This window comes from Rutidosis leptorrhynchoides, chromosome 4 (genome assembly GCF_046630445.1).
Source record: "Rutidosis leptorrhynchoides isolate AG116_Rl617_1_P2 chromosome 4, CSIRO_AGI_Rlap_v1, whole genome shotgun sequence".
Classification (NCBI taxonomy): Eukaryota; Viridiplantae; Streptophyta; class Magnoliopsida; order Asterales; family Asteraceae; genus Rutidosis; species Rutidosis leptorrhynchoides.
The window spans coordinates 11,453,586-11,525,674 of record NC_092336.1 but is presented as its reverse complement, the minus strand read 5'-3'; the positions used below and the strand labels follow the sequence as shown (position 1 = coordinate 11,525,674).

The window sequence follows — 72,089 nt, the reverse complement described above, 5'->3', positions numbered from 1 at the left end:
TATCATAATATCATGATAATATAATAATTTAACATCTCATTTGTTATAATAAATAATGGGTTAACAACATTCAACAAGATCGTTAACCTAAAGGTTTCAAAACAACATTTACATGTAACGATGACTTAACGACTCAGTTAAAATGTATATACATGTAGTGTTTTAATATGTATTCATACACTTTTGAAAGACTTCAAGACACTTATCAAAATACTTCTACTTAACAAAAATGCTTACAATTACATCCTCGTTCAGTTTCATCAACAATTCTACTCGTATGCACCCGTATTCGTACTCGTACAATACACAGCTTTTAGATGTATGTACTATTGGTATATACACTCCAATGATCAGCTCTTAGCAGCCCATGTGAGTCACCTAACACATGTGAGAACCATCATTTGGCAACTAGCATGAAATATCTCATAAAATTACAAAAATATGAGTAATCATTCATGACTTATTTACATGAAAACAAAATTACATATCCTTTATATCTAATCCATACACCAACGACCAAAAACACCTACAAACACTTTCATTCTTCAATTTTCTTCATCTAATTGATCTCTCTCAAGTTCTATCTTCAAGTTCTAAGTGTTCTTCATAAATTCCAAAAGTTCTAGTTTCATAAAATCAAGAATACTTCCAAGATTGCAAGTTTACTTCCAAGTTTTCTAAATCCATTCCAAGTAATCATCCAAGATCAAGAAACCTTTGTTACTTACAGTAGGTTATATTTCTAATACAAGGTAATAATCATATTCAAACTTTAATTCAATTTCTATAACTATAACAATCTTATTTTGAGTGGAAATCTTACTTGAAATTGTTTTCGTGTCATGATTCTGCTTCAAGAACTTTCAAGCCATCCAAGGATCCTTTGAAGCTAGATCTATTTTTCTAATTTTCAGTAGGTTTATCCAAGGAACTTGAGGTAGTAATGATGTTCATAACATCATTCGATTCATACATATAAAGCTATCTTATTCGAAGGTTTAAACTTGTAATCACTAGAACATAGTTTAGTTAATTCTAAACTTGTTCGCAAATAAAAGTTAACCCTTCTAACTTGACTTTTAAAATCAACTAAACACATGTTCTATATCTATATGATATGCTAACTTAATGATTTAAAACCTGGAAACACGAAAAACACCGTAAAACCGGATTTACGCCGTCGTAGTAACACCGCGGGCTGTTTTGGGTTAGTTAATTAAAAACTATGTTAAACTTTGATTTAAAAGTTGTTATTCTGGGAAAATGATTTTTATTATGAACATGAAACTATATCCAAAAATTATGGTTAAACTCAAAGTGGAAGTATGTTTTCTAAAATGGTCATCTAGACGTCGTTCTTTCGACTGAAATGACTACCTTTACAAAAACGACTTTTAACTTATTTTTCCGACTATAAACCTATACTGTTTCTGTTTAGATTCATAAAATAGAGTTCAATATAAAACCATAGCAATTTTATTCACTCAAAACGGATTTAAAATGAAGAAGTTATGGGTAAAACAAGATTGGATAATTTTTCTCATTTTAGCTACGTGAAAATTGGTAACAAATCTATTCCAACCATAACTTAATCAACTTGTATTGTATATTATGTAATCTTGAGATACCATAGACACGTATACAATGTTTTAACCTATCATGTCGACACATCTATATATATTTCGGAACAACCATAGACACTCTATATGTGAATGTTGGAGTTAGCTATACAGGGTTGAGGTTGATTCCAAAATATATATAGTTTGAGTTGTGATCAATACTGAGATACGTATACACTGGGTCGTGGATTGATTCAAGATAATATTTATCGATTTATTTCTGTACATCTAACTGTGGACAACTAGTTGTAGGTTACTAACGAGGACAGCTGACTTAATAAACTTAAAACATCAAAATATATTAAAAGTGTTGTAAATATATTTTGAACATACTTTGATATATATGTATATATTGTTATAGGTTCGTGAATCAACTAGTGGCCAAGTCTTACTTCCCGACGAAGTAAAAATCTGTGAAAGTGAGTTATAGTCCCACTTTTAAAATCTAATATTTTTGGAATGAGAATACATGCAGGTTTTATAAATAATTTACAAAATAGACACAAGTACATGAAACTACATTCTATGGTTGAATTATCGAAATCGAATATGCCCCTTTTTATTAAGTCTGGTAATCTAAGAATTAGGGAACAGACACCCTAATTGACGCGAATCCTAAAGATAGATCTATTAGGCCTAACAAACCCCATCCAAAGTACCGGATATTTTAGTACTTCAAAATTTATATCATATCCGAAGGGTGTCCCGGAATGATGGGGATATTCTTATATATGCATCTTGTTAATGTCGGTTACCAGGTGTTCACCATATGAATGATTTTTATCTCTATGTATGGGATGTGTATTGAAATATGAAATCTTGTGGTCTATTGTTACGATTTGATATATATAGGTTAAACCTATAACTCACCAACATTTTTGTTGACGTTTAAAGCATGTTTATTCTCAGGTGAATACTAAGAGCTTCCACTGTTGCATACTAAAATAAGGACAAGATTTGGAGTCCATGTTTGTATGATATTGTGTAAAAACTGCATTCAAGAAACTGATTTCGATGTAACATATTTGTATTGTAAACCATTATGTAATGGTCGTGTGTAAACAGGATATTTTAGATTATCATTATTTGATAATCTACGTAAAGCTTTTTAAACCTTTATTTATGAAATAAAGGTTATGGTTGTTTTAAAAATGAATGCAGTCTTTGAAAAATGTCTCATATAGAGGTCAAAACCTCGCAACGAAATCAATTAATATGGAACGTTTTTAATCAATAAGAACGGGACATTTCAGTTGGTATCCGAGCGTTGGTCTTAGAGAACCAGAAAATTTGCATTAGTGTGTCTTATCGAGTTTGTTAGGATGCATTAGTGAGTCTGGACTTCGACCATGTTTTCTTTAAAAATGATTGCTTAACATTTTTGTTGGAAACTATATATTATTAACATGTATATATTATGTGATATATTAATCTCTTAACATGTTTGATATTGTGTGATAGATGTCTACCTCTAGCACAAATCCCATTGACTCACCTAATAATAATGAAGAGTCGAATATATATTGGACTGATTCACAAGTTCCTGAAGAAGAACCGGAAGAAGAATCAGAACCGGAAGAAGAATCAGAACCTGAAGAGGGGGAACCGGAGGAGGAAATAGAACCGGTGGGGGAAATAATAAAACGGTTAAGTAAAAGAAAATCCTTAACCAACCGACCAAGGTTAATTATGGTCAATGGTGTTTCTGCCAAGGAAGCAAAATATTGGGAGGATTACCAATTCTCCGATGAATCGGATTCCGACGAGAATTCCGATGATGTTATAGAAATTACCCCAACTGAATTTAAAAAGGCAAAAGAAAATAATAAGGGAAAGGGCATAAAAATAGAGAAATCTAATTCCAACCCCGATGAACTTTATATGTATCGTCAACCCCCGAAGCCCTTAAGTTGTAACAATGACCCGGGAACCTCTAAACCACCAGGTTTTTCTAAACCAATGTGGAAAACGACAGCTCATATTAGGGGAACATCATATATCCCTAGAAACTTGGCAAAACGAACCAAAACCAAAGAAGAAGAAACGAGCGAGTCGGAATAAGATAGTTGTATTCGTGTGGTGTAATATATGTAATATAGTGTGCTTATGCTTTATGATATATGTAAAAATTGCTTGTATTAATAAGTATTTTTTTTTATGAATCTAACTCTTGTCTATTTTACAATATAAAAATACAAAATAGATAGACAACCCAATATTTTAAGAGACCTACCCGGAGACATGATTGATGAAATCTTGTCTAGAGTCGGTCAGAATTCTTCGGCACAACTATTTACGGCGAAATCAGTTTGTAAGACATTCGAAGAATGTTCCAAGAATGTCTTGGTTTATAAGAGACTTTCGTTTGAAAGATGGGAGATATCACATTGGGAAACCCATAAGTTACGATGTGTTTACTTTGACGCATATATTGCGGGGAACCCAAATGCTATTTTACGCAACGGGTTAAGAAATTATTTTGACTCAATGTATCCGAATATAGGACTTCATGATTTAGAAAAAGCGGCTAACATGCAACATAAAGAAGCATGCTATTCTTACGGGTTAGTAATGTTCGCTTCTCACCAAAGTGAGAAAAAGAACATCGGGATACAACTATTAAACAAAACGTTCCCACAAGTGACGGAGTCGGTAATTGGGGTAAGAAATGAGGTTTTTAGGTTATTACGAGACTGTTGGTCATTACGTAACCCTCATCCCTTTGACAACGTTACAACACGCTGTCTTATCAACGGCCATAACGGTTATGTTCCACAAGACCAAGGATGGGAAGTAGTCCTAGTAAAACCAGAATGCATGACTTGTTTCTAGACGTATGAATTAAGTGTCTTTATTGCCTTTGCTGAACGACTTGTGTACTAGCTAGAATTATCTTCACAACTATCTTGTATCAAAGTTATTGTGTGCTATATTTCATGCTTTATGTAAAATAAGCGGTATTGTAAGTTTGTAAAATATTGTATAAAAGTTTGAACGCGAAATATTATTATAATCAGTTTTTCATATAGAATTGTAGTAATTGAATTGTATATTAGCTACTAAGTATGAACTTAACGGGTAGGTACTACCCGAATTTAAACTTATAAAATGCTAATATGAAGAAAAAGCTTTTATAAATGAGTTCATATTATGCTACGAAATACTATTAACTACTCTTAACATTCTGTATGATTAACTTGTTCCATTTGACTATTTTGAAGGAAATGGCACCGACTACTCGACACACCGTGAATATGAATGAAGAGGAATTCCGTACTTTTCTAGCTTCAAACATAGCCGCAATGCAGGCTGCGCTACATACCAACAATAACCTTGGATCTAGCAGTACAGGAAATCGTGTAGGATGCACCTACAAAGAATTCACTGCCTGCAAACCTTTAGAATTTGATGGAACTGAAGGACCGATCGGATTGAAACGGTGGACCGAGAAGGTCGAATCGGTGTTTGCCATAAGTAAGTGTACTGAAGAGGACAAAGTGAAGTACGCTATGCATACCTTCACAGGTTCTGCGTTAACATGGTGGAATACCTATCTAGAGCAAGTGGGACAAGATGATGCGTACGCACTACCGTGGTCAGCATTCAAGCACTTGATGAACGAGAAGTACCGTCCCAGAACCGAGGTCAATAAGCTCAAGACAGAACTTAGAGGGTTACGAACCCAAGGATTTGATATTACCATGTACGAAAGACGATTCACAGAATTGTGCCTATTGTGTCCGGGAGCGTTCGAAGATGAGGAAGAGAAGATCGACGCATTTGTGAAAGGATTACCGGAAAGAATCCAAGAAGATATAAGTTCACATGAGCCCGCCTCCATACAACAGGCATGTAGAATGGCTCACAAACTAGTGAACCAGATTGAGGAAAGAATTAAAGAACAGACGGCTGAAGAGGCCAATGTGAAGCAAGTCAAAAGAAAGTGGGAGGAAAACGGTGATAAGAATCACCAATACAACAAAAACAGCAATTACAATAATAATCGCAATAATTATCCCAACAATCGCAACATCAATCGCAACTACAACAAACGGCCCAACAACAACAACAACAACAACAACAACAATCAGAAGCAGCTATGCCAAAGGTGTGAAAAGTATCACTCGGGGTTCTGCACCAAATTTTGCAACAAGTGTAAAAGAAATGGTCATAGCGCGGCGAAGTGTGAGGTCTACGGACCAGGGGTTAACAGAACGAAAGGAACAAATGGTGTCGGAACGAGTAATGGCGGAGCAAGTAGTGTCGGAGCAAGTTATGCCAATGTAGTTTGTTATAAATGTGGAAAACCGGGACACATTATTAGAAATTGCCCGAACCAGGAGAACACGAATGGACAAGGTCGCGGAAGAGTTTTCAATATTAATGCGGCAGAGGCACAGGAAGACCCGGAGCTTGTTACGGGTACGTTTCTTATTGACAATAAATCTGCTTACATTTTATTTGATTCGGGTGCGGATAGAAGCTATATGAGTAGAGATTTTTGTGCTAAATTAAGTTGTCCATTGATGCCATTGGATAGTAAATTTTACTCGAATTAGCAAATGGTAAATTAATTTCAGCAGATAATATATGTCGGAATCGAGAAATTAAACTGGTTAGCGAAACATTTAAGATTGATTTGATACCAGTAGAGTTAGGGAGTTTTGATGTAATAGTTGGCATGGACAGGCTGAAGAAGGTGAAAGCAGAGATCGTATGTTATAAAAATGCAATTCGCATTGTACGAGAAGAAGGAGAACCCTTAATGGTGTACGGAGAAAAGGGCAACATGAAGCTACATCTTATTAGTAATTTGAAGGCACAAAAACTAATAAGAAAAGGTTGCTATGCTGTTCTAGCACACGTCGAGAAAGTACAAACTGAAGAAAAGAGCATCAATGATGTTCCCATCGCAAAAGAATTTCCCGATGTATTTCTGAAAGAATTACCGGGATTACCCCCACATCGATCCGTTGAATTTCAAATAGATCTTGTACCAGGAGCTGCACCAATAGCTCGTGCTCCTTACAGACTCGCACCCAGCGAGATGAAAGAACTGCAAAGCCAATTACAAGAACTTTTATAGCGTGGTTTCATTCGATCAAGCACATCACCGTGGGGAGCTCCTGTTTTATTTGTCAAGAAGAAAGATGGTACATTTAGGTTGTGTATCGACTACCGAGAGTTGAACAAACTTACCATCAAGAACTGCTACCCACTACCGAGAATCGATGACTTATTTGATCAACTACAAGGCTCGTCTGTTTATTCAAAGATTGTGTAACGACCCGCACTTTTTCGATCGTTCTATACTTATAAGATTAATATTTACATAAATTAAACCTTACCAACATGATAAGCAATCCAAATTGTCGAGACTTATGTTTTTCGAAAAGAGTTTTACACAACGTTTGACCGTCTAGTTTGACCGATGATATCACGAACTATACAATATATGATAATTATACGTTTGTGTATATATATGTATATATACATATTTAACATGACCTAAGAATGTTTTAATATCTCATTTTGTATTAATAACAATAAGTTATAAGTATATTTTGAAACTACTAACTTAAGTTTTCAAAACGATAACCATACGTAACGTTATTTGACTTAAATACTTATGACCTATAATGTTTATACATATATCGTATAAGTAATGTATTTAATCACTTTTAAAGACTTAAATACATAAAACAATATAAGTATATTTACAAAAGATAGCTATATTTGAATCCTCGTTCCGTTTTCTCAAAGATTTCTATACGTATACCTAGGGTATATGTACCCGTATCATACGCAGCTTCTAGATGTATTTACTATTGGTATATACCAATAAAAATCTGCTCCTTAGCAGCCTTAAATGATTAAGAAACATGTGGAACCAACCATTTGTCAAGTAGCATGAATTATTTAGCAAGAAAACAAAGTTAGGTATCTTTTTTTTCCTTTATAACCTAAAAACTTTTTTATGCATGCACACCATTTCTTCACCCCATTTTCTCATACTTACACTTCCATTTCTCTCTCAAAATACTCTTAACTTCATACTTGATCATCTCCAAGCATTTTCCCCATCATTTAGCTTCAAAAACAACACTTAAACCTCATAAGAAAACCTTACAAAAACACTTCAAGAAATCCTTCCAAGAACACCAACTTACTTCCAATCTTTCATCCACTTCCATCACCCTTTTGGTTCTAGGTTCTTACTCCTCTTTTACAGCAACCTTGTCCAAGGAACTTGAGGTAGAATCTATGTTCATAACCTTATTCGATTCATATATATATAGCTATCTTATTTTGTGGTATAAAAGTTTAACAACAAAAACATAGTTTGAAAGTTTTCAAACTTGTTTGCAAACTAAATAGATCCTTCTAACTTAACTTTTAAAATACTTCAAGACCTGTAATATATCTTAAATATATGCTAATTTAACAAGGTATAACTTGGTTTTTCAAAGAACACCTTAAAAACTGAATTTACGACATCGGAGTGCAACCGGGGGCTGTTTTGGGTTGGATAATTAAAAACCATCTTAAACTTTGAATTGGAGGTTTATTTTCTGGAAAAATGATTTTTACTATAAATATGATAACACATAAAAATTTCATGATTTAACTCAAAGTATAAGTATTTTTAGAAAAATAATCATTTAAGGTTGTTTACATGATGGAAAATGATTAACTTCATAAGTTTCACTAAAGTTTGACCTATGACCTGTGATTTCGAATACAAACTAAGGTATTTACAGTTCATAGTCTTAAAGAGGGACTCGATCCAAGGAAGTGGCAAGTTGAATCAACGAAAACGGAGTTGTAACGAAGAAACTATGACCAAAACGAGATCGGATATCTAAGACTAGTTTAGCTACGAAAATAATTGGAGAAAATTAAATAAATCACAACTTTTTAAAATAACATGATATTTTATATATACGTACTCATAATTTAATTTTATATGGTTCAGGATCACCCGTAAACAATACGAGAAGATTAATCATAAGATCCCATGATTGTACGCAACATGTCATTTGACAACACCGGTACTTTATGTACGCAACACGTCATTTGACAACACCGGTACCATGGGTCAAGATTAATCTCGACCAATACATATACGATGGGGTTTTATTTATTTCGTTGGGGGTTTTATTTATTTCATTGCGGGTATATTAAACATCTAAAAATGAACCATTAAAATTGAATTACTAACAACGAACTGCTAACTACGGGTTGTACTCGGGCTGTTACAAGATGGTATCAGAGCTGGGGCCCGCATCGATGTGCACTGCGGGGACGCAGTGTCCTGAGTGGGGCAGAGTGTGAGAACTCATCCCACATCGGTGAGGGAGGAGAACGAAACACCCCTTATAAAGGGTGTGGATACCTCCTCTAGTGGACGCGTTTTGAGGGTGAGTCCCGAGAAACAAAACCGTGAGCCACCGTGCGTCGGGGCAAAGCGGACAATATCCACTACGGGTTGTACTCGGGCTGTTACAAGATGGTATCAGAGCGGTGGTCTTAGCGAACTAGGTTTGCATTAGTGTGTCTAACTGATAAGTCGTTAGGATACATTAGTAAGTCTGGACTTTGACCGGGTCTGATTTAAAAACCATTGCTTATCATTGTTGGTTAAAATTTATATGTAAATATTATGTAGTACTAATGGGTTAGTTGTTGTGTGATAGATGTCGGGCTCAAAACTTGTCATCACGTTCAGCGACTCCGAACCAGAATCTTCAGATGGTGTTCCAGTCATTAACCTATCCGATGACGAAAATAATATCTTTGGGGAAGACTCACAAATTCCGGATGAACCGACTATAGAGAACCCGGAAAGTGAACCCGAGGAGGAAAGTGAACCCGAGGAGGAAAGTGAACCCGAGGAGGAAAGTGAACCCGAGGAAGAAATACAGGAAATTACAAAAGACGAGTTCGAACTAGGAAAGAAACGAAAGGCTAATGAATTAGAAAATTCAAATCCCGAGTTTAGTAAGGATGATGTGGCACCAACTCCACTAGACACTACCACCCCTATTCCCGCTATTCCTATTCGTTCTATCCCGGCATCCAGTTCTTCAGTCCCACAGCCAAAATATAGGCAGACAGCCAGGATAAGTGTTAAGCGATTCTTTGAACCTAAACGTCCTAGAAAATAGACCAAACGATGCGCTGCCGTATTAAACCATGGGATCATATAATGTTTTGTATAATATTATTAGTGTGGTTTGCTTAATGTTCGATGTAAGATAAGCATATGTAAAATAGTGAAGTGTGAAATGCAATAATTTTCCATGGTTAAGTATTATTTAGATGGTAGTAATTGATTCTGTACTAAGCTATTAAGTATGGACATTAACGGGTAGGTACTACCCTAGATATAATTATAAAACGCTAATAAGAAGAAAAGGCTTTTATAATAATACCTGGTTCTTATTATTAATAAGCTATAATGTACTGTAAATATACACTACATCTATAATATTCCATGTGAATAATTATTTTCTTTTCATTCTTATAGAAGAATATGGCGCGATTGAACCGAATGACGGAACAAGAAATCCAGGAACTCATCAATCAGCGAGTGAACGACAGAATGTTATGGGTCGAGGCTGCAAGAGGTGCTGCAGTTAACTCAAATCCTCGTGTGGGGTGCACTTACAAAACTTTTCAAGCTTGCAAGCCCTCATCATTCAGTGGAACAGAAGGACCGATCGGTTTAACCCGGTGGATAGAAAAGATGGAGACTGTGTTTAAAATAAGTGGTTGTGTTGAAAAGGACATGACCAAGTATGCATCGTGCACTTTACAAGATAGTGCACTCACGTGGTGGAAAAATTATGTGAAGGCTGTAGGAGGAGATGTAGCTTATGATACTCCATGAGAAGAATTCAAAACAATGTTAATCAACGAATATTGTCCAAGGAACGAGGTTAGGAAGTTGGAAGATGAATTACGAAGTCTGAAGGTTATTGGTACTGAAATCACCAACTACAATCAGCGATTCATGGAATTAGTTTTGCTATGTCCTGAATTGGTTCCAACCGAAGAACGGAAAATTGAAATGTACAAAGATGGGTTGCCCAAAAAGGTCAAGGCAAATGTTACAGCATCGAAACCTAAGACAATTCATGAAGCTATAACCATGGCAAACGAGCTAATGGATCAGGTCATCATGGATAAGAAAGTATCCAATACTGATGTGAAGGTATCAGGTAACAAAAGAAAGTGGAATGGAAATTATGATCGAGGTAACCAACAACAATCTTTTAAGAAACAAGAAAACACGCAAGGTGCGGGTAGTGGTTTAAGCTTTGGTTATAAAGGACAAAATCCTTTATGCAACCGATGCCACAAACATCACTCTGGTTACTGTAATGTGGTATGCAACAAATGTAATCGAAAGGGTCATCTTGCTAAAGATTGTAGGGCTCTCGTTACAAATGGTACCAAGACTCCTGCCACCAATGCAAATAGAACTGCTTTGGCTACCATTACTTGTTTTGGGTGTGGAAAACAAGGTCACTATAAGAGCCAGTGCCCGAATCCAGAGAAGAATATCGGACCTGCACGTGGGAGAGCATTTGTTATTAATGCTAGAGAGGCATGTGAAGACCCGGAGCTTGTTACGGGTACGTTTACCATTAATAACTTATCCGCATCTATTATATTTGATACTGGTGCTGATAGAAGTTACGTGTGTAGAGACTTTCACGCTAAATTGAATTGTTCATCATTACCTCTAGATGCTAAGTACATGATTGAGTTAGCTAATGGTAAACTAATTAAAGCCGATAAAATTTGCCGTGATTGTAAAATAAATTTAGCCGGAGAAACATTTAAAATTGACTTAATACCCGTAGAATTAGGAAGTTTTGATGTAATAGTCGGCATGGACTGGATGTCCAAAATAGAAGCTGAAGTTGTGTGCGCCAAGAAGGCAATTCGCATTCCTCGTAAGAATAAAACGCCAGTAATGATTTATGGAGAGAAGGGTAACTCAAAGCTAAAACTCATTAGTTATTTGAAAGCTCAAAAGTGCTTGAAGAAAGGGTGCTATGCTATCTTAGCACATGTTAATAAAGTCGAAAAGAAAGAAAAAGAGAAGTGCATCAATGACGTGTCTGTGGCAAGAGATTTTCCTGAAGTATTTCCGGAAGAGTTGCCGGGATTACCTCCATTTAGATCTGTAGAATTTCAAATAGATTTAGTACCAGGAGCTGCACCAGTGGCTCGTGCTCCATATAGACTTGCACCGTCCGAATTAAAAGAACTTCAAAGTCAGTTAAAAGAATTACTAGACCGTGGATTCATACGACCAAGTACTTCACCGTGGGGAGCTCCAATTTTATTCGTCAAGAAGAAAGACGGATCTTTCCGAATGTGTATAGATTATCGTGAATTAAATAAGTTAACTATCAAGAATCGGTATCCACTACCGAGAATTGACGACTTATTTGATCAACTCCAAGGATCATGTGTGTACTCGAAAATTGACCTAAGATCGGGTTATCATCAATTACGTGTCAAAGAAGAAGATATACCGAAAACTGCTTTTCGGACACGCTACGGTCATTACGAATTTTTGGTCATGCCGTTTGGATTGACGAATGCGCCAGCTGTATTCATGGACCTCATGAATCGAGTTTGTAGTCCATATTTAGATAAGTTTGTTATCGTTTTCATTGATGATATTCTTATCTATTCCAAGAGTGAGCAAGAGCATGAACAGCATTTAAGGTTGATATTAGAGTTATTGAGAAAAGAACAGCTATATGCTAAATTTTCTAAATGTGCTTTCTGGTTGAAAGAAGTGCAATTTCTTGGCCACGTTGTTAGTAGCAAAGGAATTCAGGTTGATCCAGCAAAAATTGAAGCCATTGAAAAATGGGAGACTCCTAAGACACCAATGCAGATACGCCAATTTTTGGGTTTAGCCGGTTATTATAGAAGGTTTATTCAAGATTTTTCCCGAATAGCTAAGCCATTGACAGCGTTAACGCAAAAAGGGAAGAAATATGAATGGACTTCTGAGCAGGAGAGTGCATTTCAATTACTGAAAAAGAAGTTGACTACGGCGCCTATTTTATCGTTACCAGAAGGGAACGATGATTTTGAAATATATTGTGACGCTTCGCGACAAGGTTTTGGTTGCGTTCTTATGCAACGGAAGAAAGTTATTGCATACGCATCCCGACAATTAAAGATTCACGAGCGGAATTATACGACGCATGATCTAGAACTGGGAGCAGTCGTGTTTGCATTGAAGATATGGAGACACTACTTGTATGGGGTTAAATGCACTGTGTTTACTGATCATAAAAGCCTTCAACATATTTTCGATCAAAAACAGCTGAACATGAGGCAACGTAGGTGGGTCGAGTTAATAAACGACTATGATTGTGAAATTCGTTATCATCCCGGGAAAGCGAATGTGGTGGATGACGCTTTAAGCAGAAAGGAACGAGAACCAATTCGAGTACGAGCGATGAACATAAAAATCCGCATGAATCTCAACTCACAAATCAAAGAAGTTCAACGAGAAGCACTTACTAAAGAAAATATAGGAAATGAAATAATGAAGAAGTATGAGAAGCAACTCGTTATACGGGAAGATGGAATTCGATATTTTGCAAACCGTATTTGGGTACCGAAGTTGGGTGGATTAAGGAAGTTGATATTGAATGAGGCACATAAGACAAGATACTCGATACATCCTGGAGTTGGAAAGATGTACCAAGATCTTAAGACACATTATTGGTGGCCTAATTTAAAGACAGACGTTGCAACATATGTTGGGGAATGTTTAACTTGTTCCAAAGTCAAAGCTGAACACCAGAAGCCGTCAGGGTTACTTCAACAACCAGAAATCCCAGAATGGAAATGGGATGGTATTACCATGGATTTCATCACGAAGTTACCTAAGACTGCCTGGGGATACGACACCATTTGGGTGATTGTTGATCGTCTCACCAAGTCTGCACATTTCTTGCCTATAAAGGAAACGGATAGAATGGAGAAACTATTACGATTGTATATAAAGGAAATTGTTTCAAGGCATGGAATACCTATTTCCATTATATCCGATCGTGATAGTAGATTTACCTCAAAATTCTGGCAATCACTACAGGAGGCACTAGGAACTCGTTTGGATATGAGTACCGCATATCATCCACAAACCGACGGGCAGAGTGAAAGAACGATTCAGACTCTCGAAGACATGCTCAGGGCATGTGTGATCGACTTTGGAAACGGATGGGATAAGTATTTACCGTTAACAGAATTCTCGTATAATAATAGTTATCATGCGAGCATTAAAGCTGCACCATTCGAAGCATTGTATGGAAGGAAGTGTAGATCTCCTATCTGTTGGAATGAAGTAGGAGATCGACAATTAACTGGTCCCGAGATCATACACGAAACGACTGAGAAGATAGTACAAATTAAGGAGAGATTGAAAACAGCCCGTAGTCGCCAAAAGAGCTACGCCGATGTCCGAAGGAAACCATTAGAGTTTCAGATCGGTGACATGGTTATGCTAAAGGTGTCACCTTGTAAAGGTGTGATACGTTTCGGTAAAAGAGGTAAACTGAACCCAAGATATGTAGGCCCGTTCAAGATCATTGAACGCATTGGACCGGTAGCTTATCGACTCGAGTTACCGCAACAACTCGCCGGAGTACATAATACATTTCACGTTTCGAATCTTAAGAAGTGTCTTGCAAAGGAAGACCTCACCATTCCTCTTGAAGAAATCCATGTCGACGAGAAACTACAATTCATCGAAGAACCAATCGAAATCATGGATCGTGAAGTTAAACAGCTCAAGCAGAGCAACATACCGATCGTTAAGGTTCGTTGGAGTGCTAGAAGAGGTCCCGAGTTTACGTGGGAACGAGAGGATCAGATGAAACAAAAGTATCCACACTTGTTTCTCGATGACGCAAAATAGGTACAATTTTAAAATTTCGGGACGAAATTTATTTAACGGGGAGGTAATGTAACGACCCGCACTTTTTCGATCGTTCTATACTTATAAGATTAATATTTACATAAATTAAACCTTACCAACATGATAAGCAATCCAAATTGTCGAGACTTATGTTTTTCGAAAAGAGTTTTACACAACGTTTGACCGTCTAGTTTGACCGATGATATCACGAACTATACAATATATGATAATTATACGTTTGTGTATATATATGTATATATACATATTTAACATGACCTAAGAATGTTTTAATATCTCATTTTGTATTAATAACAATAAGTTATAAGTATATTTTGAAACTACTAACTTAAGTTTTCAAAACGATAACCATACGTAACGTTATTTGACTTAAATACTTATGACCTATAATGTTTATACATATATCGTATAAGTAATGTATTTAATCACTTTTAAAGACTTAAATACATAAAACAATATAAGTATATTTACAAAAGATAGCTATATTTGAATCCTCGTTCCGTTTTCTCAAAGATTTCTATACGTATACCTAGGGTATATGTACCCGTATCATACGCAGCTTCTAGATGTATTTACTATTGGTATATACCAATAAAAATCTGCTCCTTAGCAGCCTTAAATGATTAAGAAACATGTGGAACCAACCATTTGTCAAGTAGCATGAATTATTTAGCAAGAAAACAAAGTTAGGTATCTTTTTTTTCCTTTATAACCTAAAAACGTTTTTATGCATGCACACCATTTCTTCACCCCATTTTCTCATACTTACACTTCCATTTCTCTCTCAAAATACTCTTAACTTCATACTTGATCATCTCCAAGCATTTTCCCCATCATTTAGCTTCAAAAACAACACTTAAACCTCATAAGAAAACCTTACAAAAACACTTCAAGAAATCCTTCCAAGAACACCAACTTACTTCCAATCTTTCATCCACTTCCATCACCCTTTTGGTTCTAGGTTCTTACTCCTCTTTTACAGCAACCTTGTCCAAGGAACTTGAGGTAGAATCTATGTTCATAACCTTATTCGATTCATATATATATAGCTATCTTATTTTGTGGTATAAAAGTTTAACAACAAAAACATAGTTTGAAAGTTTTCAAACTTGTTTGCAAACTAAATAGATCCTTCTAACTTAACTTTTAAAATACTTCAAGACCTGTAATATATCTTAAATATATGCTAATTTAACAAGGTATAACTTGGTTTTTCAAAGAACACCTTAAAAACTGAATTTACGACATCGGAGTGCAACCGGGGGCTGTTTTGGGTTGGATAATTAAAAACCATCTTAAACTTTGAATTGGAGGTTTATTTTCTGGAAAAATGATTTTTACTATAAATATGATAACACATAAAAATTTCATGATTTAACTCAAAGTATAAGTATTTTTAGAAAAATAATCATTTAAGGTTGTTTACATGATGGAAAATGATTAACTTCATAAGTTTCACTAAAGTTTGACCTATGACCTGTGATTTTGAATACAAACTTAGGTATTTACAGTTCATAGTCTTAAAGAGGGACTCGATCCAAGGAAGTGGCAAGTTGAATCAACGAAAACGGAGTTGTAACGAAGAAACTATGACCAAAACGAGATCGGATATCTAAGACTAGTTTAGCTACGAAAATAATTGGAGAAAATTAAATAAATCACAACTTTTTAAAATAACATGATATTTTATATATACGTACTCATAATTTAATTTTATATGGTTCAGGATCACCCGTAAACAATACGAGAAGATTAATCATAAGATCCCATGATTGTACGCAACATGTCATTTGACAACACCGGTACTTTATGTACGCAACACGTCATTTGACAACACCGGTACCATGGGTCAAGATTAATCTCGACCAATACATATACGATGGGGTTTTATTTATTTCGTTGGGGGTTTTATTTATTTCATTGCGGGTATATTAAACATCTAAAAATGAACCATTAAAATTGAATTACTAACAACGAACTGCTAACTACGGGTTGTACTCGGGCTGTTACAGATTGACTTACGTTCCGGGTATCATCAAATGCGGGTGAAAGAAGATGATATTCCAAAGACTGCTTTTAGGACGCGTTATGGTCATTACGATTTTATGGTTATGCCGTTTGGATTGACTAACGCACCAGCTGTGTTCATGGACCTTATGAACCGAGTGTGTGGGCCATATCTTGACAAGTTTGTCATTGTTTTCATCGATGACATACTTATTTACTCAAAGAATGATCAAGAGCACGAAGAACATTTGAGAAAAGTGCTAGAAGTATTGAGGAAAGAAAAACTGTACGCTAAGTTTTCAAAGTGTGCATTTTGGTTGGAAGAAGTTCAATTCCTCGGTCACATAGTGAACAAAGAAGGTATTAAGGTGGATCCGGCAAAGATAGAAACTGTTGAAAAGTGGGAAACCCCGAAAACTCCGAAACATATACGCCAGTTTTTAGGACTAGCTGGTTACTACAGAAGGTTCATCCAAGACTTTTCCAGAATAGCAAAAGCCTTGACTGCATTAACGCATAAAGGGAAGAAATTTGAATGGAAGGATGAACAAGAGAAAGCGTTCCAGTTATTGAAGAAAAAGCTAACTACGGCACCTATATTGTCATTGCCTGAAGGGAATGATGATTTTGTGATTTATTGTGACGCATCAAAGCAAGGTCTCGGTTGTGTATTAATGCAACGAACGAAGGTGATTGCTTATGCGTCTAGACAATTGAAGATTCACGAACAAAATTATACGACGCATGATTTGGAATTAGGCGCGGTTGTTTTTGCATTAAAGACTTGGAGGCACTACTTATATGGGGTCAAAAGTATTATATATACCGACCACAAAAGTCTTCAACACATATTTAATCAGAAACAACTGAATATGAGGCAGCGTAGGTGGATTGAATTGTTGAATGATTACGACTTTGAGATTCGTTACCACCCGGGGAAGGCAAATGTGGTAGCCGACGCCTTGAGCAGAAAGGACAGAGAACCCATTCGAGTAAAATCTATGAATATAATGATTCACACTAACCTTACTACTCAAATAAAGAAGGCGCAACAAGGAGTTTTAAAAGAGGGAAATTTAAAGGATGAAATACCCAAAGGATCGGAGAAGCATCTTAATATTCGGGAAGACGGAACCCGGTATAGGGCTGAAAGAATTTGGGTACCAAAATTTGGAGATATGAGAGAAATGGTACTTAGAGAAGCTCATAAAACCAGATACTCAATACATCCTGGAACGGGGAAGATGTACAAGGATCTTAAGAAACATTTTTGGTGGCCAGGTATGAAAGCCGATATTGCTAAATATGTAGGAGAATGTTTGACGTGTTCTAAGGTCAAAGCTGAACATCAGAAACCATCAGGTCTACTACAACAACCTGAAATCTCGGAATGGAAATGGGAAAACATTACCATGGATTTCATTACTAAATTGCCAAGGACTGCAAGTGGTTATGATACTATTTGGGTAATAGTTGATCGTCTCACCAAGTCAGCACACTTCCTGCCAATAAGAGAAGATGACAAGATGGAGAAGTTAGCACGACTGTATTTGAAGGAAGTCGTCTCCAGACATGGAATACCAATCTCTATTATCTCTGATAGGGATGGCAGATTTATTTCAAGATTCTGGCAGACATTACAACAAGCATTGGGAACTCGTCTAGACATGAGTACTGCCTATCATCCACAAACTGATGGACAGAGCAAAAGGACGATACAAATGCTTGAAGACATGCTACGAGCTTGTGTTATTGATTTCGGAAACAGTTGGGATCGACATCTACCGTTAGCAGAATTTTCCTACAACAACAGCTACCATTCAAGCATTGAGATGGCGCCGTTTGAAGCACTTTATGGTAGAAAGTGCAGGTCTCCGATTTGTTGGAGTGAAGTGGGGGATAGACAGATTACGGGTCCGGAGATAATACAAGAAACTACCGAGAAAATCATCCAAATTCAACAAAGATTGAAAACCGCCCAGAGTCGACAAAAGAGCTACGCGGACAGTAAAAGAAAAGATATAGAGTTTGAAATTAGAGAAATGGTCATGCTTAAGGTTTCACCTTGGAAAGGCGTTGTTCGATTTGGTAAACGGGGGAAACTAAATCCAAGGTACATTGGACCATTCAAGATTATAGATCGTGTCGGACCAGTAGCTTACCAACTGGAGCTACCTCAACAACTCGCGGCTGTACATAACACTTTCCAAGTCTCAAATTTGAAGAAATGTTTTGCTAAAGAAGATCTCACTATTCCGTTGGACGAAATCCAAATCAATGAAAAACTTCAATTCATTGAAGAACCCGTCGAAATAATGGATCGTGAGGTTAAGAGACTTAAACAAAACAAGATACCGATTGTTAAGGTTCGATGGAATGCTCGTAGAGGACCCGAGTTCACCTGGGAGCGTGAAGATTAGATGAAGAATAAATACCCGCATTTATTTCCAGAAGATACGTCAACACCTCCAACTACTTAAAATTTCGGGACGAAATTTATTTAACAGGTAGGTACTGTAGTAACCCGAACTTTTCCATGTTTATATATATATTGAATGAAATTGTTATTTACATGATTAAGTGTTTCCAACATGTTAAGCAATCAAACTTGTTAAGACTTGATTAATTGAAATAGGTTTCATATAGACAATTGACCACCCAAGTTGACCGGTGATTCACGAACGTTAAAACTTGTAAAAACTATACGATGACATATATATGGTTATATATATAGTTAACATGATTTTATTATATGTATGTATCTCATTAGGTATTTTAACAATGAGTTATATACATAAAAATGAGACTATTAATTTAAGAAACTCGAAAACGATATATATAACGATTATCGTTATAACAACGTCTTACTAGGTACATATGAATCATATTAAGATATTGATACACTTGGTTAATTATGTTAAATGATAATTAAATATATTATTAAGTGTATTAACAATTAAATACATATGTAAAAATAAGACTACTAACTTAATGATTTCGAAACGAGACATATATGTAACGATTATCGTTGTAACGACATTTAACTGTATATATATCATACTAAGATATATTATATATCATAATATCATGATAATATAATAATTTAACATCTCATTTGTTATAATAAATAATGGGTTAACAACATTCAACAAGATCGTTAACCTAAAGGTTTCAAAACAACATTTACATGTAACGACTAACGATGACTTAACGACTCAGTTAAAATGTATATACATGTAGTGTTTTAATATGTATTCATACACTTTTGAAAGACTTCAAGACACTTATCAAAATACTTCTACTTAACAAAAATGCTTACAATTACATCCTCGTTCAGTTTCATCAACAATTCTACTCGTATGCACCCGTATTCGTACTCGTACAATACACAGCTTTTAGATGTATGTACTATTGGTATATACACTCCAATGATAAGCTCTTAGCAGACCATGTGAGTCACCTAACACATGTGAGAACCATCATTTGGCAACTAGCATGAAATATCTCATAAAATTACAAAAATATGACTAATCATTCATGACTTATTTACATGAAAACAAAATTACATATCCTTTATATCTAATCCATACACCAACGACCAAAAACACCTACAAACACTTTCATTCTTCAATTTTCTTCATCTAATTGATCTCTCTCAAGTTCTATCTTCAAGTTCTAAGTGTTCTTCATAAATTCCAAACGTTCTAGTTTCATAAAATCAAGAATACTTCCAAGATTGCAAGTTTACTTCCAAGTTTTCTAAATCCATTCCAAGTAATCATCCAAGATCAAGAAACCTTTGTTACTTACAGTAGGTTATCTTTCTAATACAAGGTAATAATCATATTTAAACTTTAATTCAATTTCTATAACTATAACAATCTTATTTCGAGTGGAAATCTTACTTGAAATTGTTTTCGTGTCATGATTCTGCTTCAAGAACTTTCAAGCCATCCAAGGATCCTTTGAAGCTAGATCTATTTTTCTCATTTTCAGTAGGTTTATCCAAGGAACTTGAGGTAGTAATGATGTTCATAACATCATTCGATTCATACATATAAAGCTATCTTATTCGAAGGTTTAAACTTGTAATCACTAGAACATAGTTTAGTTAATTCTAAACTTGTTCGCAAATAAAAGTTAATCCTTCTAACTTAACTTTTAAAATCAACTAAACACATGTTCTATATCTATATGATATGCTAACTTAATGATTTAAAACCTGGAAACACGAAAAACACCGTAAAACCGGATTTACGCCGTCGTAGTAACACCGCGGGCTGTTTTGGGTTAGTTAATTAAAAACTATGTTAAACTTTGATTTAAAAGTTGTTATTCTGGGAAAATGATTTTTATTATGAACATGAAACTATATCCAAAAATTATGGTTAAACTCAAAGTGGAAGTATGTTTTCTAAAATGGTCATCTAGACGTCGTTCTTTCGACTGAAATGACTACCTTTACAAAAACGACTTTTAACTTATTTTTCTGACTATAAACCTATACTGTTTCTGTTTAGATTCATAAAATAGAGTTCAATATGAAACCATAGCAATTTTATTCACTCAAAACGGATTTAAAATGAAGAAGTTATGGGTAAAACAAGATTGGATAATTTTTCTCATTTTAGCTACGTGAAAATTGGTAACAAATCTATTCCAACCATAACTTAATCAACTTGTATTGTATATTATGTAATCTTGAGATACCATAGACACGTATACAATGTTTTGACCTATCATGTCGACACATCTATATATATTTCGGAACAACCATAGACACTCTATATGTGAATGTTGGAGTTAGCTATACAGGGTTGAGGTTGATTCCAAAATATATATAGTTTGAGTTGTGATCAATACTGAGATACTTATACACTGGGTCGTGGATTGATTCAAGATAATATTTATCGATTTATTTCTGTACATCTAACTGTGGACAACTAGTTGTAGGTTACTAACGAGGACAGCTGACTTAATAAACTTAAAACATCAAAATATATTAAAAGTGTTGTAAATATATTTTGAACATACTTTGATATATATGTATATATTGTTATAGGTTCGTGAATCAACCAGTGGCCAAGTCTTACTTGCCGACGAAGTAAAAATCTGTGAAAGTGAGTTATAGTCCCACTTTTAAAATCTAATATTTTTGGGATGAGAATACATGCAGGTTTTATAAATGATTTACAAAATAGACACAAGTACGTGAAACTACATTCTATGGTTGAATTATCGAAATCGAATATGCCCCTTTTTATTAAGTCTGGTAATCTAAGAATTAGGGAACAGACACCCTAATTGACGCGAATCCTAAAGATAGATCTATTGGGCCTAACAAACCCCATCCAAAGTACCGGATGCTTTAGTACTTCAAAATTTATATCATATCCGAAGGGTGTCCCGGAATGATGGGGATATTCTTATATATGCATCTTGTTAATGTCGGTTACCAGGTGTTTACCATATGAATGATTTTTATCTCTATGTATGGGATGTGTATTGAAATATGAAATCTTGTGGTCTATTGTTACGATTTGATATATATAGGTTAAACCTATAACTCACCAACATTTTTGTTGACGTTTAAAGCATGTTTATTCTCAGGTGAATACTAAGAGCTTCCGCTGTTGCATACTAAAATAAGGACAAGATTTGGAGTCCATGTTTGTATGATATTGTGTAAAAACTGCATTCAAGAAACTGATTTCGATGTAACATATTTGTATTGTAAACCATTATGTAATGGTCGTGTGTAAATAGGATATTTTAGATTATCATTATTTGATAATCTACGTAAAGCTTTTTAAACCTTTATTTATGAAATAAAGGTTATGGTTGTTTTAAAAATGAATGCAGTCTTTGAAAAATGTCTCATATAAAGGTCAAAACCTCGCAACGAAATCAATTAATATGGAACGTTTTTAATCAATAAGAACGGGACATTTCAGCTTATGCAGTGGGAGTTGTGAGTCGGTTTATGTCGAATCCGGGTAAAGAGCATTGGGAAGGTATAAAGTGGCTTTTGCGCTACTTGAAAGGTACTTCTAAAATGGGGTTGCAATTCACTAAAGGTGATTCCATTTTGAGAGGGTACGTTGATGCTGATTTGGGTGGTTGTGACGATTCGGGTAGAAGCACTACGGGTTATGTTTTCACGGTTGGTAAGACGGCTGTTAGTTGGATGTCCAAACTTCAAAGTTGTGTTGCGCTGTCAACAACGGAGGCTGAATATATGGAAGCAGCAGAAGCATGCAAAGAACTTGTATGGCTGAAGAATTTTATGTTTGAGTTGGGACGAGTTCAACAAGATTATGTCTTGCACTGTGATAATCAAAGTGCTATTTACTTGGTGAAGAACCCGGTGTATCATGGTCGTACGAAACACATAAAGCTAAGGTATCATAAAATTCGTGAACTTATTGAAGATGGTACTATAGTTGTTAAGAAAATTCCTGGTACGAAAAATCCTGCTGATATGTGTACCAAGGTGGTTACTGAAATGTCCCGTTCTTATTGATTAAAAACGTTCCATATTAATTGATTTCGTTGCGAGGTTTTGACCTCTATATGAGACGTTTTTCAAAGACTGCATTCATTTTAAAACAAATCATAACCTTTATTTCATCAATAAAGGTTTAAAAAGCTTTACGTAGATTATCAAATAATGATAATCTAAAATATCCTGTTTACACACGACCATTACATAAAGGTTTACAATACAAATATGTTACAACAAAATAAGTTTCTTGAATGCAGTTTTTACACAATATCATACAAACATGGACTCCAAATCTCGTCCTTATTTAAGTATGCGACAGCGGAAGCTCTTAATAATCACCTGAGAATAAACATGCTTAAAACGTCAACAAAAATGTTGGTGAGTTATAGGTTTAACCTATATATATCAAATCATAATAATAGACCACAAGATTTCATATTTCAATACACATCCCATACATAGAGATAAAAGTCATTCATATGGTGAACACCTGGTAACCAACATTAACAAGATGCATATATAAGAATATCCCCATCATTCCGGGACACCCTTCGGATATGATATAAATTTCGAAGTACTAAAGCATCCGGTACTTTGGATGGGGCTTGTTGGGCCCGATAGATCTATCTTTAGGATTCGCGTCAATTAGGGTGTCTGTTCCCTAATTCTTAGATTACCAGACTTAATAAAAAGGGGCATATTCGATTTCGATAATTCAACCATAGAATGTAGTTTCACGTACTTGTGTCTATTTTGTAAATCATTTATAAAACCTGCATGTATTCTCATCCCAAAAATATTAGATTTTAAAAGTGGGACTATAACTCACATTCACAGATTTTTACTTCGTCGGGAAGTAAGACTTGGCCACTGGTTGATTCACGAACCTATAACAATATATACATATATATCAAAGTATGTTCAAAATATATTTACAACACTTTTAATATATTTTGATGTTTTAAGTTTATTAAGTCAGCTGTCCTCGTTAGTAACCTACAACTAGTTGTCCACAATTAGATGTACAGAAATAAATCGATAAATATTATCTTGAATCAATCCACAACCCAGTGTATACGTATCTCAGTATTGATCACAACTCAAACTATATATATTTTGGAATCAACCTCAACCCTGTATAGCTAACTCCAACATTCACATATAGAGTGTCTATGGTTGTTCCGAAATATATATAGATGTGTCGAAATGATAGGTCGAAACATTGTATACGTGTCTATGGTATCTCAAGATTACATAATATACAATACAAGTTGATTAAGTTATGGTTGGAATAGATTTGTTACCAATTTTCACGTAGCTAAAATGAGAAAAATTATCCAATCTTGTTTTACCCATAACTTCTTCATTTTAAATCCGTTTTGAGTGAATCAAATTGCTATGGTTTCATATTGAACTCTATTTTATGAATCTAAACAGAAAAAGTATAGGTTTATAGTCGGAAAAATAAGTTACAAGTCGTTTTTGTAAAGGTAGTCATTTCAGTCGAAAGAACGACGTCTAGATGACCATTTTAGAAAACATACTTCCACTTTGAGTTTAACCATAATTTTTGGATATAGTTTCATGTTCATAATAAAAGTCATTTTCTCAGAATAACAACTTTTAAATCAAAGTTTATCATAGTTTTTAATTAACTAACCCAAAACAGCCCGCGGTGTTACTACGACGGCGTAAATCCGGTTTTACGGTGTTTTTTGTGTTTCCAGGTTTTAAATCATTAAGTTAGCATATCATATAGATATAGAACATGTGTTTAGTTGATTTTAAAAGTCAAGTTAGAAGGATTAACTTTTGTTTGCGAACAAGTTTAGAATTAACTAAACTATGTTCTAGTGATTACAAGTTTAAACCTTCGAATAAGATAGCTTTATATGTATGAATCGAATGATGTTATGAACATCATTACTACCTTAAGTTCCTTGGATAAACCTACTGGAAAAGAGAAAAATGGATCTAGCTTCAACGGATCCTTGGATGGCTCGAAGTTCTTGAAGCAGAATCATGACACGAAAACAAGTTCAAGTAAGATCATCACTTGAAATAAGATTATTATAGTTATAGAAATTGAACCAAAGTTTGAATATGGCTATTACCTTGTATTAGAATTATAACCTACTGTAAGAAACAAAGATTTCTTGAGGTTGGATGATCACCTTACAAGATTGGAAGTGAGCTAGCAAACTTGAAAGTATTCTTGATTTTATGTAACTAGAACTTGTAGAATATATGAAGAACACTTAGAACTTGAAGATAGAACTTGAGAGAGATCAATTAGATGAATAAAATTGAAGAATGAAAGTGTTTGTAGGTGTTTTTGGTCGTTGGTGTATGGATTAGATATAAAGGATATGTAATTTTGTTTTCATGTAAATAAGTCATGAATGATTACTCATATTTTTGTAATTTTATGAGATATTTCATGCTAGTTGCCAAATGATGGTTTCCACATGTGTTAGGTGACTTACATGGGCTGCTAAGAGCTGATCATTGGAGTGTATATACCAATAGTACATACATCTAAAAGCTGTGTATTGTGCGAGTATGAATACGGGTGCATACGAGTAGAATTGTTGAGGAAACTGAACGAGGATGTAATTGTAAGCATTTTTGTTAAGTAGAAGTATTTTGATAAGTGTATTGAAGTATTTCAAAAGTGTATAAATACATATTAAAACACTACATGTATATACATTTTAACTGAGTCGTTAAGTCATCGTTAGTCGTAACATGTAAGTGTTGTTTTGAAACCTTTAGGTTAACGATCTTGTTAAATGTTGTTAACCCAATGTTTATAATATCAAATGAGATTTTAAATTATTATATTATCATGATATTATCATGTATGAATATCTCTTAATATGATATATATCCATTAAATGTCTTTACAACGATAATCGTTACATATATGTCTCGTTTAAAAATCATTAAGTTAGTAGTCTTGTTTTTACATATGTATTTCATTGTTAATACACTTAATAATATATTTACTTATCATTTAAAATAATTAACCAAGTGTATCAATATCTTAATATGATTCATATGTACCTAGTAAGACGTTGTTATAACGATAATCGTTATATATATCGTTTTCGAGTTTCTTAAATTAATAGTCTCATTTTTATGTATATAACTCATTGTTAAAATACCTAATGAGATACATACTTATAATAAAAACATGTTAACTATATATATAACCATATATATGTCATCATATAGTTTTTACAAGTTTTAACGTTCGTGAATCACCGGTCAACTTGGGTGGTCAATTGTCTATATGAAACATATTTCAATTAATCAAGTCTTAACAAGTTTGATTGCTTAACATGTTGGAAACATTTAATCATGTAAATATCAATCTCAATTAATATATATAAACATGGAAAAGTTCGGGTCACTACAGTACCTACCCGTTAAATAAATTTCGTCCCGAAATTTTAAGCTGTTGAAGGTGTTGACGAATCTTCTGGAAATAGATGCGGGTATTTCTTCTTCATCTGATTTTCACGCTCCCAGGTGAACTCGGGTCCTCTATGAGCATTCCATCGAACCTTAACAATTGGTATCTTGTTTTGCTTAAGTCTTTTAACCTCACGATCCATTATTTCGACGGGTTCTTCGATGAATTGAAGTTTTTCGTTGATATGGATTTCATCTAACGGAATAGTGAGATCTTCTTTAGCAAAACATTTCTTCAAATTCGAGACGTGGAAAGTGTTATGTACAGCCGTGAGTTGTTGAGGTAACTCAAGTCGGTAAGCTACTGGTCCGACACGATCAATAATCTTGAATGGTCCAATATACCTTGGATTTAATTTCCCTCGTTTACCAAATCGAACAACGCCTTTCCAAGGTGCAACTTTAAGCATGACCATCTCTCCAATTTCAAATTCTATATCTTTTCTTTTAATGTCAGCGTAGCTCTTTTGTCGACTTTGGGCGGTTTTCAACCGTTGTTGAATTTGGATGATCTTCTCGGTAGTTTCTTGTATAATCTCCGGACCCGTAATCTGTCTATCCCCCACTTCACTCCAACAAATCGGAGACCTGCACTTTCTACCATAGAGTGCTTCAAACGGCTCCATCTCAATGCTTGAATGGTAGCTGTTGTTGTAGGAAAATTATGCTAACGGTAGATGTCGATCCCAACTGTTTCCGAAATCAATAACACATGCTCGTAGCATGTCTTCAAGCGTTTGTATCGTCCTTTCGCTCTGCCCATCAGTTTGTGGATGATAGGCAGTACTCATGTCTAGACGAGTTCCTAATGCTTGCTGTAATGTCTGCCAGAATCTTGAAATAAATCTGCCATCCCTATCAGAGATAATAGAGATTGGTATTCCATGTCTGGAGACGACTTCCTTCAAATACAGTCGTGCTAACTTCTCCATCTTGTCATCTTCTCTTATTGGCAGGAAGTGTGCTGATTTGGTGAGACGATCAACTATTACCCAAATAGTATCAAAACCACTTGCAGTCCTTGGCAATTTAGTGATGAAATCCATGGTAATGTTTTCCCATTTCCATTTCGGGATTTCGGGTTGTTGAAGTAGACCTGATGGTTTCTGATGCTCAGCTTTGACCTTAGAACACGTCAAACATTCTCCTACGTATTTAGCAACATCGGCTTTCATACCCGGCCACCAAAAATGTTTCTTGAGATCCTTGTACATCTTCCCCGTTCCAGGATGTATTGAGTATCTGGTTTTATGAGCTTCTCTAAGTACCATTTCTCTCATATCTCCAAATTTTGGTACCCAGATCCTTTCAGCCCTATACCGGGTTCCGTCTTCCTGAATATTAAGATGCTTCTCCGATCCTTTGGGTATTTCATCCTTTAAATTTCCCTCTTTTAAAACTCCTTGTTGCGCCTCCTTTATTTGAGTAGTAATGTTATTATGAATCATTATATTCATAGATTTTACTCGAATGGGTTCTCTGTCCTTCCTGCTCAAGGCATCGGCTACCACATTTGCCTTCCCCGGGTGGTAACGAATCTCAAAGTCGTAATCATTCAATAATTCAATCCACCTACGCTGCCTCATATTCAGTTGTTTCTGATTAAATATGTGTTGAAGACTTTTGTGGTCGGTATATATAATACTTTTGACCCCATATAAGTAGTGCCTCCAAGTCTTTAATGCAAAAACAACCGCGCCTAATTCCAAATCATGCGTCGTATAATTTTGTTCGTGAATCTTCAATTGTCTAGACGCATAAGCAATCACCTTCGTTCGTTGCATTAATACACAACCGAGACCTTGCTTTGATGCGTCACAATAAATCACAAAATCATCATTCCCTTCAGGCAATGACAATATAGGTGCCGTAGTTAGCTTTTTCTTCAATAACTGAAACGCTTTCTCTTGTTCATCATTCCATTCAAATTTCTTCCCTTTATGCGTTAATGCAGTCAAGGGTTTTGCTATTCTGGAAAAGTCTTGGATGAACCTTCTGTAGTAACCGGCTAGTCCTAAAAACTGGCGTATGTGTTTCGGAGTTTTCGGGGTTTCCCACTTTTCAACAGTTTCTATCTTTGCCGGATCCACCTTAATACCTTCTTTGTTCACTATGTGACCGAGGAATTGAACTTCTTCCAACCAAAATGCACACTTTGAAAACTTAGCGTACAATTCTTCCTTCCTCAATACTTCTAACACCTTTCTCAAATGTTCACCGTGTTCTTGGTCATTCTTTGAGTAAATAAGTATGTCATCAATGAAAACAATGACAAACTTGTCAAGGTATGGTCCACACACTCGGTTCATAAGGTCCATGAACACAGCTGGTGCATTAGTTAAACCAAACGGCATGACCATAAACTCGTAATGACCGTAACGTGTTCTGAAAGCAGTCTTTGGAATATCATCTTCTTTCACCCGCATTTGATGATACCCGAAATGTAAGTCAATCTTTGAATAAACAGACGAGCCTTGTAGTTGATCAAATAAGTCGTCGATTCTCGGTAGTGGGTAGCGGTTCTTGATGGTAAGTTTGTTCAACTCTCGGTAGTTGATACACAACCTGAATGTACCATCTTTCTTCTTGACAAACAAAACAGGAGCTCCCCACGGTGATGTGCTTGGTCGAATGAAACCACGCTCTAAAAGTTCTTGTAATTGGCTTTGCAGTTCTTTCATCGCGCTGGGTGCGAGTCTGTAAGGAGCACGAGCTATTGGTGCAGCTCCTGGTACAAGATCTATTTGAAATTCAACGGCTCGATGTGGGGGTAATCCCGGTAATTCTTTCGGAAATACATCGGGAAATTCTTTTGCAATGGGAACATCATTGATGCTCTTTTCTTCAGTTTGTACTTTCTCGACGTGTGCTAGAACAGCATAGCAACCTTTTCTTATTAGTTTTTGTGCCTTCAAATTACTAATAAGATGTAGCTTCGTGTTGCCCTTTTCTCCGTACACCATTAAGGGTTTTCCTTTTTCTCGTATAATGCGAATTGCATTTTTGTAACAGACGATCTCTGCTTTCACTTCTTTCAACCAGTCCATACCGATTATCACATCAAAACTCCCTAACTCTACTGGTATCAAATCAATCTTAAATGTTTCGCTAACCAGTTTAATTTCTCGATTCCGACATATATTATCTGCTGAAATTAATTTACCATTTGCTAATTCGAGTAAAAATTTACTATCCAAAGGCGTCAATGGACAACTTAATTTAGCACAAAAATCTCTACTCATATAGCTTCTATCCGCACCCGAATCAAATAAAACGTAAGCAGATTTATTGTCAATAAGAAACGTACCCGTAACAAGCTCTGGGTCTTCCTGTGCCTCTGCCGCATTAATATTGAAAACTCTTCCGCGGCCTTGTCCATTCGTGTTCTCCTAGTTCGGGCAATTTCTAATAATGTGGCCCGGTTTTCCACATTTATAACAAACTACATTGGCATAACTTGCTCCGACACTACTTGCTCCGCCATTACTCGTTCCGACACCATTTGTTCCTTTCGTTCTATTAACCCCTGGTCCGTAGACCTCACACTTCGCCGCGCTATGACCATTTCTTTTACACTTGTTGCAAAATTTGGTGCAGAACCCCGAGTGATACTTTTCACACCTTTGGCATAGCTGCTTCTGATTGTTGTTGTTGTTGCGGTTATTATTGTTGTTGGGATGATTGTTGTAGTTGCCGTTGTTGTTGTTGTTGTTGTTGTTGTTGGGCCGTTTGTTGTAGTTGCGATTGATGTTGCGATTGTTGGGATAATTGTTGCGATTATTGTTGTAATTGCTGTTGTTGTTGTATTGGTGATTCTTATCACCGTTTTCCTCCCACTTTCTTTTGACTTGCTTCACATTGGCCTCTTCAGCAGTCTGTTCTTTAATTCTTTCTTCAATCTGGTTCACTAGTTTGTGAGTCATTCTACATGCCTGTTGTATGGAGGCGGGCTCGTGTGAACTTATATCTTCTTGGATTCTTTCCGGTAATCCTTTCACAAACGCGTCGATCTTCTCTTCCTCATCTTCGAATGCTCCCGGACACAATAGGCACAATTATGTGAATCGTCTTTCGTACGTGGTAATATCAAATCCTTGGGTTCGTAACCCTCTAAGTTCTGTCTTGAGCTTATTGACCTCGGTTCTGGGACGGTACTTCTCGTTCATCAAGTGCTTGAATGCTGACCACGGTAGTGCGTAAGCATCATCTTGTCCCACTTGCACTAGATAGGTATTCCACCATGTTAACGCAGAACCTGTGAAGGTATGCGTAGCGTACTTCACTTTGTCCTCTTCAGTACACTTACTTATGGCAAACACCGATTCGACCTTCTCGGTCCACCGTTTCAATCCGATCGGTCCTTCGGTTCCATCAAATTCCAAAGGTTTGCAGGCGGTGAATTCTTTGTAGGTGCATCCTACACGATTTCCTGTACTGCCAGATCCAAGGTTATTGTTGGTATGTAGCGCAGCCTGTACTGCGGCTATGTTTGAAGCTAGAAAAGTACGGAATTCCTCTTCATTCATATTCACGGTGTGTCGAGTAGTTGGTGCCATTTCCTTCAAAATAGTCAAATGGAACAAGTTAATCATACAGAATATTAAGAGTAGTTAATAGTATTTCGTAGCATAATATGAACTCATTTATAAAAGCTTTTTCTTCATATTAGCATTTTATAAGTTTAAATTCGGGTAGTACCTACCCGTTAAGTTCATACTCAGTAGCTAATATACAATTCAACTACTACAATTCTATATGAAAAACTGATTATAATAACATTTCGCGTTCAAACTTTTATACAATATTTTACAAACTTACAATACCGCTTATTTTACATAAAGCATGAAATATAGCACACAATAACTTTGATACAAGATAGTTGTGAAGATAATTCTAGCTAGTACACAAGTCGTTCAGCAAAGGCAATAAAGACACGTAATTCATACGTCCAGAAACAAGTCATGCATTCTGGTTTTACTAGGATTACTTCCCATCCTTGGTCTTGTGGAACATAACCGTTATGGCCGTTGATAAGACAGCGTGTTGTAACGTCGTCAAAGGGACGAGGGTTACGTAATGTCCAACAGTCCCGTAACAATCTAAAAACCTCATTTCTTACCCCAATTACCGACTCCGTCACTTGTGGGAACGTTCTATTTAATAGTTGCAGCCCGATGTTCTTGTTCTCACTTTGGTGAGAAGTGAACATTACTAATCCGTAAGCATAACATGCTTCTTTATGTTGCATGTTAGCCGCTTTTTCTAAATCACGAAGTCCAATATTCGGATATATTGAGTCAAAATAATTTCTTAACCCGTTGCGTAAAATAGCATTTGGGTTCCCCGCAATATATGCGTCAAAGTAAACACATCGTAACTTATGGGTTTCCCAATGTGATATCCCCCATCTTTCAAACGAAAGTCTCTTATAAACCAAGGCATTCTTGGAACGTTCTTCGAATGTCTTACAAACTGATCTCGCCTTAAATAGTTGTGCCGAGGAATTCTGACCGACTCTAGACAAGATTTCATCAATCATGTCTCCGGGTAGGTCTCTTAAAATATTGGGTTGTCTATCCATTTTGTGTTTTTATACTGTAAAATAGACAAGAGTTAGATTCATAAAAAAAATACTTATTAATACAAGCAATTTTTACATATATCATAAAGCATAAGCACAATATATTACATATATTACACCACACGAATACAACTATCTTATTCCGACTCGCTCGTTTCTTCTTGTTCGGTTTTGGTTCGTTTTGCCAAGTTTCTAGGGATATATGATGTTCCCCTAATATGAGCCGTCGTGATCCACATTGGTTTAGAAAAACCTGGTGGTTTAGAGGTTCCCGGGTCATTGTTACAACTTAAGGACTTCGGGGGTTGACGATACATATAAAGTTCATCGGGGTTGGAATTAGATTTCTCTATTTTTATGCCCTTTCCCTTATTATTTTCTTTTGCCTTTTTAAATTCAGTTGGGGTAATTTCTATAACATCATCGGAATTCTCGTCGGAATCCGATTCATCGGAGAATTGGTAATCCTCCTAATATTTTGCTTCCTTGGCGGAAACACCATTGACCATAATTAACCTTGGTCGGTTGGTTGAGGATTTTCTTTTACTTAACCGTTTTATTATTTCCCCCACCGGTTCTATTTCTTCATCCGGTTCCGATTCTTCTTCCGGTTCCGATTCTTCTTCCGGTTCCGACTCTTCTTCCGGTTCCTCTTCGGGAACTTGTGAATCAGTCCACGAATCATTCCAATTTACATTTGACTCTTCATTATTATTAGGTGAGTCAATGGGACTAGTTCTAGAGGTAGACATCTATCACATAATACCAAACACGTTAAGAGATTAATATATCACATAATATTCACATGTTAAAAATATATAGTTTCCAACAAAATTTGTTAAGCAATCATTTTTCAAGTAAACACGGTCGAAGTCCAGACTCACTAATGCATCCTAACAAACTCGATAAGACACACTAATGCAAAATTCTGGTTCTCTAAGACCAACGCTCGGATACCAACTGAAATGTCCCGTTCTTATTGATTAAAAACGTTCCATATTAATTGATTTCGTTGCGAGGTTTTGACCTCTATATGAGACGTTTTTCAAAGACTGCATTCATTTTAAAACAAACCATAACCTTTATTTCATCAATAAAGGTTTAAAAAGCTTTACGTAGATTATCAAATAATGATAATCTAAAATATCCTGTTTACACACGACCATTACATAATGGTTTACAATACAAATATGTTACAACAAAATAAGTTTCTTGAATGCAGTTTTTACACAATATCATACAAACATGGACTCCAAATCTCGTCCTTATTTAAGTATGCGACAGCGGAAACTCTTAATAATCACCTGAGAATAAACATGCTTAAAACGTCAACAAAAATGTTGGTGAGTTATAGGTTTAACCTATATATATCAAATCATAATAATAGACCACAAGATTTCATATTTCAATACACATCCCATACATAGAGATAAAAGTCATTCATATGGTGAACACCTGGTAACCAACATTAACAAGATGCATATATAAGAATATCCCCATCATTCCGGGACACCCTTCGGATATGATATAAATTTCGAAGTACTAAAGCATCCGGTACTTTGGATGGGGCTTGTTGGGCCCGATAGATCTATCTTTAGGATTCGCGTCAATTAGGGTGTCTGTTTCCTAATTCTTAGATTACCAGACTTAATAAAAAGGGGCATATTCGATTTTGATAATTCAACCATAGAATGTAGTTTCACGTACTTGTGTCTATTTTGTAAATCAGTTATAAAACCTGCATGTATTCTCATCCCAAAAATATTAGATTTTAAAAGTGGGACTATAACTCACATTCACAGATTTTTACTTCGTCGGGAAGTAAGACTTGGCCACTGGTTGATTCACGAACCTATAACAATATATACATATATATCAAAGTATGTTCAAAATATATTTACAACACTTTTAATATATTTTGATGTTTTAAGTTTATTAAGTCAGCTGTCCTCGTTAGTAACCTACAACTAGTTGTCCACAATTAGATGTACAGAAATAAATCGATAAATATTATCTTGAATCAATCCACGACCCAGTGTATACGTATCTCAGTATTGATCACAACTCAAACTATATATATTTTGGAATCAACCTCAACCCTGTATAGCTAACTCCAACATTCACATATAGAGTGTCTATGGTTGTTCCGAAATATATATAGATGTGTCGAAATGATAGGTCGAAACATTGTATACGTGTCTATGGTATCTCAAGATTACATAATATACAATACAAGTTGATTAAGTTATGGTTGGAATAGATTTGTTACCAATTTTCACGTAGCTAAAATGAGAAAAATTATCCAATCTTGTTTTAAGCATAACTTCTTCATTTTAAATCCGTTTTGAGTGAATCAAATTGCTATGGTTTCATATTGAACTCTATTTTATGAATCTAAACAGAAAAAGTATAGGTTTATAGTCGGAAAAATAAGTTACAAGTCGTTTTTGTAAAGGTAGTCATTTCAGTCGAAAGAACGACGTCTAGATGACCATTTTAGAAAACATACTTCCACTTTGAGTTTAACCATAATTTTTGGATATAGTTTCATGTTCATAATAAAAGTCATTTTCTCAGAATAACAACTTTTAAATCAAAGTTTATCATAGTTTTTAATTAACTAACCCAAAACAGCCCGCGGTGTTACTACGACGGCGTAAATCCGGTTTTACGGTGTTTTTCGTGTTTCCAGGTTTTAAATCATTAAGTTAGCATATCATATAGATATAGAACATGTGTTTAGTTGATTTTAAAAGTCAAGTTAGAAGGATTAACTTTTGTTTGCGAACAAGTTTAGAATTAACTAAACTATGTTCTAGTGATTACAAGTTTAAACCTTCGAATAAGATAGCTTTATATGTATGAATCGAATAATGTTATGAACATCATTACTACCTTAAGTTCCTTGGATAAACCTACTGGAAAAGAGAAAAATGGAACTAGCTTCAACGGATCCTTGGATGGCTCGAAGTTCTTGAAGCAGAATCATGACACGAAAACAAGTTCAAGTAAGATCATCACTTGAAATAAGATTATTATAGTTATAGAAATTGAACCAAAGTTTGAATATGATTATTACCTTGTATTAGAATGATAACCTACTGTAAGAAACAAAGATTTCTTGAGGTTGGATGATCACCTTACAAGATTGGAAGTGAGCTAGCAAACTTGAAAGTATTCTTGATTTTATGTAACTAGAACTTGTAGAATATATGAAGAACACTTAGAACTTGAAGATAGAACTTGAGAGAGATCAATTAGATGAATAAAATTGAAGAATGAAAGTGTTTGTAGGTGTTTTTGGTCGTTGGTGTATGGATTAGATATAAAGGATATGTAATTTTGTTTTCATGTAAATAAGTCATGAATGATTACTCATATTTTTGTAATTTTATGAGATATTTCATGCTAGTTGCCAAATGATGGTTCCCACATGTGTTAGGTGACTCACATGGGCTGCTAAGAGCTGATCATTGGAGTGTATATACCAATAGTACATACATCTAAAAGCTGTGTATTGTACGAGTACGAATACGGGTGCATACGAGTAGAATTGTTGATGAAACTGAACGAGGATGTAATTGTAAGCATTTTTGTTAAGTAGAAGTATTTTGATAAGTGTATTGAAGTCTTTCAAAAGTGTATAAATACATATTAAAACACTACATGTATATACATTTTAACTGAGTCGTTAAGTCATCGTTAGTCGTAACATGTAAGTGTTGTTTTGAAACCTTTAGGTTAACGATCTTGTTAAATGTTGTTAACCCAATGTTTATAATATCAAATGAGATTTTAAATTATTATATTATCATGATATTATCATGTATGAATATCTCTTAATATGATATATATCCATTAAATGTCTTTACAACGATAATCGTTACATATATGTCTCGTTTAAAAATCATTAAGTTAGTAGTCTTGTTTTTACATATGTATTTCATTGTTAATACACTTAATAATATATTTACTTATCATTTAAAATAATTAACCAAGTGTATCAATATCTTAATATGATTCATATGTACCTAGTAAGACGTTGTTATAACGATAATCGTTATATATATCGTTTTCGAGTTTCTTAAATTAATAGTCTCATTTTTATGTATATAACTCATTGTTAAAATACCTAATGAGATACATACTTATAATAAAAACATGTTAACTATATATATAACCATATATATGTCATCGTATAGTTTTTACAAGTTTTAACGTTCGTGAATCACCGGTCAACTTGGGTGGTCAATTGTCTATATGAAACATATTTCAATTAATCAAGTCTTAACAAGTTTGATTGCTTAACATTTTGGAAACATTTAATCATGTAAATATCAATCTCAATTAATATATATAAACATGGAAAAGTTCGGGTCACTACAGTTACGATTGGGAAGTTGAAGCTTTGCATAGCTTCAACTGGTCTTCTTGTTACTTGATGATAGAAGACGTCAACTAGAGAGCTCTAATGGTTATTGGTTTTGATTTTCGACAAGTAGTGTTGAAGACCTTGTATCGAAAGTCTGCTCTTCCAGCGATGTTGAGTTTGCGTGTCCCATGTTTGATTGGCGGTATGAAAGGTGGTTCGACGTTCTTGGTTGAGATGGTCGGTTTTGGAGTTGACGAGATTTCTGGGTTTTGCTCTCCTTTGAGTGGGAGATTGTTGGATAGTTGCAAAGAAGATCAAAACAAAAGAAACAGGCCGGTCGCGTTTGGGTGTGTTCTGTCGCGAAACGCGACACAATGGAACGCGACATAGGTGGTTCAAACGCGATATATGAGACAGTAGACAGACTCGATGGCTATCGCGTTTTGATTAAGTCTGTCGCGAGTGGATGCAGTTTGTCGCGGAACGCGATGGGGTGTCGTGGAACGCGACATTGTTCGTGGCCAGCAAGTTATTTGATTTGTTTCCTAATTTTGATTAGCACTATAAATATACCCTTTGTAATCTGTAGCCCTATGCACGAAAAATCAATAAAAAAGCTCTCTAGTTGGCCGTGGACTAAAGCAATCACACCGATTGCATATAACCACGTAATATCTTGTGTCGTTTACTTTTCTTGTTGTTATTCTGTCCGTTTATCGTTTGTGGGATCACAATCTTTCGATTGGTGATCGTTGTTGGGTCCATATATTCATAACAGGATCGACTTCCACATTATTATTTAATATGTAGTTTTCACCTAGTATAGCTTTGACATCATTTGGAATTTGTTTGGCAATAGCATCAGAATTCTTTTTGGAAGATACACACCAAGATTTACAAATTGATTCATAGTGATTTGACCTTTTCATTGATCTTCCTAATTCAGTATTTAATCTTTTAGTTTCTTCTGTGTATGCCATTTTATAGGTGTCAAGTTCAGCCTCACATTTTTTTAAGTTTTTAATTTCAGCATCTTTGTCTTTGATGACATTTTTAAGATCAAAAATTTGTGTTCTTAACCTATCAATATCTTCTAAACACCACTTAAAGTCAAGTAACAAGTACTGAAACATTCTCACTTTTTCATTATCAAGATAGTTCACAAAGTTTTGTACCTTATAGGCAGAAGCTTTATTGCAAGTAGTGTCATTATCCATCTTCTCAACAGCTTTCGGATCTTCCTGAAACTTGCTAGAACCACCATCCTTTTCAATTATAGCCATAACTGGGGTAGTAATAGTACTGTTAAAAAAATATGGATCGTTTTAAAGATCACCGAGATAGGATTTACACCTTTCCCGCTCTGATACCAGTTATTAGTTCACAGTAATTGAATTATGAACACCAGACTCTCACTTTATACAATAAATAAGAATTAAAGTGCAGAAAATGAGAGAACACGATTATAGAATAAAAGACTGAAAACATTGATCGTGAAAAGTACATCTTCAAAGTAAACCATACGTCCATATTTATACAGATAAACACCAAATCTAGAGATTTGGTTTCCAAAACTACTTAGCTATAAATAAGGAAAAGATAAACTAAAATTCAAACAAATTAGCTATTAATTCAAAAGTCAATTCTGGAGATAAAACTGAATCTTCAAATCATATCTTCTTAAACTTTAAGTATATCTCCAGAATAATCTTTAGCTTTGGCTCCAAAAAAACTTCAACCGTTGACTTCAGCAAATTCCAGAGTCTGCAACTTCAGACTCTAAATCTCCAGATTCTGCAAACTGCAAAATACTTTTGACTCATCAGATTTTAATTTTTCCAACAATAATCATAAAAAAAGGATGTTTGTGATTATTATTTTGGAATATTGACAACTAATATATAATTTTTAAACACACTATAATTCGCTTATTTGAAGAGTTGGGGGATGCAAAGCATCCACATGCATCTCTTGTCTCCGCCTGTGCACGACAGGCTAGGCGTGAAAACGACAACCAAATATATGAGAGACATATATATTTATATAGAGAGAGAATGGATAGAATCATCGTAGAATTATCAACATTCAACACAAAAGTAAACTGACAAATAAGAAGTTTACGTTCAAAGGGATACTTCATACTTTCCTATTAGTTTCCTATTGTTAATATTATTTCACATTCAAGATCTTCATTAATAATAGAGAGGTGCTCTGCTTTGTGTTTTATGTTATCTATTGGAGGACCAAAATTATGGCTCACCTAGATCATTTTCAACATCTCAAAATACAATTACAAGTCATAAATTCAGCAACCAACAACTTCGCCGAGGAAAATTGTATCGGAAAAGGAGGTTTTGGGAAGGTTTATCTAGGGAAATTCGTAGACGGTTCCAAGGGCGAGATGTTGGTTGCTTGGAAACGTCTAAATCCAGAATTTGGGCAAGGAGACTCCGAATTTTGGAAAGAAATAATGATGCTTTCGTTTTATAGACATGAGAATATTATCTCTCTTATAGGGTATTGTGATGATCAAAATGAAAAGATCATTGCTTACGAGTATGCATCTAAGAGAAGTCTTGACTTACATCCAGGGCCGGCCCTAGGGTAGGGCTGGGGGTGCGGCCGCACTGGGCAGCAACCAACAAGGGGCATCAAGTTTTCCATCTCGAATCTGAAATTTTGTAGTTGAAAAACTGATTTTTAAGTGATTAATCTAGTTATATGAACGTTTATAGACATGTAATGTAAGTTTATATTGTAAATTTTAATTAATAGAAGTTTTTGGAAGTTTAAATGTTATGGTGGTTTAAGGGAACATTAAGTTGCGGGTGATGCTATGAAGAAGACGATATGTGTGAAAGCATTTAATTAATTACCCCTTTGTTTTATAAGAGTAGTATAGTGTAGGTCCTTAAATTTTGATACTTAAAACAATATAAGCCCCTATAGTTACTGTACAAGATGCCCCCTATAGATAATGTGCCTGGTAACATACAATTTAAAAAGATTACTTCGTACAATGTAAATAAAGGGTACTAATTTAAAGATACATATACTTGAATACTGTACTAGATTGATACATATAGAGTATACAAAATGCGTACTCCAACTAAAATTTCAATTTATACTCAGTACTTTTCTTTGACAAAAAATAAATAAAAAACTTTCATATAACCTAAGCGTTTCACCAAAAATAAAAGAACCTTTCAAAGATACAAGAAACAAATACGACCCGTGACCATCCCACCCTTGTGGTCCAGTGGTTCACCCCTTTGCACTTGTTGCATTGGGATGGGGGTGGGGAGGTCTCAAGTTCGAGTCCCTCCCCTTAAAAATATCCGTGGGATTTATTTCCTGAAAGCCGAATTGCCCCGGAGAAGGTTTTACCGACCCGTATACAGGACCTAGGTCCGACCGCCTGCCCCTCGGGATGGTTTAAGGTTCGGATCCCTGTATTGTGGTTCGGGTTTCCTGCCCGAAAGCGCATGCGTGCGTGTTTTCAAAAAAAAAAAAAAAATAAATCACAACTAACTAAACAAGAAAACAAAAGCTATCAAGGAGCGAGCTGAAACCCAAATGGCCAAACCAACTAAAACGGGTAGCAAACAAAAACATGACCACGCACGAAAATACAACAAAACAATAAGCCACGACCAAAAACTACCAAATGGATAAGGCTGAAAATCTAATCAAACGGTTGTATTGTCCGCCGCCTTAAATGTTTATTTTGCATCTTTTTATTATCATTGTTACGTTATTATTGATTATATTATGGACATGAAAAAAGAAGCTTAATTAGATTTTGAATTAAAAAAATATAGTTGGTTGACTTACGACAAAAATTCACGGGGCATACTTTTCCTAACTCGCCCTGGGCATCAATAAGATCAGGACCGGCCCTGCTTACATCTAGACACCAATGATTTAACTTGGATTCGACGCCTTAATATATGCATAGGGGCGGCTCGTGGACTAGAGTATCTTCATGCTCCTTCCGAGACACAACTTAGAGTATTGCATCGAGATATTAAGAGTTCTAATATTTTATTAGACGATAATTGGAATGCAAAGATCTCTGATTTTGGCCTCTCTAAATTTGGTCCTGCGAACCATATATTATCATATCTCATCACTAATAAAGTAGGCACCCGTGGTTATTGTGATCCTCTATATGAAGAGTTGGGTTTCTTAACAAAAGAGTCGGATGTTTACTCTTTTGGAGTGGTTTTGTTTGAGGTGTTATGTGGGAGGTTGTGTTTTGGTAACAACAAACGTCGACCGTTACTTGGATTAGTGAGACAATCCTATGAAAAAAATTTGGTAAACGAAATAGTACATGATAGTATAAAAGAGGAAATAGAACCCGAATCATTGAAGGTCTTTACGGAAATAGCTTATCAGTGTTTAAATAAAAAACGTGAAGAACGTCCGTCGATGACGCAAATGGTGGAAGCACTTGAACTTGCAGTTAAATGTCAAGTAAATTATCATTACTTTTGTATGTGATCTATTGTACTTTTTGTCACGTTGCATAGTTATAAGTTGTCAATAGCAACATATAAAATGCTACTTTAAACTAATTTAACTACACACGGTTGAAGTTTAAATAGTTTGATACACAATATAAATTACCATTTCGAAGCGCATAAGCCATGCTAACAATAAATTTTTTATAGGGTGCTCATAAATTTGGAATCTTAAAGGTGAAGGTTATAAGAGCTTTTAATCTCAAAAAGAAAAGCCTTTTAACCTCTACAAAGCCTTATGTGATTCTGAAACTAACTCAGAGTAGTCTTCAATGCGCAAAGAAAACTAGTGTGAAGGACAAGGCGACACCCGAGTGGAACGAAGAATTCGATTTATATGTCGAAAATCTTGACGTTCAGTGTCTGCACATATGTCTTTTAAATGCAACATCGGTATGTTATTCCTCTACGAATGTATTATTTTTATTTTTATTTTTTTAGCAAAAAAACCGAAAACTTTAATAGAAAACGGAAAAGGTTTTCGAAAAGAAAACGTCTTCAACGAAGAATACAACCGGAGAAGCCCGATGAAACTCGTACCTAGAAAGCGGTACTACAAAACGGACTATATACCGGGCCTCAGCTATCGAAACATATACCAACTAAAAACAAAAAGAAGGTCAACTAGAACTAAAATGCCAACTAAAGTCCAAACTAGGCTCATAAAAGCCCCACAAAAGATGATCATAACAAACAACCACAAAACATCTAAGGATCCACCTTAACTAATTTACTGTCAGAGATTTCCCGTCGAATTTTTTTACCGAATCGATTCTCAATTTTGAAAGAGAGCACTTTCACCTATCAAGGTTCCCGTCGAAGGAGGAATAGAACCTTGATTTGCTAGCCTTAAAAAATATTTATTAGACGAACAATTGCCCGCAACCGTAGCACCCTTGCTTTTGACTTCTTTTGACCCCATAAACAAATGTCGAATATCTTTTCCAAAGTCCACATCGTCATTGCAATCTTTTAGCTTAAACGAACACGAACGTATTATATGTAGTATTTTTGTTGATGTCTATTTATATGTCTACAAAGAAAACTACATGTGTTTTTTAATGTATTATATGTAGTATTTTTTGCTGATGTATCAACCTCTGCGAATGTCACGTGACGCTTTAAAATATATGTTAAATCAGGAAAATACAAACTATTTTTTTTTTAAAGTTTGATGCATTAAAGATAGTAATTTAACTTGTTTTTATTTTCGGAAAGGCAAGATAATAATTTAAGTTGAATAAAGAAAATAGACAGAGTACAAGTTTAATGCATTCTCTTGAACTAATTGCTATTATACGATCTTAAAACTATGTTCAAGCTCGAGCTTGAACACATTTAGGCTCGCATTATATCGAACTTTAGCAAGTTGAACTTGTATAGCTCATGAGTACCACGGTTCAATTCAGGTGATTAAGCACAATCATCCACCAACAACGACAAACGAAAGAAAAACGCGAAAAATTAAAGAACACAAGTTTTAACGCGGTTATATGTAATTAATGTGATTACTTTAATCTGCGGACCAACTAGAGAGTATATTATTGATAAAATTCGTGCATACATGTATGAGTTACAATGGATCTATTTATAGTGCAAAAAGAAAGACGAATTGAAAACCAACTGATAGACCCCATAACGTCAATCAAGCAAAAGAATTAAACATTAGCTTAGTGCGGAAACGAAGAACAAAAGAAGTTTCTCAAAGTTTAACATTTTATTGAATAAATGAAGAACATAAACAATGAAAAACAGAGGATAGACAATCTCAAAGTTATGAGATCGGTTCTTGCTGCAGGCAAAGACAACTAACCTCACCCAAAGACTTCTTTATTTATAGAGTCTTGGGGATAAGAATTAGGAAACTAAATCCCCTAGATAAATGCAAATCCCACTAATTAAGGGATTTATACAAACTACCGATTTTATCCAATCAATTCTAATAAATAGGAAATATTTTCCTAACAATAGGAATTCTTTTCCTAACAATCTCCCTCTAATTGATTAGGATAAAACAATCGGTTACAAGATGTAAATATAGACTAAAAATAAATCTAATCTTTGTCTTCAAAGCTTTAACCATCTTGTATGATCTTCATAACTCTTGATAAACTGATCTTTCTTTAATCTTGATTCTCCTCCTCTTTATTTATCATTGTTGTACACATAGCCTCAACATCTCATCAGCACTTATGTATCCCGATGAAAAATCATCGACTAACATGAACATAATCATGACAAAACTGCATTTGAAAATATGCATGAAAAACCGCGTTCACCACCGCTTAACAACTTGCGTATAAATGTTGAACATATTTGTTGAATCTTCATCTTCATAAATGTTGATTATGTTGAGCTAACATCCGGTCTTCTTATTGAGGAATAACCACTTCAAAATCTGAGTTCAAAAGAGATGAACTCAAATGGGTCTGACCTGATTTAAGTCTGGAGTCCTAGAGTCTGAAGTATTTTGAGTGTGACCTCGTGTATGTCTGACTTCTACTAAGTATAAGTTCACGCGAAACTGAAGTCTGAATCTGATCTTTATAATATGTGCTTGAGTCAGATCTTGAGTCTGCATTTGAGTCAAACTGTTAAGTCCGAAATCCAGACTCATATCTCAGTCAGAGTCTTGAGTCTGAGTTTCCAGACTCAGAATTATAGCAGAACTAAAAATACATATCTTTTAATATAATTATCAGATCAAGCTAAAAAATTTACACGAGATAGATCTATATGCCGTTAACCTAATATCCAAAAATCATGACAATCCAACAGCCAACTAATCTAAAACAATCGTTGTACATAGACTGCGCATAGCATGACGAATCTGAAAATGATTTTTCTTTTGTATATTCAATAAGACATCATTTGCTCGAAAATGACCGGAACATCAACAAGATATGTTGATCCTGCTCTGATACCAATTGATAGACCCCATAACGTCAATCAAGCAAAAGAATTAAACATTAGCTTAGTGCGGAAACGAAGAACAAAAGAAGTTTCTCAAAGTTTAACATTTTATTGAATAAATAAATAACATAAACAATGAAAAACAGAGGATAGACGATCTCAAAGTTATGAGATCGGTTCTTGCTGCAGGCAAAGACAACTAACCTCACCCCAAGACCTCTTTATTTATAGAGTCTTGGGGATAAGAATTAGGAAACTAAATCCCCAAGATAAATGCAAATCCCACTAATTAAGGGATTTATACAAACTACCGATTTTATTCAATCAATTCTAATAAATAGGAAATATTTTCCTAACAATAGGAAATCTTTTCCTAACACCAACTATCCTAATCCAAAACCAATTCTGGTCGAAACGACCTCGTGATCTGCAAGCCATGTCTCACGATCCGCGAGAAGGCAAAAACCAAGTAAGCCCCTGTAAATCAAGTAAGCCGCCGTATAGACCGCATCCGCACAGAACATATTAGGCAAACCGACATGTAGTCTCATATTCTTAGCCCTTTTATTCAACGTACGTATCATAGGTTCAGCGAACCGATTGTGTTGTGGTCTCTTCGGTACTGTATTCAATTTCTTAATACCGAGCTTAGCACAATAGTCTTTAAACTCGAGACTCCTATATTCTCCTCCATTATTCGAATTCAAGCAGTTGACTTTTAAATTAGTATCATTTTCTACCATAGCTTTCCACTTCACAAAAGTATCAAACACATCGGATTTTGCTTTAAGAAAATAAGCTCATGCCTTTTGAATGGAGTCGTAAATGAAGGTGACATAATAGCGAGAACCTCCGTGTGATTCTACATTCGTTTGACCAAACACAACCGTATGAACAAACTCTAATTTCTCCAATTTGGGCATATTCCCCAATTTTCCAAAAGTCATCTTCTTTTACTTCCCTTAAACACATGATGCGCAAAACCCATGTTTCACCTTTTTAAAATCCGGAATTCTCCCACTCGAAACAAGCATCTTCATACCCTTCTCACTCATATGTCTGAGTCTTCGGTTCCATAGAGTAGATAAGACCTTAACTTTAATCGTAGCAACCACCGTGTCTTCATCAAACACCTCAACCATATAAAGTGTTTCCCTTTTATATCCACAAGCCACGACACAACTACCCTTAAACACCTTCCATCAGCTTCCTCTTTAACTTAGAAATAAACCTCACGTCTTTCAAAGTTTAATTAGAACCAAGAGTAGTTTTGAATATTACATTTCTAGTGCCTTCAATTTCAAACCTTTTGTTGTTTGCCAATCTCACCTTACCTCGATACGAACGTAAATTCTTCATCACGCTCATAGTGGGAGAAGCGTGAAAAGAAGCTCCCGAAGCTAGAATCCAAGACTCCAATGAATTTGAACACTACTCAAAAGTGCATCATCCGTACATTCTGCAGTCAAGTTCACACCTTTAGTTGGAGCATTTTTACAATTTCGTTGTTAATGCCCCTTTTGATTGCAACCCTAACAAATAGCTTCACTTATATCCTTTGATAAATACCTTTTCTTTAACTTTTCCATACCCTTTCTTCCCCCACGATCAACTTTTCTACCACGGTTGTCGGTACTTAACAAAGAACTGGATGACAATTCTCCGAGTTTCTTCTACTAGTGTTGATGTGTAAAATCGCGTCTATAATTTATAATGAAAAATACCGGTTCAAAAGATTACTACACACTAACGGGCAGTATACCCGATCGTGCAATAGTATAAAGTTGGTAAATTCGAGATCGTTCCAAGGACAGTTTACACATGAGAATTAAGATTGTAACTACTGAAAATAAACTAAAGTTAGTCTAGGAAATTATGAAAGTACAAGATAATTGGTTTTGTAGCTATTTAACGATTAGCCGAATCAAGAGTAAATCAAAAGTAAAACAATATTTTTGGTTTTTAAATTTATAAAATGAAGACAATAAAGCAATTAAGATAGTTTTCATATCAAGAGGAATGGTAATGCTCGTCTAGACCTTTTACCCTAGTGATGGATGTTTTTATATTTTGCCCGATAAATAACTCAATTGCATGCAAATTACTCAATCGACCCACCAAGAGTTCTCTTTAGCGAGTACTCAAACTCAAATTACTAGATGTAGGGTTCCCTAGTACCTAAGACTTTTTCGTTTGTGACCAATTAATTAACTAGATCAAAGATTTGAATAACTATTGTCTTTGCGTTCGCTCTACACAATTCACCCCTATGATGTCTATCCGTTTGAATTCAATTTAACACCTTGGTCCAGTTAGCAAACAATCAATTAAGACAAACCTATTGTAAATCAATATATTAAATTGACAAGAGTTCTCTTTATCAAACAAATATACTAATCAATTGAAATCATCAAGTTAAACAAACATAAGAATCGATCTTTTATTCAAACTATTGAAATAAACATGCATGAGTTCATAAATCATAAATCATAACATCCAAAACCTCAGTTATTAATCTAGACAAGCATTAAAAACTTAGCCAACAATTATGGCTAAACACAAAATCATAAATAAACAATTAGGAGAATTCATTGTGTTGACAAAGAAATAAACCTAATGAAAATAGCGATCTTGAATGATGAACGAATCGATAAGTCTTTCTGGAATGACTGAACCGTTTGAATGATGTTGGGATTCCCCAAAAATCACCAAAATTCGTCTAAAAGCTGCTGTAAATCGACTGGATGGAAGATAATTAAATTAGGGTAATTTTCGTGCCTTAAATAGGCCTTCCAAAAATTGCTGGTCGCTTCGATCCCGCGTCGCGGCTATAAAGCCCGCGCCGCGGCTCACCACTGTAGCTGAAGCCCCCTCTTTTGCAAATATTCTGATCACGATTATAACTAAAAGGCGCGACGCGCCCCCTTATAGCCGCGTCGCGGCTCATTACTGTTCCAGATTCTGACTTACAGTTTTCACGTAACATCCACTAAAACTCGAACCACTTTGTAATCTCAACCCAAAACAGGTACTTATGATAACGCGATGTAAAATTGTACCTTAAAAGTCTTCAAAATATGCAAAACAACACTTCTTGGTTCCTAAACTTGAATCTTCACAAAATCAACCAAAATACTCCAATTTGTATCCAAACGGACCAAAATATGACCGATATTGCAAGAGAAATAATAGATGAAATGCGCAATATCAAGTGTCTTCACCGAGAATTAAATCCCTTATTGCTTCAAACGCTAGAGGTACTAACCGCGGTGACTGTACCCGGCCAAATTTCCGGTAATGATGAAAGCAAGATTAGTGCTTTTAGTTCATCGTCAAACTCAATTTCAACCTAAGCTAACCTTGAGATAAGATTATTGAACTCGTTGATATGATTCGTTGCACTCGTTCCTTCCTTCATCTTTGTATTGAACAATTGACGCATAACAAAAACCTTATTAGCGTCGTTAGGTTTTTCATACATGATGGAGAGTGCCTACAAACAATTAAATGTCATCGTCTAGTTCATAACATTTCCAACAACATTCTTAGCAAGTGCAAGACGAATCGCACCTAAATCTTGGCGATCCAATAACGCCCAATCGACATCGCTCATGCCTTCAGATACAGGTAACTTCAATTTGTATCTTTCAAAAAGCAAAGTCTTTCCAATCAAACCGCTCGATCTTAAATTTTCCATCTCCCACCATCGTTCCCAAATCGAACCTAAAGCTCTTAATACCAGCTAGATTTTTATGACCGAAATAACAAAGGTGATTAAGCACAATCACCAACCCACAACGACAAACGAAAGTAAAACGCGAAAAATTAAAGAAAACAAGATTTAACGTGGTTATATGTGATTAATGTGATTACTTTAATCCACGGACCAACTAGAGAGTATATATATATATATATATATATTTTTTTTTTTTTGAAAAGCAAACAATCATATTAAAATAACAGAGGAAAAAATCCTAGAGGATACAATCCTAGGCTCACATGAAGGTGATACATGTATGTGTTACAATAGATCTATTTATAGTGCAAAAAGAAAGACGAATCGGAACCCAACGAGGAATCCTAATCCAAAACCAATTCTGGTCGACACGGCCTCGCGATCCACGAGAAGGCAAAACCCAATTTCACGTTATCTCGCAACTTGTGAAATATTCTTCCCATTTGCGAGAGGTGCTCAGCACAAATTGAACACCAACCTCGTGAGACATAAACATTATCTCGCAACTTGCGAGCCGAACTCGATCGTGTTTCAATCTTCTTAACTCTCCAACAGTATGATGGTTATATATCTTAATTGCAGAGATGTTACTAGTATATATGCCTTTAAAAGTTGAGATTTTCTAAACATAGCCTTAAGGAGTATGCTTAAGAACTGAATTAAAGCATAATTGTCTTGTACATGGAGTTGGTTAAGAGTAGTGAGTAGGTAGTTAATATTACATTTTAAGCATCACTACATTTCTTAAAGTTAGCCCGACCTTATGGCTATCTTTAGATATATTCTTAAAAGTTATAGGGGTGAATATTCATGTTTGTTTTATAGGTAAAGAAGCATGACATGATGGGAGGGAATTTTCTGTCACTGACAAATTTTAGTTCTGAACATCCTAACCATCATGATCTTCTTATCTTTGGTAAGAGTTACAAAAAAATCATGGGAAATATCGTTATTGAGATGGCGTACAAACCTTATGCGGTTGATCTAATCCCGACTCAAATAGAATTTAAACCTGCAAAGCAAAAAGATCTTGTTCGTGAAGGAGGAATGCTTGTCGTTATTATCCACGAGGCTAGATCTCTTCAAGGAAAAAATTACATAAATCCACGCGTATTGGCCATTTTTGGAGGAAAATCAAGAAAAACTCAGGTTTGTTATTATACTTGTAAAGCTTCTTAAATCTTAGATTTCGTTATCATTTTATTCATATATTGATGGGTTTGTTTTACTTTCTTCAGACTATGATGAATAACAGAGATCCAATATGGGAAGAAGTGTTTACTTTCATGTTACAACAGCCACCAACGAACGAAACTTTGCATATGAAAGTCATTAATACTCCACGGATGAGACTAATTCGCCGAAAGGTATATGTTATGATTATGATTCATCATGTATATTAATTCATCTGAGTTGAATCTTTAAGTTTGCTAATGCAAACACAATAATGCCCGTTTCGTTAGGAATTTATAGCGCTTATTGATATAAGCCTTGTGGATGTGGTGAACAATAAACGGATCATCCATACATACAGCTTTCAAAAAGGAATGAGTCAGCTTGATGTGGAGTTGCAATGGAGAACTTATGACCAATTAATTAATTAATGGTAATCAATTTGTAGAAGTGATGTTTTTCTCAACAATTCCGCTATTACAGAGAGCAACATTCAGTTTGTTACTAGATTTTCATCTATTTTTATAAGTCTATTCATTAATATTTAATGCATTGATTAAACCCTGACTGATTATTGGTGTACTTAAGCTTCTCTAGTGATCACTGATCATAGCTGATCGTGTATATAATTGATAAAAAAAAATAGGTATGTGGTCCGCGCTTCGCGGCGAATTTTGGTACGCCTTGTCGAAATTGACAATTAACGAATTTGAAACCACCTTGCAATGCGTTCGGGTTACGGTACATAAAAATGTTAGACGGACTAGGTTAGGCCCAAGACCGATTGTGGGATTGGGTCCGTTAGGGGTTCTGTGTAGATTTAAGGTTCTATTTATTCTATAAATAGGATCTTATGTCATCAATAATATTGACGGGTTTTCATTGTCTTACAAAAAAATGGAATGACTAATTTAATATTTATACAATACACAATTGTTGAACAACACAACAGTTGCGCGTTGCTGCGGGTACGTTTTGATTTTAATAGTGGGTCATAAACTAATATTATTCGATAGCGTTATGCGTAGCGTCGGGTATTTACATGAACAAAATGGCTATGGTCGCGCGTTGCAGCGAGTAAAACCACTCATAAAACCCTCTATTCCCTCTTTTACCTATGGCGTTCCCGAACCTAAGTTTCGCTGCAAACCTTTGTTCTTAGTCATTGGTCGATAGTTATATACGTGGATCAATTACTCAACTAAATAGTGACATCTACGTTCAATTTCTACTTTATGTATACTCAAAAGTAGGGGTGTTCATAATATCCGAATTCGAATCCATAATCCGAATAATCCGAAAATTCGATCCGAAAATATCCGAAAAATCGGATATCCGGATTTTCGGATTCGGATTCGGATTCGGATATCGGATGGCAGTTTTCAAAATTTTCGGATATTCGGGTATACTATTTATATATTATTTATATATTATTCCATATAAAAGTTTCATACAGCTTAGAAGTTAAAAAACACCTAGATCTGAAAGTTTACTTTGGCCTCTATGTATACATCTCATATTCATTCTTCATCTCTGCAACTAAGCTTCATCTTCATCTCATCTTCATCCTTTTATTTCTTCATCTCATCTTCATTCTTCATTTCTATTTTGTAGATCAAGATCTAAATACAGAGTAGCTATTTTGTACTCGTAGCTAATAATTACATTCATTCGTTCTTAGGGAGTAGTAAATTAGAAAGGATTATGTTTCTTTCTTCATTGTCATACACTTATACAATCTAGCATTATTTTGACTATCATTTTTAAATTAAGATTCATATTAGTTTATTTGTTAAATTTGAGAAGGCAAGTAGGCCAGTACATGTTCGGATAAGATTTTAGATGGTAAGTAGGCCACTACTTTCATTTTATCAATTTATGAATCAATTTCATTACTGTATATCGTAACTATGTATCAAATTCAATCAACTTTGTATCACTTTGAAAGTAAAGTTCGGATAATCCGATATCCGAATCCGAAATTTCGGATATCCGAATTTTCGGATTCGGATATCAGATAGCCAAATTCACTATCCGAATTTTCGGATATCCGAATTTTCGGATATCCGGTTTTGAACACCCCTACTCAAAAGCACTCAATTTTTTTTTAGCGGCAATTGTTCGCATTGAATCCTCTCATTTGCGACCCACACCCACTAGGTATGAAACTCCAAAGGATCATCCCGGTTTGTTCGGCAACTAATCACGGAAACTGAGTTGCTTGACAACTAATCGCAGTAAATCCTGGAGAAAACCTCCCCCTCCTCGGAATCAAACCCGGCAATTAATCGCGGGTCCGTTCTACTAAGGCTTTGGATACCATTGAAGCAATGTTTTGTTAGTTAATTGAAAACTAAATTAAAGGTACTTTAAGTGAAGTTTTTTTTTTTTTTTTTTTTTTTTTTTTTTTTTTTTTTAAAGGCAAGCTTGCATCAGTCCGAACTGAAGCCTAGTCATCATTTGCACACACACACGCGCTTTCGGGCAGGAAACCCGAACCACACTCTGAGGATCCGACCCTTTAACCATCCCGAGGGGCATGCGGGCCGGATTTTAGTCCCGGAGCGGGTCGGTAAAACCTTCCCTTTGGGCCACCTTCAAGGAATATATTTCAATTCCTAGAGCGGGTGACGAGGCTCGAACCCGAAACCTCTAGCCCTGCGAGTACACAAGTGTAACCGCGGTACCATTGAAGCAATGCTTCGTTGGTTTAAGTGAAGTTTATTAGGTGGGACTTTTTGAATTAAACTTAATTTTTCCCATTTAAATTCAAAGATTTTAAAATTGTATAAGGTAAACATAATCATCAGATTGTTTAAATGTATTCAAAATAAAAATTTATATAACCATGTGTACATAAGAAAATAAAAATAATACGCAGCAATGATTATAAATCTATAATCCAAAAGAATTAATCGGAATTGTAAAATACTCCGTAATTAAATTATAGAAGTATAGAAGTATGTTATGATGACTTTCAACCCAAACCAAACAATTAACCTCATCCACCTTCTTTATATAATTTTCTTCAATGTTTTTTCGCATGCTGCACTTGTTAGCAGCTCTCTTTTTTTTGAACGGCTGGTTAGTTGGTAAGACACACGCACACGTTAAGGAGAAACCCGGAATCGAACCTTACAACCATCGTCGGGAATTTCACCCGCACCCGGACTGCTTTGAACACGTGCAGGGCCCCTGCATAGATAGGCAATCTCAAGCCCGTGTCCTGGATCGCATGCTGGGAAAACTCCCTCCCTCCCTCCCCCCCCCCCCCCCCCCCCCCCCCCCGGATTCGAACCTGCACCACTTCAAAGAGAGGTGAACAAGGGCCCGCCTCCAAAGGAGCTGATACCACTCAGGCGGATGCCTCGGTGGTGTTAGCAGCTCTCTTTTAATTTCGTGATATTGGGGTCAAGTCTTTATGTTGCCTCTATGTATTTCTTTATTCTTCTAGTTACTCCTTATATAGTACATATATTTTTGCTTTAAAAATAGAGTTTAAGGTTCCATGAGTTCGGCAGTATGTCTAAAGCTTTAATAGAGCCTATCAGTGTTAGGAATAAAGCGTGAGCCCTAACAAGACTTGATAACCCTAGATTATTAAACTCACTTACAATAAACGAATATAGTTGATGTTTACGAAGAAACTAGCAAAAATGATAAAGACAAGAGAATTTAACGAGATTATATGTAATCACGAATGATTACTTTCATCCTCGGCCACCAAAGAGAGTTCTTTTATTGATAACTTTCGTGGATATATGAATGGGTTACAATAAGATGCTTAAATAGGTAAAACTTAACAAGGAAATAGCTTTGGGAACAAGAAAACACGTTTTTGGAAACTTCCTCGCCAGACGAAGCCGCGTCGCGCCCAGAGCGGACCGCGCCGTGCCTCCACGGAAAAATCCGAAACAGGAGTTTTCTTCAGCTCGACCGCTGTTCACACTCTAGGCCGCTTCGCGCCTAAGAGAGGCCGCGGCGCGCCTTATCTGTTGAACCGAATTCTTGTTTAACTCGCTTCGCACTCCAACAATCTCCCACTCGAAGAGACGTTAAACAACATCCATCTTAACCTAACATCATCAACATCATCATCATCCCACAATAACAACTTGATCCGCTAATTATACCTCCTTTTGATACCTCCAGATTTGCACCCGAATCACGCCGCACTTCATTCGATAACCTTCGAACAAGTGAAGTCTTTTGACATCAAAATTTACCGCTGAGCTATAATACGATCTTTATGTTACTAGCTTGGGAAAACAAGAACCTCTATTTGGCTATGGCAGATACCTCCTTAGTTTTGGAGATAACGGGTCGTTTGAGTCCGACCCGACTTAATTAACCCCATCGCCCAAGAGATCCACCCGTACACAATATCATCCACCCGATTCAACTTTCCAACAAAGAATAAACCCGCCGGTAGATCAAACATGTGGATAACACCATCAAGGCAGCCGTGTGAGAACGCAATCACACCCTTGATCTTTCACATAACCGCCTTTGCTTTCACCATTGGAACACTGACCAAATACGTGCGCACGTCTTTTGACAAACCCGATTTTCTATCCCGAGCCAACTCCATTTGTACGGATGTATCATTAACCATGACTCTTAAGAAAACCTTTTGTTCATCTTTCTCGGTCGACCACAAAAAAGTTGCCATTTGAGAAGATCTACCCGAAGTACCGAAAGCTCTAGTGTACCCAATTCGACCCGAATTTTCACTAGCTTCAACTTCCTTTGAGCTCCCACTCCAACAAGATCCCTCAACAATTCCGAAAAGCATTAGCATGCTAGGACTTTTGACATCCACAATATCACCTAGCCATTCCTCTTTAGGGACCTTAACCATATACATGGTTCCCCTTTTAAACCCGCGAGCAACCACATAATCTCCCTTAAACACTACCCACTTTTGATCTCCAAATAGGACATGACAATTATCATTATCCAATTGCCCAACCGAAATCAACCGACTCTTGAGCTTTGGAACAAACCGCACATTCCTCAAGATCCAAGCATAATTCAAGTGTCTAACTACGAGATCACCAATACCTGCAATATCAAGTGTACTCCCATTCGCAACTCGAACCTTACCGGAATATTCCTTGAAGTTCACCATCTCGTTCATGTATGAGGTAACATGATACGGGGCACCCGAATCTAAAACCCGAGATTCGTCAAGAACCTCTTTTTGGCACATCAACGCATCTTCGATTCACTATAGTCGATACACTCCCACCCGATTTAACACTTGGGCACTTTGACTTATAGTGACCAATGTTTGACAATTTAACACACAACGCTCTTGCTCCTTGATGGACTTCTTGACCTAGCTCTTCCCTGACCAACACTTAGAACCGAACCCAAACTTCCATTCGAATTTTTCCTATGAATACCTTCGCTAAGAATCAAATCCCGAATTCCTTCAAAATTAACTTAGTAGTTCCGGATGAACTACTAACCATCGTAACCGTACCAGCCCAACTATCGGGCAATGAAAATAGCAAAAACAACTCCTCAAGCTCATCATCGAATTTAATATTCACCGACTTCAAACGAGTTAAAATCTAATTAAATTCTTAATATGATCCACCGCCAGGGAACCCTCCATCATCCTAGCATTCACCAATTGTCGAATCAAGAAAACTTTATTCAAAGCGGATGGCTTTTCATACATGTTAGATAAAGCCACAAGTACACCCGCCGCTGTGGTTTCACCTACGATGTTGTAAGCAATGTTCTTGGCCAGAGAAAGTCGAACAACTCCTAGGGCTTGCCTATCCAATAACTCTCACTCGCCTTGAGTCATCTCTTTCGGCTTAACACCCTTCAACGGTTGGTAAAGCTTCTTTTGATAGAGCACATCTTCAATTTGCATCTTCCAAAATCTAAAATCATTCCCATCAAACTTATCAATCTTCACATCACTCTTTTCCGCCATTGTTCCCGTGAAACCGAACCGAAGCTCTTGATAGCACTTGTTAGGAATAAAGCGCGTGAGTCCTAACAAGACTTGATAACCCTAGGTTATCAAACCCACTTATAATAAATGAAAATAGTTGATGTTTACGAAGAAACTAGCAAGAACGATAAAGACAAGAGAATTTAACGAGGTTATATGTAATCACGAATCATTACTTTAATCCTCGGCCACCAAAGAGAGTTCTTTTATTGATAAATTTCGTGGATACATGAATGGGTTACAATAAGATGCTTAAATAGGCAAAACTTAACAAGGAAATAGCTTTGGGAACAAGAAAACACGTTTTTGGAAAATTCCTCGCCAGACGAAGCCGCGCCGCGCCCAGAGAGGGCCGCGCCGTGCCTCCACGACAAAATCCGAAACAGAAGTTTTCTTTAGCTCGACCCCTGTTCACACTCTAGGCCGCGTCGCGCTTAGGAGAGGCTGCGGCGCGCCTTATCTGTTGAACCGAATTCTTGTTTAACTCGCTTCGCACTTCAACAATCAGATTCCTTTGTTTTCTTCTCTCTTTTTTTATTTTATCAAAAGAAAATAATTCTAAGTTTATTTATTTTATTCTGTTTTTAAACGAATAGACAAACTGCACTTCAAACCTTAAAACTTCAAACATTACCTTCGACCACCACTCGGATACCAACTCCGGCAACCACCGTTAGTCTCTTCTTATTGTATTTCCTTTTTAGCCACAATCCTCATACGCTTATTCTCCAGCCACCACGTTCGATACACTCCCGTAATTCACCATCACCACCATCAAAGATATCTAACTGCGAGAGAGAGGCGCGACAGCGCGTCAAAGGTCGGAACCCTTCGAAACTAGGTTTGTTGGGTTCGTAGAACAATTTTACGTTTCATTGTGACAATCCGGAAATTTCCAACCAAATTTAAACTTTATCTTTATATTATTCCGACCCGATAAGCAAAGTTTGTTAAGTTAAATCTCAAGAATTTTAAACTGTGTTTAGACATTCATTATAACCTCAACCAAATTCCGACGATTCACGAACCGTTATATATAAATAGATATGTATATATATTATAACTTAAGAATATTAATAAAGTATTAAACGTATAATACTTTACACGAATGTATTTGTTTCAATATGTTTATCGATGGAATTAGAAGATAATATCAAATGATTGATTTATCAGATACATTGTGATATGATTACGGGTCTATGTTATGAGGTCCACTGTGATTTAAGAAATCTATTCTTTTTGACAACATTCGGAAAATGGTAAAGTGATTTATAAGTAAGAACGTGGAGTGTAAATAACTTAGATGTTGGGTATCGACAAGTTAAGTAACTCGACATTTTTCATTAAGATGATTTACTTATGCCACTGTGATTAGATACATATGCCAATGTCGAGTGATTTCGATGAACGGATTAAAAGATATAGTCAACTGAATTATTATAAATATTAGAATATTTATTGTTAAAATGATTATTATTATTACTATCATCATTATTATTATTATTTAATTATTATTATTATTATTATTATTATTATTATTATTATTATTATTATTATTATTATTATTATTATTATTATTATTAATATCATTATCGTTATTAATATAAGTATTATGATTGTTATTATTATTACTATCGTTATTACCATTAAGGTTATTATTAATATTATCATTATTATTATTATTATTATTATAATTATTAGTATTATCATTGATATTATTATAATACTTATTAGTATCATTATCATTAAAACTAATATTAGTATCATCTAATTATTATGATTACTATTATTATCATTATTATGAATACGATATAAAAGAGGACTAAAAGCTATTAAACAAGCCGATTAGGAAATAATGAGTATAAGTATCATGATTTAGTTAAATTATTGTTAAGATTATGATTTAGATAAAAATATTGTTTTCATTATTATTACTAATATTATTATGACATTAGTATTACTACAAAAGATTATTACTTGTTATCAAAATTATTATTATCATTAGTAAATATCAATATTATTATTATTATTATTAATATTATTATTATTATAAAATAATACAACTTTTGGTTCATTATCAATATTATATTATTTAATCAAATAAATACTTGATACAAATATATATTTATGATACATATCACTACATTTTTATCATTAAAAAGATATTATGTGAACATTATACAAATTATAATACTTACTATATAAAAATATATTTTTACTATATATTAATATAAATTTTTATCATTAATACATTATAATAAATGATGAAATTAAAATATTGTAAGATACTGATTTAAATAAAAAAATATCATTTTCATTATTTTTATCATTATTATTATTAAAAGTATTATTAATATTAAAACTATCATTTTTACTAAAATTATCATTTTAATAGAAATATCAATGTTATTATAAAATATCATTATTATTATCATTTTAGTATTATTAATATTAAAAATTATCATTTTGAATAGAACTATTATTTTTGTAAAATATTATTATTATTACTGTTAATATTAAATGTATCGTTATTGTTAAAATTATCATGATTAGAATTATCATTTTATCATAATTAATATAATCATTAATAAATATAAATATTGTTATTATTATTAGTAGAATAATAATTATTATTATTATTATTACAAAATAATACAACTTTTACTTATTATTATTTTTATCAATATCATTTTATCAAATGAATGTGTGATACAAAGGTATTTTAGCACATGTAATATAATTACATTAATTATACATACCACTATATTTTTATGATATTAAGTGAACTTTATAAATTTTATTATTTAAGATATATAAAATTATGTTTTTATATATAAATTCTAATATAAATTTTTACTTATTAATAAACGATTTATATTATTTACTCTAATAAAATATGTTAAATATATTTAAAACGACTGTATGTAAGTTATATAATAATCATGTATAGATTTTGGAAGTCATTTTGGGTCAAGTTCACTTTTGTTGACTTTTGCATATCAGTCTCGAGCATTAGGATTGTGATACACTATGACTTGACCTAATTTGTGACCTAATTTGTTAGACAAATTTTGACCAACACATAAATATATATAATTAATTTAGGTTCGTGAATCCGAGGCCAACCTTGCACTTGTTCAATGACGTTATATGTATTTTTACTACGAAATACAATAGGTGAGTTTCATTTGCCTTTTTACCCTTTATATTTTTTGGGCTGAGAATACATGCGCAAATTTTTATAAATGTTTTACGAAATAGACACAAGTAATTGAAACTACATTATATGGGTGAATGATTGAAGCCGAATATGCTACACAAGTAAACCGATCTACTAATTGACGCGAATCCTAAAGATAGATCTATTGGACCTAACGAACCCCATCCAAAGTACCGGATGCTTTAATACTTCGAATTCGTTTTTATCATGTCCGAAGGATTTCCCGGAATGATAGGGGATATTCTTATATGCATCTTGTTAATGTCGGTTACCAGGTGTTCACCATATGAATGATTTTTTTGTCTCTATGCATGGGACGTATATTTATGAGAACTGGAAATGAAATTCTTGTGGTCTATTAAAATGATGAAAATGAATGATTATGATAAATTAATGAACTCACCAACCTTTTGGTTGACACTTTAAAGCATGTTTATTCTCAGAATTTAAAGAAATCTTCCGCTATGCGTTAGCTCATTTTAAAGATATTACTTGGAGTCTTTCGTGGCATATTTCGAAGGACATTGCATTCGAGTCATTTAGTTCAGTAAAGATTATTATTAAATCAATTTATAGTTGGATAGTGAATATTATGAAATGGTATGCATGCCTGTCAATTTTCGATGCAAAGAAAGTTTGTCTTTTAAAAACGAATGCAATGTTTGTAAAATGTATCATATAGAGGTCAAATACCTCGCGATGTAATCAACTATTGTGAATCATTTATAATGTATATGAACGGGTCCTTTCAGTTGGTATCAGAGCAGTGGTCTTAGTGAACCAGGTCTGCATTAGTGTATCTAACTGATAATCGTTAGGATGCATTAGTGAGTCTGCACTTCGACCGTATCTTCATGTCAAAAGTTTTGCTTATCGTTTTTAGTCGGAAATCATCTGCTTATCATCCTTAGGAAATAACTGCTTATCATTATTAGTCTAGATACGTCTTGCTACATTAATTTCATGAGTAGTGTATAGACCAAAATTCATATCTTAGCGTATCTGCTAAATCATATCTTATCGTATCTGTTACTTTAAACTTTGCCTGACATATCCCGCAAATTCCTCCGTAATCTACGAAATCTTTTGTTCTATATCTATGGATATTCTATGTAATTAGAATACCATCTGATAACCGAAAATCATTTCATATCAAAAAATCCTTATTCAATCGTACAAAATGGAATTCATCATTAATTCAAGTTCCTTGGATTTCGAAATGGAATCCCACTCCAGTTCTGAAAGCAGTGTGACCGGAATGGATCAACCAATTAGCCATCATCTATTCTGGATGAATTGGGGATGGGTTCGTAGCCTCCTTAATCATTGGAGACAAGAAGAAGGTGATCCCTTCCATCCACCACATTGCCCTCTTGGCGAAGAACCTGAAGCACTTACCGGCGAACCTGTTCGAAACACCATTTTCTCTCTCATTTCCAGAGTATCTCGTCACGATTATATACTACATCAAATTTTAGATTTTATTTATCCGCTCGTCCGAACCGACAATCACTCCAGTGTAATAGAAGAAGTCAACGAGCTTCGAGCTCGGGTAGTGGCTTTGGAGGATATGGTGCAAAGGTTACAAACACCAGCAACAACACCAGCAGCATAACCAGTACCACCATCATCAACGCCAACAATTCCATTACCACCCCCAACCACAACCGCGTCGTAAACCTCAACTTCACAATCTGTCTCACGAGCATCAACGTCATAAGCTCTATAGATAACAAGGAAGACCAACAACAACAAACGATGAAGTATTGATTCATAACTTCATTGTAGAAACATTTTGCGATGATTATGTAGTCTCTAAAGTCTTAGAGATTATCTAATCTAGCCCTAACCATAAATCAGATGAGTTAACCAAAATGATAGAAGGAAGAGTAAAAACCCTGACAAGAATGGTGCGTAATTTACAAGCTAGACTTGTTTTACCAACAGCATCAACAGTACCATCAACATCACCAGCATCGTCAGTACCATCAGTATCATCAACACTAGCAGCACCTATAACAGTATAAGCTCCGCCAGTTCAAGAAATCACCGTGGTCATTATTACGAATCAACAACGAGTATATTGTATCAATGAGTTATGAAGTATTAACTCAATTCCTCTGAAGAATTTATATGTGTACCTTATATACATATAAATTTTGAAACCATCATAAATCTTTTCGTATTAAGCTATTATGTATGAATTGAAAAAGGGTAGATGCTACTCGGTTAATTCATGTTACTAATATGCTATTATATACGTCCTTCGTTAATAACTTAACTATCGTTAGCTACAATATACGTTTCAACTCAACGAATTCATTTCATAATAAACCAAGTGTATTATTCAATTATAAGCTTGATTTTACACTTTCATTTTCGATATGCTCGAAATTCCCTAGAAAACATCATCGTATCTTACGAAGTTAACAAGAATTCTACGAACATCAACATCCTTCACCGAGGAATATCAATTAGTATCGATAATGAAGTACTAATTACATTAGTGAAACCCTCCATGAAAACTATGTAATCTTTAAAGATTATCCATTTCTAGTTCTAGCCGAAAATCAAATGAGTTTAATTTAATATTAACTCATTAAATCTGTATTACATCTAAAGAAAATATATATATATATATATATATATATATATATATATATATATATATATATATATATATATATATATTTTTTTTTCATAAAGACTGTCATAAAAATTCTCTTGTACAAAAATGTTACTTGTGAATTATTTTTTTTAACGGGTAGGTAATACCCGAGGAATATATAAATTCATAATTAACATATTTCACTATACAATCTTCGAATCTGGTTCAGCAACTCATCAACTATACTCACTACTTTCACAACAGTATACATTCTTTCATAGAAATCAAAAACAACCATATTCATTCAAACTCAATTACATATTCTGATTTTGAAACCTCAGAATTCAACTCAAGATATAACCGGTACCATCACTTTTAGATTCCTACATCTTTCAAAGCTATATTTTGACTTCAAAACTGTGTTAGAACATCAAATGTATATTAACGATTACAATCTGTGTTCAAACCCTTCGAAAATTTCTGAAGACACTTCAAAAAATGAGCAATCGAGATAATGATCCAACCACATGTTACCCACAGTTATGTACTCGAAAAACTCTTGAAACCAAAGTAAAAGTTTAAATAACGTATCCGCGTCAGATTCTTTGGCATTTATTAGCAAAAATAACTTTGCGATTCCTTTTCAAAGTAGCCAGTTTTGTCACAGCTCCAGCAAGTCAACTTCGAATTTTCAGTCAGACTAACCTTATTATAACCTTGAGATATACACCATCGTTACCGGAGAACCTTTTACATTCCACCACATTATCAACAGATGTACCAACAACTTCATTACCCTTTGACTTTAGCCTCTCCAAAAAGTCATTATAGTTATTCATTGAAACCCCATCATTTACTCATTCGCATCTTGTAACGAGAATTGCCATACGAATCATCGGGAATTAGCAATCAGTATTTTGAAATCTCGCAGCATGTCTACGCCAACAGTTATATGTATATAAAACGTCTATCTTCTGGACTTAATTTGAATGTGAAGTTTCTGAAAAACACTCCGAACTACAAATTGGTTCTCCAAAAATGGAAAAATGCTGATGAAGCAGCAAAAACTATAAACGACTTTAACAGTAAAAGTTTGATGATAATGAAGAAGTGTGCTGGCAAAGCGCAGAAAAAGAGAAGTCTTGGAATTGGTAACCGGATTGAGCAAAGTATGAAGGAGGCTGTGGACAAATCATAAAGACTGAACCTGACTTCAAAGGATCCAAATGATTCAGTACCTGCTGAAGTCATTAACGAATACCTTGCTCCTGACTCTAAACCCCTGCGGATAATATTCTTCATCATCCTCTAATATTAGAAATTCTAAGATATCATCGTATCTTTCATTATAAATATCCTCCATATTTCTGAAGATATTTTCTTAATTATTCTTATCTGAAATCATTTACCTCTTCGCGCTATCTGTATTACATCATAAAAGAAACTATTTTAGTTCTAAATTCCGAAACATTCGATTTTAAAATAGGAATATTTTTTTTGAAGTAGTGTTGGGAGCTGAAGCATGAGTTAGTATAATTTAATGACACTTGATCAACGTGATTATATCAACGTGATTATTATTATTACTATCGTCATTATTATTATTATTTAATTATTATTATTATTATTTAATTATTATTATTATTATTAATATCATTATCGTTATTAATATAAGTATTATGATTGTTATTGTTATTACTATCGTTATTACCATTAAGGTTATTATTAATATTATCATTATCATTATTATTATTATTATTATTATAATTATTAGTATTATCATTGACATTATTATAATACTTATTAGTATCATTATCATTAAAACTAATATTAGTATCATCTAATTATTATGATTACTATTATTATGATTATTATGAATACGATATAAAAGAGGACTAAAAGCTATTAAACAAGTCGATTAGGAAATAATGAGTATAAGTATCATGATTCAGTTAAATTATTGTTAAGATTATGATTCAGATAAAAATATTGTTTTCATCATTATTAGTAATATTATTATGACATTAGTATTACTACAAAAGATTATTACTTGTTATCAAAATTATTATTATCATTAGTAAATATCAATATTGTTATTATTATTATTATTAATATTATTATTATTATAAAATAATACAACTTTTGGTTCATTATCAATATTATATTATTTAATCAAATAAATACTTGATACAAATATATATTCATGATACATATCACTACATTTTTATCATTAAAAAGATATTATGTGAACATTATACAAATTATAATACTTACTATATAAAAATATATTTTTACTATATATTAACATAAATTTTTATCATTAATACATTATAATAAATGATGAAATTAAAATATTGTAAGATACTGATTTAAATAAAAAATATCATTTTCATTATTTTTATCATTATTATTATTAAAAGTATTATTAATATTAAAACTATCATTTTTACTCAAATTATCATTTTAATAGAAATATCAATGTTATTATAAAATATCATTATTATTATCATTTTAGTATTATTAATATTAAAAATTATCATTTTGAATAGAACTATTATTTTTGTAAAATATTATTATTATTATTATTACTGTTAATATTAAAAGTATCGTTATTGTTAAAATTATCATGATTAGAATTATCATTTTATCATAATTAATATCATCATTAATAAATATAAATATTGTTATTATTATTAGTAGAATAATAATAATAATTATTATTATTATAAAATAATACAACTTTTACTTATTATGATTATTATTATCAATATCATTTTATCAAATGAATGTGTGATACAAAGGTATTTTAGCACATGTAATATAATTACATTAATTATACATACCACTATATTTTTATGATATTAAGTGAACTTTATAAAATTTATTATTTAAGATATATAAAATTATGTTTTTATATATAAATTCTAATATAAATTTTTACTTATTAATAAACAATTTATATTATTTACTCTAATAAAATCTGTTAAATATATTTAAAACGACTGTATTTAAGTTATATAATAATCATGTATAGATTTTGAAAGTCATTTTGGGTCAAGTTGACTTTTGTTGACTTTTGCATATCAGTCTCGAGCATTAGGATTGTGATACACTATGACTTGACCTAATTTGTTAGACAAATTTTGATCAACACATAAATATATATAATTAATTTAGGTTCGTGAATCCGAGGCCAACCTTGCACTTGTTCAATGACGTTATATGTATTTGTACTACGAAATACAATAGGTGAGTTTCATTTGCCTTTTTACCCTTTATATTTTTTGGGCTGAGAATACATGCGCAAATTCTTATAAATGTTTTACGAAATAGACACAAGTAATTGAAACTACATTATATGGGTGAATGATTGAAGCCGAATATGCCCCTTTTTGCTTGGTAACCTAAGAATTAGTAAACCGATCTACTAATTGACGTGAATCCTAAAGATAGATCTATTGGGCCTAACGAACCCCATCCAAAGTACCAGATGCTTTAGTACTTCGAATTCGTTTTTATCATGTCCGAAGGATTTCCTGAAATGATAGGGGATATTCTTATATGCATCTTGTTAATGTCGGTTACCAGGTGTTCACCATATGAATGATTTTTTTGTCTCTATGCATGGGACGTATATTTATGAGAACTGAAAATGAAATTCTTGTGGTCTATTAAAATGATGAAAATGAATGATTATGATAAATTAATGAACTCACCAACCTTTTGGTTGACACTTTAAAACATGTTTATTCTCAGAATTTAAAGAAATCTTCCGCTGTGCGTTAGCTCATTTTAAAGATATTACTTGGAGTCTTTCGTGGTATATTTCGAAGGATGTTGCATTCGAGTCGTTGAGTTCAGTAAAGATTATTATTAAGTCAATTTATAGTTGGATAGTGAATATTTGAAATGGTATGCATTCCTGTCAATTTTTGATGTAAAGAAAGTTTGTCATTTAAAAACGAATAAAATGTTTGTAAAATGTATCATATAGAGGTCAAATATCTCACGATGTAATCAACTATTGTGAATCGTTTATAATGTATATGAACGAGTCCTTTCATTAATGGTGGTGGCGGTGAAGTCCAGTTCGTCTCGAAATAAAGGCAATGGAGATTAATAGTGTGTGGTGTTACTGAGAGAGGATAGTTCTGTGTTGTGCTTTTAAAGAGAGAGAAGGGAAAGTTTAAATGGAAAAGAAAAGAGCAGTTCAAATAAGTAGGTTTTTGATAATTATCTAAAAGAAAATAAAGCAATGATAATTAGAGAAAAAGACAAACCTGACAAGAAAATGAGGGGTAAATTTGGTGTCGTTTTCCATTAATTAAAGGACATTTTAGTAGGGGAAAAAAATGCTACAGTGTAACAGTAAATTTGGGGGTATGTGACGGGTCCACATTGGATATCAATTACACCAATTAGTATATTGTATAATAATAGTGTCAATGTATTGAAATGTTAAAGTAATGGAAGTGCAAGAAGTAACTGAAAACTTACGTAAAATATCTGATAGTTAAAATTGTGGTTTTCTTCTGTGATTTGTTTTGTATTAGGGTTTGAAATTTTAGGATGTGGATGGAGATGAAGTTAGTAGGTGAAGAGTTAGGTAAAACATTTAAGGAAAGAAAAGAACTAAATTGATGAAAATACTCTTATGAACCTGACACGTGATTGGACTTATCTGGAAAATTTGATGGGACACTGTCGGAGGGACTATATGTGTAAGATTTTCGTACAACGAGGACTATCTACGTCAAAATAAAAAAGCTTAGAGAAGAAATTAGTAATTTAATACAAACCACATGAACTATCACATTAATTATTTATTTATAAAATATACATGGTAAAGTTTTAAGCGGCCCCTTTGATTTGAAAGGAAGAAGAGATGGATGATGTAGTCGACAGTCCACTGCATTTCAATAACATTGTGTAAGATATATATGTACATAAAATGGAATATTATGAATTTTGGTCATTAATACAAAAATAAAAAGTTGTGTTATTGGTCCCTCTGGTGTTCCCATAAACACCATATTAGGTGGGAGGTATATGTACTGTTTTTACGCGATTGGTCACTTTGCACGCCGATGGTCTTATCACTAACGATCGTTAAAAATTTCGTTAACTTTTGATATGTCTTACAGTTTCACGCACGTGAGAGTAAAAACATCATTTAGTATTGATATTTCTTTTTTTTTCCCTCTTTCTTCTTCATGTTAACAAATCTTAGCAAGAATGAGCGAACGGGTCTGCACGTTGCTGCGAGAAATGATTACAATGGTTAGCGAGTTATTATGGGATTGATAATTAAAAAATCCTACAAAAACAACAAAACTCAACACCATATGAGTGGTGTATGGGGGAGGTGAGATGTAGACAATCCTTCCCCTATCTGAGAAATAAAGACAAATCATTTCTCCACCCAGAGTGAAACACTCTCAAGAGTAGAGAAAGTCATCCATCTCTTTATTTGACGGAAAAAGAGATTGCTTCCGAGAGGACCTCCGGCCTTTAAGTAGAAAAAAGTTTTTTAAAAAAAATTAAATTAAAAATACAGAATAAAAATAATAATAGACGCCATGAAAATGGTAGAATCAAAATTTCCATGGATTTTAAATCCTGCCTGGAATTAAAAAATCCTATATATTTATTATTATATCAATATCAATATTTAATAAAAATAATAATATATCAAGAAGATCGAGTGTCATATGTGGCTCACAAACCCTGGTCCATATCCATCCATATAGTCTAATAAACCTCTAAAATGATGATGTAATCATTTAACTAAAATTAACTATTAATTATGATGTCATTATTTATTTTAATTATAATTGAAAAATCATCTTAAAAAGAAAGAATCAAGATATGTCATTATTAGGTAATTACAATAATAAATTAAAATATATAAATGGGACGTGATAAAAATAGCAAAAAAAGTGCCATATTAATAGCTTAAATTTGATATGCCTTTATTGATAATAAAAAAAAGAAAATATTGATATCTTTAATATGTCATACATTTTACCAGTGTTGTAAAAAACAGAAAAAACGGGGGTGTAGACGGGGGTGTAGACGGATTTTAGAGTGCCCCGTCCCGTTTATACATAAAACGTTTGAAAAAACGGAAATCGGCTAAAAAATGGTCAAAAGACGGTCAAACACGGTCCGAGACGGGAAAAAACGGGTTTTTCTGATTTTTTTCAAGTTTTTTTTTTTTTTAATATTAAACGTTGTGCTATTACTTAGGGTTTCTTTTTTTATGTTTGAAATGTTGAAGTATTTAAACATGTGTGAAATGCTTATGTTTGGAATAATGTAATGTGCAATATATATATAATATATAACATTTTTATTTAAAAGTCAACGTTAGTCAACATCCGTCTAGACCTCCGTCTCGACCCCGTCTCGACCCTTTTAGGACCCGACCGTCTCGACCCCATCTCGCGTCTTTTGCAACCTTGCATTTTACAATTCGTCAAGAGCATTTTACTTGCATGTTATCTCATCATCTTTAAAGAATCTTTTTTTGTAATTACCCGTTTCAATTTAACAACACAATCAATTCGCTTTGCAGAAAAGAAAAAAAAACAACACAATCAATTCAGTTTTACAATTTAGAGTTAATTACACTGATGGTCCATGTGGTCTTGATTAAATTACGTCGCTAGTCCCTAACTCTTAAAAATTATATGCTTCGTCCTTGTGATTTTAACTCCAAACGGCGGTGGTCCCTGTGATTTTGGTTAAATTATGTCGCTAGTCCCTAACTCTTGAAAATTATATGCTTCGTCCCTGTGGTTTTAAGTCCAAACGGCGGTGGTCCCTGTGATCTTGGTTAAATTATGTTGGTAGTCCATAACTTAAAATCTCATTTACAAAATCTCGTATTACTTGAGATTTCAGGGTTAACAAAAAAAAATATTTAATTTGTTGCAGGTGGTTAATATGTTGAAGATGGATAAATTAAGCCTAGAATTACGGGAAATTATTAATGTCAACATGGATAACGTGCAAGAAAGGCGTAGTGCACGTGAGGCTTTTAAGAATATACAGCTTAACATTGATCATCTTTTGTTCAAGGTGAATTACCCAAAAATGTTGGAACAATGGATAATGCATGTATGGTGTGCAGGTATTACTTTATAGATATTGATTATTAATAATTGATAATAATATATGATATTAAATGTTTTAATCAGTTGATTATCTGGTTGATATATGTGAAAGATGCAATCCTCAGTTTCATATTTTTATTATAGCAACAATATGGTACCTGGAAGTTTCTCAGATTCAAATTAAGCCAGAAAACCTGGGAAATTAGACTAATTTATGATAATTTGGCTGTTTTAAAAAGATGAAGATTAGTTTCTGCATAAGACAACATATGTTCATATACCTTATCTATAAAAAAAGATCAATTTTTTGATTAGAAATTTCATGTCTTTATTGAAATTTATGAGACTAGAGGCTATTTAGTTCCCATTCGTTCCGTGTTAGGTTTAAATATTTGAATGTTTTGCAGATCAAGTATGATGGATTGAAGACAAAGGAGGTAATTAGTTAACTTTGTCTTATGTTTCGAGAATTTATAACTTAACACCTCATTATTTTTAAGAGTTATGGATTAACGACGTAATTTAACCAAGACCACAGGGACCACTGCCGTGTTGACTTAAAACCACATGGACGAAGCATATAATATTCAAGAGTTAGGGACTAGCGACGTAATTTAACCAAGACCCCAGGGACCACCACCGTTTGGACTTAAAATCACAAGGACGAAGCATATAATTTTTAAGAGTTAGGGACTAGCGACGTAATTTAACTAAGACCACAGGGACCATCAGTGTAATTAACTCTACAATTTATTTGTGAATACTGTTGTGATAAAGACAGAAAACATGTGGCTGACAAATATGAATCAATCACGGATGTATTATTATTCTACCTAACTGCACAGTAAACTTTGCATTATTAATAAGGCATCCATATTTGCCATTCAAACTTGTACCTAACTTTCATAATATAGAAAGTTTCTTCCTCTTATCTTTATTCTTTATTCATATATACATATATTAAGAAGTCTTTGCTAAGATCAGCCATAAAGGTTGTTAAAAACTACTAGAATTATAACACGTTATCAGCACGAAGTGCTCCGTATAATCAAGGTTTATCTAAGCAAGCACAAGTCACTAATCAAGGTAAGAAATTCTTTAACGATATCTTCTATTATTTATTAGTAAGGTAAATATTATTATCATCATAAGGAAAATTATATTTCTGTAATCTAACTTTTATTAACTTCACTAACATTTATATTTATGATATTTAAGTTATATATGGTCGGTTATACCGCCTGAATTATATTTCTGTAATCTAACTTTTATTAACTTCACTAACATTTATATTTATGTTATTTAAGTTATATATGGTCGGTTATACCGCCTGAATTATATTTATGTAATCTAACTTTTATTAACTTCACTAACATTTATATTTATATTATTAACTTCACTAACATTTATATTTATGTTATTTAAGTTATATATGGTCGGTTATACCGCCTGAATTATATTTCTGTAATCTAACTCTTATTAACTTCATTAACATTTATATTTATGTTATCTAACATTTATGATTACTTATGCAATTAATCATTATTTATTTCATGCATACTAATGTTTATTCTTAAAATTTATTATTTATGCATAATATGTTTATTCTCTAAATCTTCGTATTTATACTAAATGTATTTATAGTAGTCGTATTTGTACTAATAAAATTCTTTTATTAAAATTATTATTAATACAACGAGTACATAACAGTCGTTAACGTCAACTAACGACGTTACAACGGTCATATATACATAACGGTTGTTAACGTCAACTGACGACGTTACAACGACTATATTTTTCAAATATAAAATAAACATCTCCGTTTTCACATTTTCACAAAATCAATCTTCATTTTCTCAGATTACCACTAAAAAAAAGTTTTTTTTGTAAAGATGATTCACACAAGGATGATTTTTCCTATTGTATTGGTCATACTAACTATCATCATTGTTGCTAATATACCACCGGGTGAACCTATATTCTATCCTGCTCTTGTGGTTTTATCATTTGTAATCATGCCATTATTCTGTTGTTTGCTACTTATGAATTTAAAATGACTCTAATTTCATTTTATTATTTGTCTATGAATAGAAGTTGATTATGATTATGATTTATGTTGCTCATCTTTTTGATTAGAAAATGTCGAATTTGAAAAGGTTTAAATTTTCTCATTTAGAATCAAGTGGGAACAACTACTTAACATGGGTTATGAATGTAGAAAAACATCTCAAATCAATCGGTATTTTAGAAACCCTGAATGAAAATAACAATTGTTCCGAACAAGAGAAAGCAATAGCAAGTATTTTTTTTTTAGCAAACATATTGACGAGTCCTTAGAATCTACATATTATATGATCAAAGATCCAAGTGTATTATGGAAAAATACTCAAAGATAGATACGATATTAATTATCAAGAAATAACGATGATCCATGAAAGAATAAAATTGAAGATGTTAGTAGACGCTCTTATAAGAATCCTGGAGATTCTTATTAATGATCTGGTAACATGGATTATCAGTCTAGTATTTCTTGAATACATGAACATCTTGTTTAGCTCTACAAATAAGTCCCAAAAGAAAAGAAAACGAGAGTGAATCTGTTGAAAAATCTTGATTAAATAAACCTCGAGCTACCTTAAGACTTGAATGATTTGAATTTTCTAAGATGCCTAGCTTGTTATGTGTCACTCATAAATAAATGATTTTAGACCATAACGCATATGTTTATTAAGTGTTATCTTTTATGTACTTCAGATTGTAACTTGTTTGCAGGTAATATAATTTGATTATCTTGCTGAAATATAACTCATTATTTACTTATCTTATTTGAAGTTTTAGTATGAATCCTGCTGAAATACAACATCAATTAAATGGTAAAGACTTATGTATTGCATATAGTGGTAACATACACACTATGATCAAATCTAAGAAATATTTCATTGATTTAAATCAAAAGAAGGATTTATAAATACTATATCAGGTCTTGCAAACTTAATATAAGGAACGAAAAAGGCAAAAAAAACATATTACCAAATGGTACGAATTTTTTGATAAACAATGCCTTGTTTTCTCCCAAATCAAAGAGAAATTTGTTAAGTTTCTCTGATATATATCATAATGGATATGATTATCAGTCAATGATAACCGGAAATGAGAAATATCTATGTAGCACCGAAAATCGCATATGATTAAAAGCGCATATTGTGACGACCCGGGAATTTCTGACCAAATTTAAACTTTAATCTTTATATGTTGCCGACAAGATAAGCAAAGTCTATTAAACCGAGTCTCAAAATGTTGGAACTATTTTTCATGAATGCATTTGACCTTTGACTGTGCCCGACGATTCACGAACAATTGTGTGTAAATAAATAAGTAAATAAATATATATGTAAATATAATTGTAAGTGTATATATTAAGTTGAATTAATATAATACTATTTAATCATTTGAATTAAATATGTAGAGTAATATACAAAATAATTAAGATGTTATTAAGTTATATATGTATAAATATATATATATATATATATAAATTCTATATACAATTAATATAATATGTATGTTGTAATATATATATATATATATATATATATATATATATATATATATATATATATATATATATATATATATAATATATATAAATATTCAAATATGTTATAGAATAAGTGATACGTAAGTAATGAAATGTAAAGTTAATACATTATTTGAAATTACAAGTTAGAACATAAATGATATACCAATATTATTATTATTACTCTCATTATTATTACTAATGTTAATATCGATATTAATATTTGTATTATTAATATTATTAAATCTTGATATGAGATGTAAATATATATATAAAATTTAAAATGTATAAGTTGTTATATTAGTGTTATTATTAATATTATTATCATTAATAATATTCATATTATCATAATTAGTGTTAATAAAAACATTATTAATAAAATTATCTTTATCATTTTTATTATGGTTAATATTGTTAAACTTAATAAAATTCTCATTTTTGTGATTGTCAGTATCATGGTTATTTGTTATTATAATTAATATATTTATTAGGGTTATTGATATTAATATCATTATTCGTAAAACTAATTATATTAGTTCCATTAGTATTGAAAATGAAGATTAAATAGAAAGGTTGTATAATTAGTATTATTATTGTTAACATACTTATTATTCATTAATACTAAATATATTATGAAATCAGATATATATAAATATTTACATATAAAATTCAGTTACATATAAAAATAGATATTCAGATAAATA

General features: G+C 33.8%; 2 protein-coding genes across 2 annotated transcripts; both read left to right on the top strand.

The window, feature by feature from the left end:
• The first annotated feature begins 38,637 nt into the window (after positions 1-38,637).
• LOC139840407 (receptor-like protein kinase HERK 1) lies at positions 38,638-44,182 on the top strand. Its single transcript, XM_071830677.1, has 4 exons — positions 38,638-39,125; positions 40,448-41,019; positions 41,244-41,459; positions 44,126-44,182. Exons 1-4 carry the CDS (start codon positions 38,792-38,794, stop codon positions 44,180-44,182), a joined length of 1,179 nt encoding a protein of 392 aa, XP_071686778.1. The 5' UTR covers positions 38,638-38,791.
• A 4,313-nt stretch (positions 44,183-48,495) lies between these two features.
• LOC139904420 (synaptotagmin-1-like) lies at positions 48,496-49,430 on the top strand. The gene is made up of 3 exons (XM_071886356.1): positions 48,496-48,864; positions 48,954-49,082; positions 49,179-49,430. The coding sequence occupies exons 1-3, from the start codon at positions 48,556-48,558 to the stop codon at positions 49,317-49,319; spliced, it is 579 nt and encodes a 192-aa protein (XP_071742457.1). The 5' UTR covers positions 48,496-48,555; the 3' UTR covers positions 49,320-49,430.
• The last annotated feature ends 22,659 nt before the right edge of the window (positions 49,431-72,089 follow it).

What these genes read in the sequence shown, in the direction of transcription:
- LOC139904420 (XM_071886356.1), top strand. Translation starts at nt 48,556, where the DNA reads ATGATGGGAGGGAATTTTCTGTCACTGACAAATTTTAGTTCTGAACAT. An exon ending in GAAAATCAAGAAAAACTCAG is followed by an intron (nt 48,865 to 48,953) that starts GTTTGTTATTAT and finishes TACTTTCTTCAG; the next exon opens with ACTATGATGAATAACAGAGA. An exon ending in TGAGACTAATTCGCCGAAAG is followed by an intron (nt 49,083 to 49,178) that starts GTATATGTTATG and finishes CCGTTTCGTTAG; the next exon opens with GAATTTATAGCGCTTATTGA.
- LOC139840407 (XM_071830677.1), top strand. Translation starts at nt 38,792, where the DNA reads ATGGCTCACCTAGATCATTTTCAACATCTCAAAATACAATTACAAGTC. An exon ending in AACTTGCAGTTAAATGTCAA is followed by an intron (nt 41,020 to 41,243) that starts GTAAATTATCAT and finishes GGAATCTTAAAG; the next exon opens with GTGAAGGTTATAAGAGCTTT. An exon ending in GTCTTTTAAATGCAACATCG is followed by an intron (nt 41,460 to 44,125) that starts GTATGTTATTCC and finishes AATGAAAAACAG; the next exon opens with AGGATAGACGATCTCAAAGT.